We start from the raw sequence: 72089 nt of genomic DNA, 5'->3' as shown, positions 1-72089 counted from the left end.
ATATATCTTTATATGATAGACTATGCTTCCTAATTAATATCTGAATCTGAATAAGTTCTTTAACCCACGTCTCTGTATTACACAAAGTGAATCTATTCGAATTGCATCCATTTCTATAGCAAGATATTGGTATGAATGTTATCATCATTGGATTCACATAAAATAAGTATTTGCGAGGCTTGAAAATAATATCACTTTGTTCAGAAACACAGTCACATCATACATTACTCTCGGATTGCTACAGTAGTCTAGAACGTGTACATACATCGGAGTTTGTTGTTCCATTTGAGTTTGATGTTCCATTTGAGTTTGTTGTTCCAATTTATATGATTGACGTTTCCTGTTTATGATAGTTTGCTGTTCCATTTAATTACTGTTGTTCCATTTGATTACTGCTGTTCCATTTTAGAATTGTTGTTCCATTTTACTTTCGCTAATCTGCCTTTATTGCTTTTGCGTGATAGTAGGCCTAAGGCTGTCGTGAGCCCAGCAAGACGCTGCCTAGCTCCCAGACCTATAAGTCCATGCTTTGGTTTTCTTTCTTTATCAGTTTCTAAAGGGAAGGGTTATTGTTTCCGTACCCTTGACTGATCAACTACTTTGTGTGATTTTATCTTTTGAGTTGGTTTAGTTACAGCTTAGTGTTTGTTTCCTTTCAAATCATTAGAACGCTATACTACCGAGCATTACTTGGACAAAACAGCCTCGGATTGAGTTACTCCTTGAAAGAACAAAACGATCCCTGATTGACTTAATAATGTGGAATAATTGGTGGTGTGAGAGACCCTAGTTATCGCTCTACACACATGACTGGTGATAAAATTTTATTTAGTACCTTGGATGCGAAAGACCTCAAGATGCGCATAAATATGGGTGATGACGGAAAGTACATTGTTTCAGGAGTGGGCATGGTTGCTTTTAAGAGGGAGCATGGAGCTCCTCTCACCTTGACAGATGTGAAGTATGTGCCTAGACTGAAGAAGAACTTGGTATCAGTCGCGATGTTGGAGGACAAAGGCTATGATGTTGTCTTCCGTAAAGGAAAGGCGTTCCTAAGACACATAGCCATGGGTTAGACCAAGAGGATCGAGATTCGAGTGAAGAATCTTTATAAACTATAGGTACATGATTGTGCTGCATTGAGTTCAAAAGTAGAATTGGTGCAAATCCAAGACATTGGGGAGTTATGGCACAGATGGTTGGGCCATTTGCATCATGGGGCCTTGAAGATAATGCAACATATATCTACAAGAATCCCCAAAGGTAAAATTGAGCAAGTTGACACATGTAAAGGTTGCACCTTGGGAAAGTACGCCAAGTCTTCCTTTCATGATTGAGATAGTCAAGAAAAAGCGATCGTAGAGTGAGTTCATATTGATTTGTGTGGACCATTCTCGACGACATCCACAATGAAGCAAAGGTATTATGTGATTTTCATTAATGATTATTCTCGTAAATGCTGGATTTATTTCATGCAAAAGAAGGATCAAACCTTCTAAAATTTTTGTGAGTTCAAAGCTTTGGTTGAGAAAGAATCAGGGAAGAAGATCAAGGCCTTGAGAAGCGACAATGATGGTGAATATGTCTCTCAAGAGTTTAAGGACTTCTATGCAGCGGAAGGAATTAAACGGGAGTTGATGGCACGTCATAACCCACAGTAGAATGGGGTGGCTGAGAGGAAGAATAGAACGATTGTAGGGGCATCACGGGCGATGCTTCATGACCAAGGCCTACCACTTCATTTGTGGGTTGAGGCATGCAACACAGTGGTCTATTTGTAGAATAGAAGCCCGCATCGCATACTTGGGATGAAAACACCAAAGGAATATTTCTCCGGTAAGAGACCAAATGTGGGTCACTTCAGGATCTTTCGCTCATTGGTATATTTCCATGTGACAAAGGATGCACGGAAGAAGCTTGAGCCGACTTGGGGATACTTGTCGGGTACACTAATACACCCCACAACTATCAAGTGTACTTGCCTATGTTAGGCCTCTATACTACTAGTGTAACCCCTTATTGTTATTAGTATAACCCACTTATTATATTGATTTACCCATGTAGTGCCCATATTGTTACTATTGTGCCCCATAGAAGCCCACTATTGTTATTATTGTGCCCTTACATTATTATTGTTATGTCAGCTCTGATTATGTTATGACCCCTTAGACTCCTATATATAGAAAGGAGGTCTTTTCATTTGTATCATCCAAGAATTGTTCATTTATGTAATGTAAAGGAGGTTGCCCCCTCGAAGAGGCTGAATTCTAAGTCGTTGATCTATCTTTTCTATCTTTTCTTGAGCTAGTTTCATAACATTTGGTATCAAAGCTTTGGATTTTAGGGTTTCGCTGCTCCAAACAAGTCATCGTGGAATTTTCGCTATAACTTTTTTTTTGTGATGTTTCAGAAGGTGCAAAAAAAACCCATTTGAGAAGAAATCGCGCTGAACCTCGGGTCTGAATTTCAGAGCTTTTCGTCATATATTTGCGGAGATATGGTCTGAGGAAGTTGGTATTTTTGTAGACTCCTGAATTACATTGCAAACAGGTGACCTGGGAAAATCGTCATAACTTTCTCTCTGGGGATTGGATTGAAATTTCGTAAGAAGTTACAGAAATAGGACGGACTATAGTTTTTTGTATATCTTTTTTAGATCCAAAGGTCGAAACAGTGACACGTGGCACCTCATACAAGTTCGCTCTTCTAGAAAGGTCTATAATCAGGTCATCTTGGGAGATTGTGCATAACTCTTCCTTGGAGAATCCAAATTGGATCAGACTGGTGGCATTGGAAAGAGGACACAGAGGGCTACTATAAGTCACAATTTCAGAACTTAAAGATCCAAAATTACAGAGTTACAGTCGTTTCAAGGTCGAGCTTCTAAAATCAAGAAAAAGCAAGATGAGGAAGTTTGATGGCAAGGATCCGATAAATCAGATACTTCAGATGGAGCAATATTTTGATCTACATGGTGTAAAACTATTACAAAAGGTATGTATTGCATCTTCATATTTAGAACCAGATCAATTTTTATGGTACAAAGGGCTTTTTTCTCGTAGACAACTTGTTACGTGGTCAATTTTCACGGAGGAAATGATAGCACATTATGAGGATACAAAGAGCAACACCTTCTTTAGAGCAACACCACAACAATTGGAAAGAGTAAAAGGGCTTTGTGACATAGTGGGAAGCAAAATTATGGAAACCAGGAAGCGTACCCCTCACAACTATAAAGATGGAAGTGTTGTTTCTCCTAGCCTTCCACAACCTACAAGGTTTACACCACAACAATTGTAAGAAAAAAGAGAAAAAGGGATTTGTTACAATTGTGATAGAAAATGCACTAAAGGTCATAAGTGTGCTGAGAAGAAATTATTTTACATAGAATATGAAGATGAGGAAGAAAAGGATCAAGAAACATCAAAAGAAGAAGATATACACCAGGACCCCACCCCAGAGAAAGAAGAAATGAATCAGACCATATCTTGTAAAGCATTGGCAAGAATTACCACTCCTCAAACTCTCAAGATAGAAGGACATATCAAGAAGAAAAAGGTGCAAGAAGTGAAAGATCACATCGAGAAAGAAGAAATGAATCCAACCATATCTTGTAATTCATTGTTCGAAATTACCACTCCTCAAACTATCAAGATAGAAGGACATATCAAGAAGAAAAGTGTTCAAGAAGTGAAAGATCACATCGAGCATCAAGAAATGAATTCGACCATATCGTGTAAAGGATTGGAAGAAATTATCACTCCTCAAACTCTAGAGATAGAAGGACATATCAAGAAGAAAAATGTTCAAGTAGTGAAAGATCACATCGAGCATCAACAACAAGTTCTCCAACTTTTAAAGGATAACGCCACTTCGGTGCAAAATCAAACGAAACAATAGGTAGATCAACATCGTATTGAAAAATGTTTTGATGTAGGTGATTGGGTATTTTTACTGCTACATCTCAAGCAAGCTATTTATGAGAAGGAAATGTTGGCAATACTACATGCACTTAAAAAATGGCGACCTTACTGAATGGGAAGACTCTTCAAGGATGAGGATGTGGAAGCATTGTTTTGTGCTATTTATATTATCCAACCAGATTGGATAAACGAAGCAAGGGATGAATGGAAGAAGGACGAAGAAGTATGGCCACTTATTCAAAAGTTGCAAAAGATCCCAATTCAAACAATATTTCTAGAAATTGAAGAGGAAGGAAAAATCATATTAGAACCTGGAGCAGTCACAAAAACAAGAACCCGACAGCTACGAAATCGATCAATTTCAGAGTATCTCATCAAGTGGAAGAACTTACCCACTGAATATTCCACATGGGAGGACAAGAATTTTATACAGAAGCCTCAAGAACTACTCAAGCGTTGAGGACAACGCTTTTTGAAGGAGAGGGGCATGTTAGGCCCCTATACTACTAGTGTAACCCCTTATTGTTATTAGTAAAACCCACTTATTATATTCATGTACCCATGTAGTGCCCATATTGTTACTATTGTGCCCCATAGAAGCCCACTATTGTTATTATTGTGCCCTTACATTATTATTGTTATATCGGCTCTGATTATGTTATGACCCCTTAGACTCCTATATATAGAAAGGAGGTCTTTTCATTTGTATTATCCAAGAATTGTTCATTTATGTAATGTAAAGGAGGTTGCCCCCTTGAAGAGGTTGAATTCTAAGGCGTTGATCTATCTTTTCTATCTTTTCTTGAGCTGGTCTCATAACAACCTACCAGTCGGAGGACAGTGGTTCACAGAGATCTCAATTTTGATGATCAGAAGGCCATGTGAGTTTCCCTTGAGAGGGAGCTCCAACTAGAGGTTATGGAGGAACTTTTGGTTCCTAAGGAGGAGTAGCCTCAGAATAATGCAGAGTAGCAACATTGTAGAGGATCCAAGACTAGAGACATCCACTCAAGCAAAGTCTTCAAGAGATGGACGGAAGCGCACAATAGAAGCTGACAGATTGTTGTCAGATGCGAGAGAGAATGTGGGAGAACCATCTTCTCATCGCAGACAGAGGAGGTCACCTGAGAGGTACACTGGATACATGGCCCTTATTGGGGAATGTGTTGAGACCGAGCCATCTTCCTTTGAGGAAGCAGTGCAGTAGCCGATTTGGGTTGATGCTATGGTGGAGGAGTATGACTCCATAGTTCAAACAGTGTTTAGGATGTGGTTCCAAGACCGTAGAACAATTCAGTTGTCAGTTCCCGTCGGCTTTACAAGGTAAAGCAAGCTGTTGATGGTATTGTGGAGAAACATAAGGCAAGATTTGTTGCCCGTGGTTTCTCACAGGTCGAGGGGATTGACTATGATGAGACTTTTGCTCCTGTAGCAAGGTACTCATCTATCAGATCGATTTTGGCACTATCAACACAGACGGGTTGGAAGATCCATCAGATCAATGTGAAGACTGCATTCCTCAATGGAAATATTGAGGAAGAGGTGTACATAGAGCAGTCGGAAGGTTTTAAGACCTTCGATCGTCGGTCGCATGTGTGCCGACTCAAGAGAGCTTTGTATGGGCTGAAGCAAGCACCTTGTGCTTGGTACACCAAGATCGACAACTACTTCACTGGGTTGGGCTTCATAAAGAGTGAAGTGGATGTGAGCCTATACCACATCATGGTGAAAGGTAAGCAGTTGATAATTGTACTTTATGTTGATGATCTCATATTGACAGGTGATGATCAGTTGATCATGTCTTGCAAGGAGGACCTTGTAAGAGAATTCGAGATGAAAGACATGGGTCTCGTGCATTACTTCCTTGGCATGGAAGTATGGCAGAAGGATGGGGAGTTGTTTGTGTCTCAGGGAAAGTATGCCAACGAGATACTCAAGAGACTCCACATGGAGAAGTGCAAGCCCATGCAGACTCCTCTAGCAAGTAATTGGAGGAAGGAGGATGCTACTTCAGGAGAAGTAGTAGAAGCTACTGTGTACAGGTAGCTTGTGGGTTCACTGATGTACTTAGTGAACACACAACCAGATTTGTGCTATGCGGTGAACCAGCTGAGTCAAGATATGGTTCAGCCTACCAAGATGTTTTGGAAGGCAGCAAAGCATGTATTGAGATACCTTAGAGGCACATCTCAATATGGATTATAGTACAGACGGACAAAGGGAGTGCAGCTACAGGGCTTCACTGATGCAGATTGGGCAGGGAGTCCATCAGACCAGAAGAGAACATCAGGTGGAATTTTCAACCTTGGGTCGACGACAGTTTCTTGGTACAGCGGGAAATAGAGGTCAGTTGCACTCAGCATGGCAGAGACTGAATACATGGCTGCAAGTCAGGCAGCATGTGAGGCCATATGGATGCGAAAAAATTTAGTTGGTTTGTTTGATCAAAGGATGGATCCAACTGTAATCTATTGTGATAATCAGGGTTGTATCAAACTCTCTGAGAATCCATTATTTCATGATAGGTCTAAGCATATCGACATTCGGTATCATCATCTCAGAGACTGTGTGGCGAGGAGGATCATGTTGTTGCAGTTTATTTCAACGGAGGAGCAAGATGCTGACATTTTTACTAAGGCATTGTCAAAGTGTAAATTCGAGTTCCATAGAGACAGGATTAGGGTGGCAGATAGTACCTTTCCTGTTGAGAAGGAGTGTTGAAATGTGGCAACAAGAATATTCCAATTTTAATTTGTCCTTGAATTAAAATTCGAATTTAGTCTCACCAGCTGCTTGAAAAATAATTAATTAATTCATCTTGGATTAATAAGTTGGAGAAATTTAAGCTAGAAGTCTTTATGAAGTCAAGCAACAGTTATCCATTAAATTAAGGAGATTATCCCTTAATTAAGGAGATAAGGATGAGTTATAATTGAGTTGTAATTATTTAGCTCAGTTAATTGAGCTATGTTTAGTTAAATTAGTTCCAAACAGTTTGAGGAACTAATTGTGAGTTCAATCAATTAATGCACGCATGCATCAAACTAGTGTACTCTAGATAACTGAAGATTCTCTCATAAATAACTCATGCATGTCTATTCAGAGAAAGACCCAATTGAAATTAAAGATAGGGATATTGTACTATCAGTTGCAAGAATTTTCCTATAAGGAAAACTCTTCCATGTAGAAGGAATTCATTCCTTCAGATTTTCACAGTTTTACAGGGTGTAATATCAGTGTGAGTGATCAGTGTTACACTTGGTAACAGTTGGATCACCCAAGAGAAACAGTGCAAGGAAATAGGAGCTTGGAGGGCAAAGGAGAAGGCATATGGGCAGTCTATTTTGTCTATGAGCATCAGTGAGGGAATGCACTGAGAGTTGTCTAGTTGTGAGAGATAAAGCTTTGTGTAATCTTCATATATTTTCACTTGTATGATAATACAGATAGCAGGGTTTTAGCTGAGGCTTTCCCCAGAGTATTATTATGTGTTTCATGTGTATTAATTCTTCTTCTGGTTATATGTGTTTTGCTTGATCTTGCTCAAATCTATTAAGCTTCTGCAAGTTTGATTGTAGAAGTAGATTAAAGTATTTTGCTTTAGTTATATTGCATTATCAGGTTAATCTACAATGAGAATTTCTACAAGTATTTCAGACATGAGGAAGTATAAAACGAATAAAATACATATAGGGAATCATAACATGAGAATTTCTGTAAACTGCTTATGAAGATTGTTTTCATTAAAATCTGCTCAAAAAACACAAGGGATGATATATCTCAAATAAAATCCAACCCTTTTTCCTTCTACAATCTTACTTATATAGATAATACAATAATTGAAATATGTTTAGAGCTCAAAAAATAATTACAATAATCCAAAAATAGAATAAATATCCTAGGTACATGCATCTTGAAAATGTCTTTTAAACATATAAAAAAGTCATAATAACTTGTTAAAAATAAGGCTGAGAAAGTGTATCATGATTTTGTTCTCCTCACTATAGATCAGCCTTTTCATTCTCCAAAAACAGGTTTTGTTTCGTTTTCTTCTCGGTCATCCTTGTTGCAATATGTTGATACCGTCATTGTCAGTCCTGTAGCTGCCTAAACCAATGGTTTCACTAATAAGCTGACTATTAGCACCTTTGTTGGCTTGATGGGGCCTAACCCAGGTTCAAAGTTATCTGTGACAACCAACACAACCCTAAATTGTTGGCCCTTTCGGCAAAAACCCGCGCAGCACAGGCTGTAGTGTCACCTGAAGTAGTATTGGGGATGACAAAACTAGGTTTCTACATCTAGAGGCCTATGTGATATATTCTTGTGGCTCCTAGGTCTTATTTCTATTTTCGCGAACCCTAACCCTTCCAAGACAGATAATTATAGTAATTCACTTAAACAGTATCTATACCTTTGCGAAGGTCATGCAATATTAATAGCATGTATAAATTATATTGATTTATCACTTTCGCGTAGAAGATAAACATTTATTCATATAAATTACGATACATAGCGAAAATACATAAACTTGCAGAAGTAATAAATAATACACAGATGCACAAGTATTGGATCAAAACAATATTTATTACATGTAATCATTCAGATATAGACTCTTTTTCCCTGTGCACTCAACCTACCGACTTACAAAGGTCTCTACGCACTTAGCTGTAGAAGCCTTCTCCTTCGCTTAAGTACAGGGTAAAAACCTTTCCTACCTTAGCTTACTTTCCCTTCCAAATATTTCTATCAATGAGATTTTCTCTAGACTCGCTATGACTCTTCTATTTATAGTCTTTTCAGTTACAATACCATGGTTTGCGGACCATCGACAGATCTCAAAACCTACCTACCCACCTAAGGTACTAAAGTCCCTTTTGACTTTTACTACCTTCGCGCTCTTCTTCCTCAAATTGTGGAGACTTTACATCTTTACAAAAATAACTTACAAAATCTAACAAGATTTACCCCACAGACCGACACAATAGCATCTTAATCCAATTCTTCAAATATTTCAGGTACTTACCTCTTGGTCCTTTGAAGAAATTGCGCTCTGCTTCACTGTAGCTGGTGGATGTATCAATCGTGAATTCAGTGATGAATACTCCCAGAATATGGTCAATCCAATGATTGATGGCCCGCGCAATTTTATTTTCTAAAGCCTCCAAGCGCCTTACCAGTTCAGAGGTCCACACAATATGGATGTCAAGCTTCCACGTACCCTGACTATCCACTAATTTGGGCAGGTGCTCGTGAAATTCATAGGGGAAAGAGTAGAAAAATATTTTGTGTTCATCTGTATATAGGTATCTATTCAACCACTCTTCCTTCAATAACTATATATTTATGTTCTCCTGAGCTGCAAACACATGCAGTTTTCAATTGATCCAATTCTCAATTTATTTTTTAGTGGGGAACCACTTATCACACATCCCTTTAGCAAGATCACAGTCACGGAAAAAAAATCATTTGTTGGCTTGGTGGGGCCTGACCCAGGTTCAAAGTTATCTGAGCCAACCAACAAAACCCTAAACTATTGGCCCTTTCGGAAACAACGCGGGTAGCGTAGGCTGCAGTCTCACTCGAAGCAGTATTGGGGATGTCATAACTAGGTTTCTGCATCGAGAGGTCTGTGTGATAGGTTCCTACGGCTCTTAGGGCTTATTTCTATTTTCACGAACCCTAACCGTTCCAAGATAGATAATTACAGTAATTCACTTAAATAGTATCTATACCTTCACAAAGGTCACACAATATTCATAACATGTATAAATTATAATGATATATCACTTTTGCACAAAAGATAAGCATTTATTCATATAAATTGTGATACAGAGTGAAAATACAGAAACTTGCAGAAGTAAGAAATAATACATAGATGCACAAGTATTGGATCAAAACAGTCTTTATTAGATGTAATCGTTCAGATACAGACTCTTTTTCCCTGTGCACTCAGCTGCAGGGGCCCGCGCACTCAACCTGCGGACTTACCAAGGTCTCCATGCACTCAGCTGCAGGAGCCTTCCCCTTCGCTTAAGTACAGGAAACATACATTTCTTGCCTTAGCTTACTTTCCCTTACAAAGATTTATATCAATGAGTTTTCTCTAGACTTGTTATGACTCTTCTATTTATATCCTTTTCACTTACAATACCATGGTCCGAGAACCATGGGTGGGTCTCAAAACCTTCCTTTCACCTACCCACCTAAAGGAATAAAGTTCCTTTTGATTTTTACTACCTTCACGCTCCACTTCCTCAAATCACGGAGACTTTACATCTTTACAAAAAGAAGTTACAAAATTTAACAAAATTTACCCCAGGGACCCTATCCCAACAACCTTTACCAAACTATTTCCTTTTGGAATGCGCTGACAATGGAAATGTCAGATCTTTCTATGAAAAATTTGTTGAAAAGAGAAATGTCATCTCTGCTCTCTGTTGCTTTGTATCTAAATGCTGACAGGTGTGTGATCAGTGATAAATCACCAAAAAATCATTGTAACAATGACTTGATCAAAAGTCAAAAAATGCTCATCAACCTCCTAGCTAAGGGTGTTGGTTGCCTCCAAAAGAACATCCACCTTGTCCATTCTATTCCTCTTACTCTGTCTAGTCTCCATATGGATTTTCTTCTTAGTTTCCTTGGCCCTTAACCTTTTAGAACTTGCAGTTTTCCCTTTGTTTATTATCAGGTATTTTAATGGGACATTGTCCACATCTATCACTTCCTTAGTGAGGTGAGGATTTTGTTTTCATTTTATTTTCAACCTTAATTTGTTTAAAGGCCTGGTGTGAGGTTTCTTCCCCCCCTTGAACATTTTAAATATATAAGGTTCTTCCTCATCTTGGGGTTCAATTTCAATTTCTTTTCCCTTGGTCTATTCTGGTGGATCAGTTTCTGCAGGGGAAATCTTATTGGGTGGCTCTTCAGTATGAGGGGGATTCACATAATTAGGTATATTTTCAATAGGATGGTTTTTTACAGTAGGCTGGGTTTTCTTCAGTCTGCCACTTCTTCTAGCATACACCTTAGGGATTGTAGGATTAGAGGATGAAGGAATCTCTCTCTCTTTTCGGATTTTGGATTTAGTAGAGGTTCCATTAGTAGAGGTTTCCATCTGAGTTTTCTTACCCTTCTATCTCCCTCGTTTGGCCTAACGGGGCTTGTGTTATGAAACCAACTCACAAAATAGAAGAAAAGATAGATAAATTCCTTCAAAATCAGCCTCTTCGAGGTGGAAACCTCCTTTACATTACACAAATGAATAATTCTTCGATGATACAAATGACAAAACCTCCTTTCTATATATAGGAGTCTAAGGGGTCACAATATAATCAAAGCCGACATAACAATAATCATATAAGGGCACAACAATAACAATAGTGGCCTTTTATGGGGCACAATAATAACAATATGGGGATAATAAGGGCACAACAATAACAATAAGGGATACAATGACAATAGTAATGGGGGAATCACTAGTATTATAGGGATCTAACATGCCCCTCTCCTTCAAAAAAGTGTTGTCCTCAATGCTTGAGTAGTTTTGGATGCTTCTCTATAAAATTCTCATCCTCCCATGTGGAATCTTCGACGGGTAAGTTCTTCCACTTGATGAGATACTCTGAAATTGATCGATTTTGTAGCTATCGAGTTCTTGTTTCTGTGACTGCTTCAAGTTCCAATATGAGTTTTCCTTCCTCGTCAAGCTTTGGCAATATTGTTTGAACTGGGAGCTTGTCACCTATAACCTTGTTTAAGCATGAAACATGGAAAACTGGGTGCACTCAGGAAGCTGCAGGAAGCTCCAATTTATACGCCATAGTACCAATATTTTGCAATAGCTTGTATGGACCATAATACTTTGGTGATAATTTATTTTCCTTCTTAGCTTGCTTGAGGGACATTTGTTTATATGGTTGTAGCTGTAGAAATACCCAGTCACCTACATCAAAACTTCTTTCAATGCGATGTTGATCTTCCTGTTGTTTCACTCTATTATGTGCCAAAGTGAGGTTATCCTTTAAGAGTTGGAGAACTTGTTGTTGATGCTCGATGTGATCTTCAACTGCTTGAAACTTAGAATTTTCTCTTAAATATGATGTGACAGACAGTGGATGATATCCATAAAGTGCCATAAATGGGGTCATTTTTGTTGCAGTATGGAAGGAAGTGTTATACCACCATACATCTAGAGGCAACCATTTGACCCATTGTGTTTTTTTATGAGATACAGAGCAATGAAGATATCCTTCCAAAAATTTGTTTACTATCTCATTTTTCCCATCAGATTGAGGATGAGAAGATGAGATACGAGCTAACTGAGTACCAAGACAAGAAAACAATTTTGTCCAAAAATTTCCAGTGAAAATGGGATCTTTGTCACTTACAATAATCTTTGGGTTTCCATGTAGATTTTGAATTATTTCCATAAATGCAGTAGAAATTGTACTAGCTTTAAATGAATGAGATAATGCACAAAAGTGTGCATACTTGGTACTCTATCAACTACCACCATGATGACACTCTTTCCTTCATACTTGGGTAAACCTATGATAAAATCCATTGAAACCTCCTCCCAACGTTGACTTGGAATGGATAAAGGTTGTAATAGACCTGGGGTCTTAATTGTTTCAACTTCATCTTGTTGGAAAACCAAACATTACGCCACAAACTTTTGAATATCAAATTTAAGGCCATCCCAAAATAATTCCTTCTTAACCCTGTGGTAAGCTTTTAAAAATCCTGAGTGCCCTCCTAAGGGAGAGGTGTGCAATTCCATAAGAATATTTTCGTTGAGTTGGGGATTCTTACATAGGTATAAGTTATATTTGTACCATAATGAATCATTTTTCCAGCTAAATGTATCAGATGTACTGGGATCTTGTTGTAGCTTTTGAATGAGTGCCAAAACTTCTCCATCATTCTTCCATTCATCCCTTGTTTCTTTTATCCAATCTAGTTGGATAATAGAAATGGCACAAAGCAATGCTTCCACATCCTCATCCTTTCTTGAGAGTGCATCTGCCACAACATTTTGCTTCCCTTTTTTGTAGATGATTTCAAAGTCATAACCCAACAACTTTGTGACCCATTTTTTCTGCTCTTCTAAAGATAATCTTTCTTCTAAAAAGTATTTAAGACTATCATGATCCATTGTTATCTTGAAGTGTCTTCCCATTAGGTAGGGTCGCCATTTCTTAAGTGCATGTAGTATTGCCAACATTTCCTTCTCATAAATAGCTTTGTGTAAATACTTTCCTTTGATTGGACAACTTTCGAAAGCAATGGGTCTTTCTTCTTGCATTAAAACAACACCAATTCCATTTCCTGAGGAATCACATTACACAATAAAGGTTTTTGTGAAGTCTGGTGTAGCTAAGACCGATGCTTGGCACGTTGCCTCTTTAAGATGTTCAAAGGCCTTCATTGCTTCCGGAGTCCATGAAAATGCATCTTTCTTCCATAATCTTGTTAGAGGTGCTACTATTCTCCCATAATTTTTAACAAACTTGCGATAATAGCCTGTCAACCCGAGAAATCCTCACAGATGCTTTATGGATGTGGGGATTTTCCATTCCTTAATGGCTTTAATTTTGCTAGGGTCTACCTTAACACCTTTATGAGATATAATATGACCCATATATTCCACCTCTTGCACTCCAAAGAAACATTTGGAGCTTTTTGCATATAATTGTTTCTCCTCCAATAGTTTGAGCACCCTGTCAACATGTTGAACATGATCCTTCCAAGACTTGTTGTAGATTAGTATATCATCAAAAAATACAAACATAAATTTTCTAAGGAAGAGTTTGAAAATGGAATTCATCAAACCTTGAAATGTAGAAGGTGCATTGGAAAGTCCAAAAGGCATGACCAAAAATTCATAATGACCCTCATGAGTTTTAAATGTTGTTTTTGGAATGTCTTCAGTCTTCCTTATGATTTGATGATATCCTGAACGAAGATCCAACTTGGTGAAGTAATTTGATCCATTCAATTCATCCAATAATTCATCAATGACAAGAATGGGAAATTTATCTTTAATAGTAAGTTTTTTCAGCTCCCTATAATCCGGACGCATGCGCCATGATCCATCCTTCTTATGCACCAATACTAATGGAGCAAAGAGAGAACTTTGACTAGGTTGAATTATACCAGCCTCCAACATTTCTGCAACCATACGTTCAATTTCACTCTTTTAGGCATAGGGATATTTGTAAGGCCTGATGTTTGGAGGAACACTTCCTGGAATCAAATGAATAGCATGATCATGATCATGAATAGGTGGGAGGCCTTTGGGAGTCTCAAATACCTTGGAATGATTGTCCAAGACTTTTTGGAGATTTGGAGAAATAGATGATTTCGATGTGGGAACCTCTAGTGAACATAATTGTGCAATTACGCCTCGTTGTTCTTTCTTTAGAAGCTTTGTCATTCCATTAGAGCTGATTATCTTTCCCGATTTCCCCGCGATACCCCTTAATTCAACTTCCTTTCCTTCCAAAGAAAATTTCAAGAAAAGTTCTTGAAAATTAAAAGCTCTCGTACCCAAAGATTGTAGCCATTGGACTCCTAGTACAACATCAACACTGCCCATTGGAATGGAAAGCATTGGGCTATTCAATACATATTCTCCCATGGATATCTTGATATTATGGCACTTTCCAGAGAAATTTATGGTTCCTCCACTTGCAACCATCACTTGACACTTTGGTGCTGGATATAGGAAGCAATTCAATTCCTTGGCTATCTTATAATGATTAAAATTATGAGTACTACCCGAATCAATCAACACTATTACCTTTTTCTTCTTGATATGTCCTTTTATCTTGATAGTTTGAGGAGTGGCAATTCCGACCAATGCATTACAAGATATGGTCGGATTATTTCTTCTTTCTCTAGGGTTTGTTCCTAGTGTATATCCTCTTCTTTTGATGTTTCTTGTTCCTTTTCTTCCTCCTCTTCACAATCTATGTAAAATAATTTATTCTCAGCACACTTATGACCTTTAATGTATTTGCTATCACAACTGTAGCAAAGCCCTTTTGCTCTTTTTTCTTCGAATTGTTGTGGTGTCAAACTTGTAGGTTGTGGAAGGCTAGGGGAAACAACACTTCCATCTTTATAGTTGTGAGTGGTAGGCTTCCTTGTTTCCATAATTTTTCTTTCCATTTTTCTTGCCAACCCGAATGCCTTCTCCAATGAATCAGGTTCCCAAAGGCGAACCTCAAGTTGGATGTTATCCTTTAAAGTCCCCATGAACACATCAATCCTATGCTCCTCTGAATTATCTTTTACCCTTATATTCAATTTTTGGAAGTCCTCAATGTGCTCCATCATTGAACCCTTTTGTTTGAGATTTATCAATTGGCTAAAAAAGGTGTTGCTTTTTGTATCCTCATAATGTGTTATCATTTCTTCTGTAAAAATTTCCCAAGTGACAATTTGTTTATGAGAGCAAAGCCATCGATACCATATAAACTGATTTGGTTCCAAATATAAAGTTGAAATGTGTACCTTTTGTGTGTTTTTCACATTATGGAGATCAAAATATTTCTCCATGTGTAGTATCCATGTTACGGGATCCTTTCCATCAAAATTCCTCATATCGATATATGGAACATGGTGGGTCTTCAATCCAATGTTAGATTCTATGAAATCATGATTAACATTTCTTTTGTTCTCATCATGAGTTTCCTTTACTACCATTTCGCCATTAGTAAGCATTTCTTGTAGCAACTTTGTCTAATCTATCTTCAAATCTTCCATGTTTTCTTTCAGTTTTTCTTCTATACCATCCATATTAGCGTCCACGCCATTCACCTCATCTTCCATGCCATCCATCTTAGCTTCCACTCCATTCATCTTAGCTTCCACGCCTTTCTTTAAACCATCCATCCTAGCTTTTGTTACCTTTTGTGAGAGTGAAATTTGTTGCACTTGGTCTCGTAATTTTGAAATATCATGTTGCATTTCTTCCTCTTCTTCATGATTCATGCTAGAGCTTTCAGGTTGCTTACTAGGTTTCTCCATTTTCTTTCTTTGGGGCATCAATTAATGATAATTCTGCTTCACTATGCCCTTTGAATCACTTCAAAATAATTTTTCAACCCAAACTTATGCAAAATTTTAAAAGGACTACACACATTTTTTTCGCTTTGTAGGAGATCAATATTGAATCTGTTGTATCTCTGTAATTGTGGATCTCCAAGGTCTAAAATTTCCTCCTACGGTAGCCCTCTGAGTCCTCTTTCCAATGCCACCAGTCTAATCGAAATTGGATTCTCCAAGAAAGTGTTATGCCCAATCTCCCAAGATGACCTGATTATATACTTTTTCAGTAGAGAGAACTTGTATGAAGTGCCACGGGTCACTATTTTGACCTTTGGATATGAAAACGATACACAGAAAACTACAGCCTATCCTATTTCTGCAAAGATCTGAAATTTGGACCCGAGGTTCATAGAGATTTCAGCTCAAATGGGTTTTAATTTCATCTTTTGAAACATTGTAGACAAAATGTTATAGCGAAAATGCCACAATGACCGGTTTGGAGCAGTGAAACCCTAGAATCCAAACCTCTGATACCAAATGTTATGCAACAAGCTCACAATAGTAATGGGGGAAATCACTAGTATTATAGGGACCTATCAGCTAGGGTTGAAACCCTCCCAAAACAGGAAATGGCTCAAAGTCTTGCCAGCTTTGGCCAACTGGTTCTCAATTAACAATTTAGTTAAAGCCTTGTGGTAAAGAAAATGAGGAGATGGGTCTGCCCTGGCCTGGAAACAAGTAGCCAAGTGCCTTAGACTCCCCAGTAAATAAAAACAATTGTTCATTCTTACTTGCCTTGATAGATGAGCTAGGAAATAAAAATGGTAAATATTTACCCAGTTAAAACGCCCTTCACATGTGAAGTATGATTGGGTAATGTGTAGAAGCCCATGCCATTTATCCTCCAACCATGATCTCTACACCCCTGCCTCCCAATTTTTGTCCTTGAATTCGGCCTTCAGGAAAAATGGGACACCAATCCCAACTAGAACATGGCTTTTGAAGACCCTTTCCCCATCCATCGGCAAAGTTGTAACTTGTGCGATCAATTCCTCTATGTCCAGGAATGAAAGTGCTCCTACCTCCACATGTTATCCGTCAAACCCCTGGGCGAATGCTTGAGATATGCCATCATGGTAGTTGGTGCATTGATGATCTGAATGGAAAATGGCATCAACCCATGGTACTCATCCACCCATATTATTCATCGACCCATGGAATTTACCCATGGTATTGTAAATGGCATCCGCCCGTGGTATTGTAAAATCCACCCATGGTATTCATTCACCCATGGAATTGACCCGTGGTATTGTAACTGAAAAATACTATAAGTAACAAGTTACATTTTGTAAAAGGACAGATTGTCTGCCACAATGTAGCCTTTACAATTATTATCAGTTTTAATAAAAAGTTTCTTTGTGGTTTTGTTTATTGGGCATTCTCCTCTTTTTTTCTTCTGGCAATTCAAGTTTTCAGATCTTGGGGGTCTCTACCCCAAGATCCATTTCAATTTTTTTAGATCTTGGGGGCCTCCCCCCCAAGATACGGATCAGTGGTATTAGAGCAGGTTATGATTCCGTGGGAATGAGGGTTTGATGCATATTTCAGTTTCAAATTTTGCAGCAATATTCAACAAACTTCAGGCATGTGCTACAACCTCCACATAGCACTTTCTTGGGTCAAGCAGGAAGAATTTTTCTTTTCTCATTTTTTTGCAGGAATTTTTTTGGGTGGTGACTTTTCAGATCAGATCTGAAACATTTGGTACAAAATTTACAAAAACAAATACCAGATCTAGATTCCTCTCAAAAAATCACCCAATTTCAAAAAAAAAAAATGGGTCGAATCAGAGTTCGGATGCGGGAGATATCGCTAATTTAAAATTAGCTATTTTATCAGAATTTTTGTGATGGCAGAACTGTTGCAGCGCGAATCTGAGATCTCAGAGTGTCCAGATAGGGATTTCCAACTCATGGGAAGATGCAAAATGATCCTTCTACTTCTAAAAACAGGCTATAATAAATATTATGAGTTATATTGGCCGAGTTATGTCCATTTTAACTTTGGAGCAGCATTCGGAGTGGGTTTCCATTGGAGACGTGCTCTCCCACCCCACTTTAGTAGGCACCTGCTTCACATTCATCAGTTTCAACATAGCAGCATTCGGCTTGGGTTATTTGGAGACGTGCCCTCCCACCCCAGGCTATGTAGGCACCTACTACTTCATCAGCAACCAACATCATGGTTATGGGTCAAATGCATAAAATCCTTGTCATCGAAGTCCATTTGCTAGGCTGCACACTGTCAGAATCACAGTTGGTCACAAGCATTATAGGGTATCTCTATCCTCGGATCTTCATTTATCAGGGTTTTGGGTTAACCACATAAAACCCTTATCTTCAGTGGCTCTTCATATTCCACAAAGGCTTCGCAGGAGGGAACTTTACACAATGGAGACCAATGCTTCTTAAGGAGGGAGGAATGATCCGAATGGAAAATGGCATCAACCCATGGTACTCATCCACCCATATTATTCATCGACCCATGGTATTGTAAATGGCATCCGCCCGTGGTATTGTAAAATCCACCCATGGTATTCATTCACCCATGGAATTGACCCATGGTATTGTAACTGAAAAATACTATAAGTAACAAGTCACATTTTGTAAAAGGACAGATTGTCCACCACAATGTAGCCTTTACAATTCAGAGGCATGTAGCCACCACATCTCTTCTCAGAGATAAGCTACCATCGCCCTAGCTGGTTTATTTCCATTTCTGGTTGTAAGCATATTTCAGTATTTTCCATTAATGAAATGAAGTATTATTTCCGTTGCACCTTTGTGTATATGGTTATCTCTGTAATTTGTTGCGTTCCTGTTTAAGTCCGGATCAATTTAAATGCCAGGAAATCTAGATGATTGGCTACTATCAATGTTTTTGAATCTGAGATCAAGTAAATTAAGGGAAAGGAGAATAGATTTGGAGATGCTCTCATTAGGAGTGTGCAGGTGAATCATATTTCAATTATGATATATTTTGTGACAAATTTACAGGAGTAGATCTTACATGCAAGGCATCATGATGAGAGGTACCAACAACTGAGGCAGATATTGCAACAATACCATGAAGGTGATAGGGGTGAGGAGTATCACCTCATAGCAAATGGCTTGGTTAGATTTAGGAACAATATGCAAGATAACAATGAGCTCAAGAATCTTATCTTGAGGGAATTTCATGTCAAGTTGTATCCAGGCCACCTGGGATACTAGAAGACTTTGACAACTACTAAGAAGTTATATCATTGGTTGAACTTGAAGAAAGATGTGGTTGAGTTTGTTGCAAGATGCTTGGATTGTCAATAGGTGAAAGTTGAATGAAGGCATACACTTGGTCTATTGCAACCTATTTTGATTCCATAATGGAAATGGGAGGTCCTTTCCATGGACTTCATTACATGATTGTTGAGAACATTGAAACAACATGATTCCATCATGGTTGTGGTTGATAGGTTGAGAAAAGTAGCTCACTTCATTGCAGTAAAGTCTAATAATTTGGCTAGTGAGGTAGCTCAAATCTTCATCAAGGAGATAATGAGGTTGCATGGTTTTCCCAAGAAGGTTCTATCAAATACAGATGTCAAGCTCACTTCTAGGTTTTCGAAGGAGCTGTTTATAGGCTTAGGGATAGAGTTAGCTTTCAGTACAACTCATCATCCGTAAACAAATGGACAAACAAAGGGGTTAACATGATTCTTGAGGATATGTTGAGGATGTAATGCATCAAAAAAGGAAGTGGAAGGAGTATCTTCCACTGATAGAGTTTGCATATAACTATGGGTATTAGGAGTCCTTGAATATGAGTCCATTTAAGGCTCTTTATGGATGGATTTGAGTGATCCAATGAGCAGGGTGCTGATTGGACCGAATCTATTGGCTGAGAAGGAGTAGGATATGCATGTTATTAGAAGGAATCCGATGGAAACACAAGACAGGCATAAGAGCTATGTTGATAAACATAGATAATTCAAGGAGTTTCATGTTGGAGAGCATGTGTATGTGTGTGTCAAGCCCAAGAGGAGTTCCTTGAGGATTGGGTCATGTGCCAAGTTGGCACCTCAATATTGCAGGCCTTTTGAGATCCTTGAGAGGATAGGAACAACGACCTACAAACTTGCACTGCCGCCAACAGTGAAATTCCATGATGTTTTCCATGTTTCATTACTTATGAGATATGTCCAAGATGTTGAACATGTGATTGAATGGTCTATATTGTAGGTGGAACTAGATGGAGAGTTTCAGCCAGAGCCATAATGCATATTGCATTAGAAACAACTAATGCTTCAGAACTGAGCAATAAAGTAGGTTAGAGTACAATGGAATCACTTTGGGCCCAATGAAGCTACATGGAAGATGTTGATTAGATGCGGGCTTTGTATCCTTCCTTATTTGTTGGTTGAGTAGATGTGTTTGATTTATATATATGCATATGTGTATTGTAAATACTGCAATGAGTTGTATTATAAAGCTCGAAGGAGTAGTGTGTTGTACTAAAGCGTGTTGTGTTATAAAGATCCATAAGTAGTATGGTGGTCATGTTTTTAGTAGTTGGTCATTGTAAATACTACAATGATTTTTGTTATAAATTTCCATAGGCAGTATGATTTGTTGGTTGTGAGCATCATAAAACACTGAGGACAGTGTTCCCCCAAGGGGGAGGGGTTTGTAACAACCCCTGGTTTAATTTCCATGTAAATAAAATAAGACCAAGGTCATGTGACATGCATTCCAAGTTGAATGGTGGGAACACATTATAATGGGCATTACTTTATATTTATTAATGGCTATGGAAATTAGCAAAGGCATTGACAGAGGCAAATAGACAATAAATGAAAATTTAATTAAGGAAATAAAGGAAAATAAGAGAAAAGGAAGGTGAAGAGACACAAATATGCATGCAAGGGAAATCAGAGAGAAAATAGAGGAAAATGAAAGAAAAGGGAAAAAGGAAAGGAAGAGACTAGACATCAATGATAAAAAGGCATTAGAGAAACAATTCACAACTTTTGGTCATTACAGCTTTTGTCGGTTCAAATTTTGGCTCTCTTACACTCTTGCACACTTAGAGCATTCTTGGAGTATTATATCATTCACTTCGACTTAGAGAGAAGAAAGTAAGCAAGTAAAGGAATTCTTGGGCATCAGGAAAAGAAGGTTGGATCTAAAGCTACAACAAATGTACATTGCAGGTAACAAGTTGCATGTGTGATTTCCTTGCTCATATCTGGATGCATGGTACATGCATGTGGTTCTATGGTTGTTTGTTGTCATTGGCATGGAGATTTTCCTAGATTGATAGTGGTTTCAACCTTGCCTTGCTATTTCCTGGATAGCCATGATGTAGTGGGTTCCCTGTTTGGATTTTTTATTAGTTTTCAGGTTCCCTGAAGGTTGTGGGTTGGGATTTTGGAGCGCTGAAATAGCTTAGGTTCTCTAGAGGCTATGGGTTGAGATGGGAGATATTTGGAGCCCTGCAATAGCGTGGGTTCTCTAGAGGCTGTGGGTTGAGATATAATCCCTAGATCCCTGAACAACTTGGGAAGAGACCAATCTGATCCAGATTCCTAGACTAGATAGGTGAAATCACTATGGTTGAGGGTTAAGGTGGTTTGGCCTTTGGAAGCCTTAGTTGGCTCTATTTTGGTTTAACCAATATGATCCCACATTCATGCTTAAAATATGGTGTGAGGATGATTGGTTGAAAGAGAGATTTTAGTTTAGCTAATCTATGGTCGAGTGGTACGTGGAAGTCCCTAAATTGGTTGGTTTCTAAATATGTTAATACGAGTTAATTTTCCATTGTGATATATGAGCATTTATACTGATCATTATGTTGATTTTATGGTCGATTGTCATGGATTTTATTTTGGTTATATGCTTGGTTAGATGATGTGCACTTACTATGGATCTCGTTCATGATATTATAAGTTATTAAATGATTGGTGAATGCATGGGCTAAGAAGTGTTGTTGCAACCAACTTGAGAGGGAATTGAGCCTTCTTGATGATTCTATGGTGAAGTTAAGACGATCATGATAAGATATGCATTCATGACTTGTAACAACTATGTTTAATACATGTTTGATGAAATGTTTATCATGAGGACTGACATATTTTGAGTGAATTCTAGCCTTAGCATTCATTATTTAGAATTGTTAGCATCTTAGACTTGATTTTGGAGAGTTCTGGGCATTTCTAGGCAGTGCACTATAGGCCATACCTAAAAAATGGCACATATATCGCAACCGCAAGCATAGAACAGGGAGATCTCAGTTATAACCGCATGCATGAAGGCTTATGGGTGTGTTTGTAGCCACCCAATCGCATGCACAATGTGTTATGGGTGTGGTTTGGGTGTCAAGATTGTGAAAATGAGTTCCAACTCAAGGATTGATCACTAGGGGTGGTTGTCAGGTTATTGAGTGATTTAGTGTCCTTAAGGGGTGGAATTATGTGTTCTGATTTGTAGGCCCCACTTCCATAAGTAGAAATTGGAGGTTGGGTCACGTCATAGTAGCACTCAAATCATGTTTACCTTGGAGAGCATGTAAAAGTGAGTAAATGTGGGAGGAGGTAGTTACATGAGGCTACTCGACTTCCCATTTGAGTGGGTTTTTGGGATAATTTATATTTTATTTTAGTGATTTGTTGGGACATTGATGTGGAATTGGAACGTCTGTAATAGGGTTAGTCTGAGCCAAATTGATGCAAACCATGTGGACCTATTAAAACCAAGCTCTTGATCTGAACCTCCATAAAACAAGTGAGATTAACGTCTTATTTATACAGTTCTTTGCGGCCTTAACAAGCGAAGCAAATCTGGCATGGAAGGTCGAGATTCTGAACACAAGTTTCTATCTTTTGATTGAGTCTTTTTCTATAGGTTCTACTTGATTTAAACTCTAATCCTAGAGAGCACTTCCTAGAGGTATCTGTGGAGGAATTCCAGTAGAAGAAAATAATAAATTTCGTGTGATTCGTGGAACATTCTAGAATTTTCACAAAAGCAATTATGGGTAGTCCTTTTTCTCTATTCCATCACTAAACGATAACATCTACTTGAACCTTTTTTCCTTCTTGATGATAATATTGCATCGGTTTGGTGGTAAAAATCTTGGGTCTCTCAATCAATCTAGTACATCATTCGTTGGTTTCTATTGTGACGTCTCAGTGCATGATCTTCAAAAGGGTGAGTTTAACTCCTTTCTGAAACAAATTTGAATGTGTCATGTAGCATCCTTCATGAGTTGACACTTGTATATATATCAGAAGTATATTTGACTGAGACACATTATCTCTGAAATATTTATTGTGTATCTAAAGTTTGGTTAAAATTACCTGAAGAAAATCTCTTTGGACAACTCTCTTCTTACACTAGCCAAAATATTGATTTATTCTTCCTAGTGAGGAGCATACTTTGGAAACAATTCTGAGGCAGACCTAAGAATTGTTATAGAATATACAAATAGTCAACTTTTGATCACTATTCAAAGGAGAAGTTTGAGAAGAAAAATATTATTGAAGGAAAGACCCTTCATCTTTAGACAAAATATTTGACAAGTCCTAAGGAAAGTTACATTGGTATATCTTCATCAGTCAATAGGAGAAGAATAGCATATTAGCATCCTTAATCAACAAGATAAAGCAAATTTTATAGTGGCACTACATGTAACATCAGATCTAAAGGCATCTTCAGTAGCACATGGTTCTTCAACATACATCCTCAGGTACTACAATTGTATACCTACACCAACAGACACCTTCGAATTTCTTGTTTCAACATGATTTGATTGAAAAGTGTTATATTTTCAAGAGGTAGTTTAGTGGCACACTAGATATTTTGAGTTTGGCACTATTCATATATTGAGCAGAGAATGAGTATCTAAGTTGTAGGTGGTTGTATGATTGATTGGACTACACAACAATAGTTATTGAGCAGAGCTGCCAAGGTTTAATGTATATGTTGACTAGAGATATATTTGACATTGTATGTATTATTGAGTAGTGGGGATGGGTTGCTAGCCCATTGATTAAAGATGAGAAAGATGTATCATGATTTACTTCTTGTTATATTACATATTTATATTGTCACACTTGTTTCCAAACGCTGAATGAAGATATCAGAGTTTATGTTAGCATACTAATGACTAAAGTTGTTGATGTTAATGTCTGAAGAAGTATAGTTGTTAACGTTGCTAGAGGACTGATAGTAAAAGGATTTACAATGCAATTAAAATTGTAGCAAGCAAAGAGACATTTGACAATATTGATGTTTTAGGGAAAGCTATGGATTGGCTTGATGAGGAAAGGTTCGTATTGTTTGATTTGATGATATGCAAAGAGTTATTTTTGCTTTATATTGACTTTGAGCACATGTGGATTTTGTCTGAAAATTGTGAAACATGGTCTATCGTGGCAAACTTGTTATGAAACCAGCTCACAAAAAGATAGAAAATGTAGATAAATTACTTCAAAATCAACCTCTTCGAGGGGGAAACCTCCTTTACATTACACAAATGAACAATTCTTGGATGATACAAATGACAAGACCTTATTTCTATATATAGGATTCTAAGGGGTCCCAATACAATAAGAGCCTACATAACAATAATATTGTAGGGGCACAACAATAACAATAGTGGGCTTCTATGGGGCATAATAATAACAACATGGGGACTATATGGGCACAATAATACAATAAGGGGGTTGCACTAATAATAATAAGGGGTTACACTAGTAGTATAGGGACCTAACATGCCCCTCTCCTTCAAAAAGTGTTGTCCTCAATGCTTGAATAGTTTTGGATGCTTCTGTATAAAATTCTCATCCTCCCATGTGGAATCTTTAGCGGTAAGTTCTTCCACTTGATGAGATACTCTGAAATTGATTAATTTTGTAACTGCCGATTTATTGTTTTTGTGAGTGCTTCAGGTTCTAATATGATTTTTCCTTCCTCGTCAAATTCTGGAAATATTGTTTGAACTTGGAACTTCTCACCTATAACCTTATTTAATCATGAAATATGGAAAACTGGGTGCACTCGAGAAGATGCAAGAAGCTCCAATTTGTATGCCATAGTACCAATCTTTTGTAACACCTTGTTCGGACCATAATACTTTGGTGATAATGTATTATCCTTCTTAGCTTGCTTGAGGGACATTTGTTTGTATGGTTTTAGTCGTAGAAATACCCAGTCACCTACATCAAAACTTCTTTTGCTGCGATGTTAATCTACCTATTGTTTCATTCTATTCTGCGCCAAAGTGAGGTTATCCTTTAAGAGTTTGAGAACTTGTTGTTGATGTTTGATGTGATATTCCACTGCTTGACCCTTAGAATTTTCTTTTAAAGATGATGTGATGGATGGTTTATGATAAGATAAGTTATGACCTAACTGAGTACCCAAATATTCGACCTCTTGTACTCCAAAGAAACATTTGGGGATTTTTGCATATAATTGTTTCTCCTCTAATAGTTTGAGCATCCTATCAACATGTTGAACTGTTGGAAATAATACTGGGGGGGGGGGGGTGAATTAGTATTATCAAATCAATAATTTGATTTTCAAAACTGATTTGTATATGCTACTTCAGCTCAGTGAACTAGCGTGCATACGCAACTATACTTAATGAAACCAACGTATATGCAGAGATCTTTTGATTTACTCAAATTATCATGTAGTGAACTTTGATCAGTATATCAGGAATTCATTAGACAGTGCAGTAAAAGCATAATAAAGCATCACACATAAGCAACACACATAAACACCAAGATATAAGGTGGAAACCAATGTGGGTGAAAACCACTTGCTGCAATTGTCTCTGTCTTCTTTTAATAATAAGAAAATTCAGTTTACAATTTTTGTATTGGTGCATCGTTATACCAGTACGCATGCTTCTACCTACAGAAGTGTTGTTGGGAAAAGTATCCAATACGGAATGACCCTATCCCACTCTAAGGGTGATAGTACCTCAGCAACAATCAAAGCAAAGCTATTTGAGATTACTTCTTTATGAGATGTAAAAGAGGGGAGAAAGAGATCCACTAACCGATGTCTTTCGCTAATGATTGATCCAATCTTCTCTCTTTGCTGCTTGCTTCTAGCTCTTTGCTCTTTCACTGGCCCAGCTACACCAAGATCCTGCAAAATGGCAAGAGAGGGAAACTACAAGAAGCATACATTCATAATTGATTCAAGGATTAGAATAAATCAAATACACAAGTATAACAATACACCATTGAGACACATGCATATAGAAGAACCTCAAATGCTTTATTAATGGAAGAAGTAAAGTTCAGGAAGTGATACAACCATAAGAGGCCCAATCCAGCATCACTTCCCAGCAGAAAAAAATCTCCTCTTCACCTCCTTCAAAGCAAGTCACCCAATAGTTCTATACTCAAACCAACAACAATTCTTTACATTCACCAGATTCCAGCCTCTCTAGACCTCATGAGAGAGATCTATATATAGGAGTTTTGGAGAAAGGATGAGTCAGCTTGAGAGCTGACTAGTGTCCTCTCTCACTTCAATTATTCTTCAGTTCTTGAGTCCACTTGGAGGTTCTTGCTTCCACTTGGAGATCTAGACCCTCTTACTCATCACCAGTCGAATTCCTTGATCCAAGTGTCATTTTGGAAGCTTCCTGGGCATTGACACCTTGAGGAATGACTGTGCCACATGTCCCAATTCGCCCAACGCAGGTAGCCTTCTTTGCAGTTGACATTCAGCGCAGGTAGACAGTGGAGCAGTTGACATTCAGCGCAGATGCTCAGTGGAGCAGTTGACATGATCCAGAATTGCCTTGTTTTTGAGTGTTTTCAGGTGGAGAACTGTTATTCAGTGCTGTGGTTTGCTGACCTTGTTCCTCTAGGGGTAGGAACAACATGTTTAGGGACTTTGGATCCCTTATATTATGGACATTTCATGCTTCATGCTGTAAGGCACAAAAATGTCTATAACAGTTGCCCCCTAAAGTATGAGGTCGTTTATCGGGTGAAATGCTTTATCAGGAGGATCCGAAGTTCATTCAATCGCTGAGAGGTGACCTGTAATAAAATACAATACAATACATTATTTTTCATTCTGCTTTCATGATCTAGCTGAGGCGGGCATTCCCATGCTCAGCTTTATAAATTCATTTTAGTACATAGAACAGACGATCGTCTGATGGTAGACTGATAATTCTCTGCTGAAATTATCATCCTTTGAGTAGGATGATCATCTGCTGCAATGATGTACATGTCAAATGTCTTTATATTTCCTAAATATATATCGCAGCCCAGATGGATGAAACTAGATCCGGGGTCTTCAAACTCGTTCGATCTTCACTCTAAGTACAAGTCGATCCATGTGAGAATTGCGCTGAAGTCGAACATGGAAAGACATCGCTTGATTACCTGTCAATGATGTAAACCGTTAACAAGCGCGAGAGGAATCACCGATAATGATAATGACCCTCAAGGTACTGCAGTACAATTCACGTGGTGTGAATAAAGGACTTGGCGTCGAACACCACGTGAAATCTTCTGGTCGAAGGTCATTGATGTATACCTGTCGCCGGAAGTGAGAAACTTGCTATTAAGGCATGCAAGCTTCAAAGTACTGAGGGGGTTGTTCCTAGATCAACTTCTTGGATAATGAGCTGAAGTCGACAAGAAGCGATCTGTCAAAGGAGGGCCTTAATGAATCCCACATCAGTGACACGGAACGGAGCTAATGATTTTAATGGAGGTGAAAACAATCTGTGACATATGATTCAGGGTGGCGATCATGGATGGATGAAGGATAATGTATGGCAGTGGATGGGACACGGTTGACTCTTTCTGAACAACATCTCTTGAACATATAACGACACTGATGCGATGGATCGGTAGCATTACCCCAAATATGGATGGTTTGGCGAGACCATGGTGATGAGACTAATGAATGAAACAACCCAACCCGATGTGATACAGAGGAAAAGTGTCATGTTCAAGAGCGACTTGCTACCATTAAAGCTTTGAGGTTCTCCCAATTTTTCCCCAGTCATTTCTGACTAGTACCTCTTTATTTTTGTCAAGCTTGAGGAGGATAACATATGCTTGTTCTATAACCTGCCCTTCGGGCAAGCCCATCGCTATGTTTTAACGAGCTTAGCGATAGGGAAACTCGTTCTCGTCTAAAGACAAGTTTGTCGCTATTTAATCATTTTAACGAGTCTAACGACAAGGAAAACTCGGTCCTTTTCATTTTTAGAGAGTCTAAAAAGGTACAGAAAGTTAACTCCAAAATTCCTTTTTCGTCATCTAATCCCTTAAGTCCGAAAAAGTATAAAACAATACAGAAGGGATGAGTTTTCGATAACTTTAACGAGCCGAATAAAACAAGCGCTCGACCTTTTTGTGCAATAATCCCTCAGGTCCAAAAAGATTAAAATCTAGAGGAGGGATAGCTCTTCCGGTCCTTTTAACGAGCTGGAAGGCCAAAACTCGGCAAACTTTTCATATTTTACGAGTCAGTTGAAAAGAGCTCAAAGAAGACTCGTCTTTTGAGGAACGAGTGATAAACAGGGATAGCAGCAGATTCCAGGTACAGGTTGGAATTTTCCAATCACGGCAGTGTCACAAGGATGGCTAGGTGAAATCACTCTTCGCAGCTGTTCCTCAAAATGGGTAAACAATCATATGGAGGTGAACGATCGGCCAAATGAAAGTGGAGGTGGCAGGTGCAAAACACGACCAAGGCTTTTTATGGCTGATAAATTTACGATCACAGTGGTTATTTACTGGGATAGGTTCATTTTTTAACGAGCTTGAATGCGCCAAAACCCTGCTCAATCTTATGTTTATTTTTTAACGAGCATGAACTATGTGCTAAAACTGCTCAGATCTCGCTTTTCTATTTTTTAACGAGCATAAATTCCGCGGTAAAACTGCTCGATATACCAGTCATAAAATAAGAAATGTCTCCTGTGAGATCTCTATTTTTTATGGAGCTTCATCTTCACTAAGCTTTGCTCCCTTATCCTTTCTTTATGCAAGTTTGGAAATGGCTAATCCTACGAGTTTAAAGGGTTAGACCTACAGGTTTAAAGGGAGGACCTAAAAATTAAAAAAAAAAAAATAGTCACCCCTTGCTTGCACTCCAAAAGGTTGCATGCCCCCAGGTATAAAACAGAGTTTCAAGGTTACCTCTACTTACCCTCCGCCAAAACATTTGTTTTAATCGAGAGAGGCTTACCTCTTTCAGGTTACCCAAAGATTGTCTCGTTAATCTTTCAAACAAAACACTTCCTCGGCAATGTCTACCGAAATAGACAAGGGTGAATGACCTTTGTTAAACACGTAACTTTGACAAAAGAATCCTATTCTAGAACAACCCCTCTTCCATCCATGGATGGGGTACGAACTAGTCATATTCTCCCGCGGAAATTCTACCTTATACCCAAAGTTTTCTCTGCCCGAAGTAGACCAGGATGCATGCCCCCTAGGTTCCAGTCCCATCTTTCCGAATCACTCGCACTCATCGGGAAGGAGGACTGGGGGTGGAGACATTTCTTGATTGAATAGACCATTCAGGGTTGGTATGTGACTATTTGCGATGCGTGATCCTGGAAATGAAAGTTGGTCTACGAGCTTGACCATCCTTCCTTCGTGTGGAAAACACATTACTCTAAAGAGTGAGGAGACTATTGCTCCCATGCAATATATATAGTCTCGTCCAGGGAGTATGTTATAATCCAAGGGTCCTTGAACAACCATCACGTTCATTTGAACGGTCTTCCCTTTCAATGTAACAGGCACATTGGGGAGGATCCCTAATGGTCGACTGGTTCCTTTATCAAAACCCGAGAGATTTCTTATCTCAGGCAAAAGCGCCGGGGAACCCAGTGCTTTCCAAGCAACAGAGGAAAGGATACTCACAGATGCCCCTTCATCAATGATAGTGCCAGCCATTACCATTCTATAAATTTGGACTATAATTCTGAATGGTACACTGGCTGGCAACCAGGGTCTGCCTAGTTGGTTCCAATCAAAGGACACAACTAGGTTGCTTGGTGGTGGGACCAAATACATGGCCGGATATGACCCTGATGATGTTCCTTCCTGCGATAAAGGAATGGGCGCATTGCCCTGATGCTCATCAGAGTCGGTGTTGATGAAAAGAATCTAGATGGTGTCATCCTTACTCTCTTCAGTGAGGGTGTCATTTGAAGATGAATCTTCAGTGACGGTGTCATTTGAGGATGAAACCTCTGAAGGGAGAACCGGGTCAACTGCCACTTTGACCTTTGGACTTTCGTCCGGTCTGGATTCAGTAGGTTCATTTCCAATGACTGACGCTTCAGCCGACCACTTGAGCGGGCCAGCTGTATTTTCAACCAACGAAGGACTTGGCACGATTTTTTTGTATCCAGGAGGAAGTCTCAACGGTGAAACCAGGCGATCTTCCAAAACTCTCTTCGCTTCATCTAAGAAGGGACAACGGTGGATGGCGTGATCGCCTTCACACAGTCTGCAGGGGGATCTTTCTCCCCTTCTTTGTCTTGAACCTTCACTTTCGCTGGTTGACGGTAAGCATTCAACATGGCTATCAGAGGTTGATGCTCCCGAACTGTGCAACCGAGGGGACCAATTGTTTAGTCAATTTAGTGTTCCTAAATTGATGTCATTAATTGTCAACCCGGGGCTCGTAAGCTGATGAAGTGAAGGTGTACTATATGTACTTAAGTAACCGCTTAGATCTTTTGTCGTTTGGGGTGTTGTTTATGGTTAACTTATCTTCCTAAGATGGAGTGATGATTATAGACAGATGAGTTCAAGTGTGTGAAAAGTGAGTTCTAGATGAGTGAAAGTGTGTGATTGGTGATTTCTAATTACTTGCTGAATTTGTAAAGGAAAAGAACTTGAAAGAAATGAATAACTTGAAATGACTTGAAAGCAAATGACCACGTTCTAATGGCATTAGTCTCTACTCATATTGCTGCAAATAAAAGAAACAAGAAAATCACTTCAAGGACTGATGATAATGGTTATCTCTTCCTAACTCCCTGCTTCTACCACATAGTACTGTGTAAAACACGATTAGGAAGTAGCTGAAGACAAATCCAAGAATTGATAAAAACTCTAAATGACAAATTATAACACTACTAAGCCTTTTCCATCATACTGCTTCCTACATATGTGATTATGTGTAACAAGTGGAAAAAGTATTAGTGCCACAAGCCAAGACTACTTAAAAACAAGCTGCAATTAATTAGTGTTCTGTTCTCTGAAAGATAAACCATTCATGATAAAGAGAGCATAAATTAGTTAGCATCCAACTTGTAAAACTAAGCTAAAAACTAATCTAGAAAACAGAGTAAAAAGGGCAGCATTACGAATAAGACAACTGCAATTACCATTAGATATTAAAGCAAATACAACACACTCAATCCCGGGTTAAAACCTGCAAAGAAGCAAATCTGATCAGTGAAAATAAAGGCTGCAGCAATGAAAAGAAATCAAGCTGTACATAACTCAAGAAAAGGAAATGTTGTATGTGAAATAAAGAAATTGCAGAAGTATAAACATGAAATACTTATACAAGGGCAGTCATGAACGGGGGCCCTCCATCCATACAACCCACAGAAAACTCAGATGCTTTAAAACTTCAAAACAGCACTGTTTCCATTACTTCATATGCAGAAATACATAGTCAAAAGTGCTGGAACAACTCTATAAAAACAGAGTTCAGAAAGGTGCTAAAATTCTCACAAGTTCATAAACTACAACAGCTAAAAAGTTAACATAAGCGTACGCAGACGCAAGTATTTATAGGCATCTGCAAGATGGCCTAATGCGTAAAGCATAAAACAGAAAATAAACTGAATATCATGCGTATTAAAGGTGCAGTGAACACGTCATATGCTTCATGGTCGAGCTGGAGGTCCTGGTCGTTATGGGCAATGAATCCAGCATTGGATCATGTTCCCCACGGCTTACAAAACACGGACAAGTCATCTTTTCCACCGACGTGACCAAACAGCTTACGCATCAACGTTAAGCTGCCTTTATTTGACCGTAACTTGACCCCCTTTGACCGGAGGTACAGATGACGTGGCTGGCTGAACTGATGGCACAGGAACCTCGAGCACATATATTCCAACATGCCCATGTGGCTCGTTCTGCAAAATAGCACGTGGAACCTTGAGATCAACAAAATGGCTGCGGAATCATCAGATGGTTGCGGAATCGCTGAATGGCTGCGGAATTGCCAGACAGCTGCGGAATCTCTGCAAATATGTCAAAAACTAAACAAAACAGTCACCCATTAGCAAAGCTCACTTGATCATGTTTAATGACAACTAATGTAATGATCTGGGTGGAAAATGAGGCAAAAGAGAGAGGAAAGTGATGAAAACAGTAGGTAATGATGGATGATAAGGTGTAAAGTAGAGGCTCTACACCAGTCCCTTAGTATCCGGGGAATACAGGGACAATCTCTATGGAAGTGGTCTCCTCTACATATGACACATGGTGATTTAGGCCCGGTTTGTGCTGTGTGTGGATTTTTGTCAGATGTCTTTTGCTTGCCCCCAGTCGCCTTAGGCTCCTTCTTCTTCTTCTCTCTCTTCTTCTTCTCCTTCTTCTCCATGGGAGCTTGGCTTTTGCCGGCTCTACCTTGCGAAGATGAAGGATCGAAGGAAGATTTATAGGAAGTAGAAGGCTGGTGGGCAGCTCTAGACTAATCTAACTGTTGACTCGACTGTTCAGGAACCATGGTGTTCTGAACTACATTGGTTGAGAATAGCCAAATTGGCAGGCCAATTGTCAGTCCTGGAAGCGACAATGTGGCCGTGTGGGGCGCACCAACTTCTCCCCAAAAGGAGAAAGGACTAGGATTTCCATCATGTGGAATTCCTTGGTTGGTGCGTTCCATGTTCTCAACCTACAGATCAACGCAGGAATAGGAGGTGATTATGTTCTGCTTAAAATAAATTTTATAACGACGCTTTAGACACAACTTGCTTTTTCACTTTTTAAGAGTCGAGAAAAAGCTAAAGATGACTCTAGTCTCCTTCGATGTTTTAACGAGCCCGAAGTGACAAATGCTCGGGTGGACTTTTTCAGTTATAGAGTTTGAAAAAGGCCAAAAGAAACTACTTTGGAGATCTAGGCAGAGGGTGTGCCAAACTTTTCGCAAAACCACAGAATACGTTTTACGGTACGAGTGGTCGATCTTCGTGAATGTTGTGTTCACTGCATTGCGATCAGTAGGGCGGCCGACACGGCTTCCTATGGATAAAGGCTTTGTTCCTATAGGGGTCTCCCAATATATACGCGACGGTACGTGGGAGCACAAGTCCGTATTGATACTTATCGCTTCACCGTGGAGGAATCACCCAACCACTCAACGCTAAGATATCACGTTTAACGACGCCGGAACACGTCTCTAGCTTAGACCTCTATGTGTTTGCGTTATGTTTCAAAGCATTGTTATGTAAATTCAATTTATTTTAAGGTTGATCTTGTTTAGTACTTTGCCTTTATGGATCACCACGAGATGTATGGTACAACTCCTAAATGCAGTCTAAGATGATAAGCAAGCTTTTCAATCTTTCAACTTTGAAAATCTTAACTACTGAGGGAAAAGAAAAACATCATCTTTCCACACAGATCATAGAGCACACACTAATGCACTTTTTCCTAAATCAACATGCACGCTGTCAAAATGCACATGCACAATGCAGGTATTTCTTTTCTCTTTCTTAATGTTGATGTACTACAAAAAGAAAGTTGTTGTATAATTTTGAATTCAATTTCAAGTGAAAGAAAACAAGCTTGTCCAAAATCAAAAGACACCTTAAGATTTACTTGTTTCGACACTAGAAATATATAAATTCAAACCATATGACGAAAGCAAAATCTCAATCAGCTATGAACATCAAACAAACTAACTCTTAAGATCAAAACGACACTTATCACAGGTCTAGATCTAAGAGGCCACAACAAGACTAGTTCACTTTCGTTATGGGAAACTGCAAATGATGTAAGAAATACACAAAGAACAAATATAGTTTCTTTATACAACCGAGGCGGAATAGTGGCAAAGAAAGGTGGTTTCAGATAGGTACATTGACTGATAACAGGCTGCAAAAACAGGGATGAAAACAGGGCAACAGAAAGCAGGGAACCCCAGTTGCTCAAGGCAAAACTGGTTCAGCGCAGGTAGTACACTGTCAGTTTGACATTCAGCGCAGGTAGCCCCTTCGGGACCTGCGATGAAATGCAGACTACCTTCACAGTGCCTGCAATGAAGAGATAAACTTTCGTTTTTCTCAGTTTCCGGGTTAAGGATTGCTCAAAAATCAACAGTTTTTGGACAAATCAGAAGCTATCAATCAAGTACACACTAAGGGATGAAAAGGAGGATGAAAAGCTATCACTAAGAGCTGTTCAGAGTCCTTGTGGATCAGCTCTTCAAATCATAAACATGCCCAGAAACTGAGCCAGAGTAGCTGCCCTCTACTTTGCACTTGAAAGATCCAATTGCAGTTCGATTCGGTACTCCCTATGTTTATGAAATGAATAGAAAAAAACACAAACAAACAACAAGATACGATCCCCAGTGGAGTCGCCAATTTGTTGTTGGGAAAAGTATCCAATACGGAATGACCCTATCCCACTCTAAGGGTGATAGTACCTCAGCAACAATCAAAGCAAAGCTATTTGAGATTACTTCTTTATGAGATGTAAAAGAGGGGAGAAAGAGATCCACTAACCGATGTCTTTCGCTAATGATTGATCCAATCTTCTCTCTTTGCTGCTTGCTTCCAGCTCTTTGCTCTTTCACTGGCCCAGCTACACCAAGATCCTGCAAAATGGCAAGAGAGGGAAACTACAAGAAGCATACATTCATAATTGATTCAAGGATTAGAATAAATCAAATACACAAGTATAACAATACACCATTGAGACACATGCATATAGAAGAACCTCAAATGCTTTATTAATGGAAGAAGTAAAGTTCAGGAAGTGATACAACCATAAGAGACCCAATCCAGCATCACTTCCCAGTAGAAAGAAATCTCCTCTTCACCTCCTTCAAAGCAAGTCACCCAATAGTTCTATACTCAAACCAACAGCAATTCTTTACATTCACCAGATTCCAGCCTCTCTAGACCTCATGAGAGAGATCTATATGTAGGAGTTTTGGAGAAAGGATGAGTCAGCTTGAGAGCTGACTAGTGTCCTCTCTCACTTCAGTTATTCTTTATTTCTTGAGTCCACTTGGAGGTTCTTGCTTCCACTTGGAGATCTAGACCCTCTTACTCATCACCAGTCGAATTCCTTGATCCAAGTGTCATTTTGGAAGCTTCCTGGGCATTGACACCTTGAGGAATGACTGTGCCACATGTCCCAATTCGCCCAGCGTAGGTAGCCTTCTTTGCAGTTGACATTCAACGCAGGTAGACAGTGGAGCAGTTGACATTCAGTGTAGATGCTCAGTGGAGCAGTTGACATGATCCAGAATTGCCTTGTTTTTGAGTGTTTTCAGGTGGAGAACTGTTATTCAGTGCTGTGGTTTGCTGACCTTGTTCCTCTAGGGGTAGGAACAACATGTTTAGGGACTTTGGATCCCTTAGATTATGGACATTTCATGCTTCATGCTGTAAGGCACAAAAATGTCTATAACAAGAAGTCTACAACCTTCCCTCATTCTCCAGCTTCTATTGGAAGGGAGCTACAACCCCCTAGCTCTTGTACTAGCTGATATGTTTACTAGTACGTAGGTGCCAACCTACAAAAAGCTACAACCTTCTCCTTTCTTCCAGGGACCACGTTTCATAAATTTTTAGACTGGATCCATCAACAACATCATTCAATCATTAAATATATCTACATCAACCAATCTCCTATTGAACCAACCACAACCAAATCATTAAATCACTTTGACAACCCATCAATTTGATATTTCAGAATGTTGTCACCAAAATACAGTAACCGGAACCCAAGCTAGAACCCAGAACACTGCAACAACAAACAACAGCAACTAAAACATATATTATAAGGTATACGCTACTTTCATGTGCCGAATCTACGTGTATATTCGCTTTCCTCAAAGCCAACCAGCGTATACATTTGCAAATATTAATTCATAATTCTGTAGTTATACCAGTCTTCAGATATACTCAGATCATATCATTTACAGAATAATATATGCGTCAGTATTCATATCTAGAATATTCATGAGAAAAAACACATAATGATATTTCATTTTACGCCTTAAGATCCTGATCCATTATTACATCCTATCCTCCATCAACCGCTAAGGTTCATCCTTGGTTTAGATCTAGCAATGCACCATAACCCAATAACCTGCATACTAGATCTCACTCTTCATCAGATATTAAATGCTTGAGTGCCTTGGTCTAATGATTTTCTCCTCCTTTTATAGTTTTAGGCCTTTCTCGATACCATGGACCAAAACCACTTAGGACCAATACTTTTGATCAAATACCTAGGGTCAATACCTCAGACCCAATACCTTGGACCAATACCATGGATCAAAATACCATGGACCAAATAATTTGACCAAAAAATTAGTTTTCCAAGGTATACGTTCTTTTCCTTTTGTGAAAGTGTGTGTGTACATACACGCGACTTGTATACAGTGAACCTGCATGTACCTCTCTTTCTTCATTCTGTGAAGTCTGATCTGTAACTCTGAGTTGTTAACCTGCTGTATTGTGATCTGTCATTTGAGGGAGTTGCCATCAAGGACAACACCTATGTCATAATGCCAACAATCTTCCCCTTTGGACTTGATGGCAACAACCACACCAAGTCACTCTCCCCCTTTGACATCAAGGGCAAAGGGTCATGCTCCCCCTGAGTGCATGCTGAATTCTCTGATATGTTGAAGTGTGCTGATTGAACTCCCATGATCGAGTCCATGCTCCCCTTGAACATAAGCAAGGTCTGCAAAAAGATGTTCTAAAAGAAGAACATGACTCTATACATGCATCACAAATGACCTTCCTATCACCAATGACTCATACATACATCCATCTCCCAACCAAGTGGGGATATACCAAATTTGACTCATCCACCCAACCAAGTGGGGATATACATCTCAAAAAAAAGAAACATTACATCATCCATCCCATGCATAGTGGACTTACAAATTAGGTCTTTTTCATGACCATTACATTAAAAGATATACATGACATATATAATAGAGACCAAATATCTTAAACAAGACCATGATAGTCATCAACAACTATCATCAGCAGCATCTATCAATCATCATCCAAAGCAGCAACCATGTTCTCCCCTCAAACCTGTTCCACCTGAAACAAGATCTGCACCGAGATCTTCTAAGGTAATGCCAACTATGCATTATTAGAAGCATACGCTCCCCCTGAACCTGTGTCAGATGTTCACTGTTAGATTTGATCATTTCATATATCAAAAGAGTTATCAAGGCATCATCATCAATCAGATATATATCAAGTTATCAACAACTTATGAGAGCCAACATATTTCCACATGTCATCAACAGATTGTAACCATCATCAAGAAGAGCAGATAATTCACTGAACCACATTAGACCCCTTTCTCCTAAGTCTGGCCCATTGCTTTTCCTCAAACCAACATATACATGATTGTGCCCACAGAAACCAACGTATATATGCAACTATGCTTCATGAAACTCGCGTATAACCACCTTTCTCTGAATAAGATAGAATTTAACAGCAGGATGATGCAGCAACTACTCCCAGCTTTTATCTAAGATATTCAAATGTCTCTCTGGGAAGTGGTTTAGTGAATATATCAGCAACCTGTCCTTTGGAGGAAACATACTCCAATTTGACCTTTTGTTCAAGCATTTGTTCATGGAGAAAATGATATTTGATGGGTATGTGCTTGGTCTTGGAGTGCATGACTGGATTCTTTGAAATACTGATGGCGCTTGTATTATCACATAGAATGGAGATGGGTGGAGTACATGTGATTTGAATGTCTTGCAAGGTTTGCATAATCCAAAGTAGTTGTGTGCAACAAGATGTAGCAGCCACGTATTCTGCTTCAGCTGTAGATAATGCAATTGAACTTTGTTTCTTGCTGAACCAAGACACTAACCTGGAACCCATATAGAATGCACCACCACTAGTGCTTTTTTTGTCATCAACACTTCCTGCCCAATCTGCATCTGTATATGAATGAAGTGTAAGATCTGTATCTCTAGGACACCATAAACCAAAGTTTTGTGTTCCTTGAAGATATTTGAAAATCCTTTTGACTGCCTGAAGGTGTGTTTCCTTAGGATTTGCTTGGAACCTTCCAACTATTCCCACTACATGCATGATGTCCGGTCAGGTACCTGTTAGATAAAGCAAACTTCCAATCATGGATCTGTAAGTTGGTTGATGTATTGTTGTTGATTCATCATTTGAGCTAAGATTGCATCCTATTACCATTGAGGTACATACTGGTTTAGAATCTTCCATGCCATACTTTTTCAGGATCTATTTGAGATATTTGGTTTGTGAGAGAAAAATACCATCTTTATTTTGTTGAACTTATAGACCAAGAAAGTAGGTAAGCTCACCAAGCAAGGACATTTCAAATTCTTGCTGCATCACTGAGGCAAAATTCTGACTCATGGATTCTTCATTGCTACCAAAAATGATATCATCAACATACACAACAATTATTAGCAATTTATCAGTGTCCACCTTTGTATATAGATTTCTATCTACTGACCCCTTTGAAAAACCCTGTTGGTGGAGATATTTGTCAAGACGGTAATACCATGCCCTTGGAGCCTGTTTTAGACCATAGAGTGATTTTCTGAGTTTGCATACAATTTTTTCATCATTTCCAAGAATGAATCCTTCTGGTTGTTCAATATAGACTTCTTCTTCTAAGGCTCCATTAAGAAAGGCAGATTTTACATCCATTTGGTATACTTTGAATTTCTAAAAACTAGAAAGGGCAAGAAACATTCTTATGGCTTCAATTCTAGCAACAAGTGCAAAAATTTCTTCAAAATCTAACCTTCTTATTGAGCATATCCTTTACAAACAAGTCTGGCCTTGTTTCTAATAACTTCTCCATTTCCGTTCAACGTGTTTTTGAATATCCATTTAGTTCCTATGATATTCTTATCATAAGGTCTAGGAACTAATTCCCAAGTATTATTATTTTCAATTTGCTCAAGTTCTTCATTCATGGCCTTGACTCAACATTCATATTTGCATGCTCCATTTACATTTTGAGGTTCGGTGGAAGATAGTAATGCTAGATAGCTTGAGGAATTGACAATGGTTCTTCTTGTCTACAGACCTACCCCTTTTTCCCCTAAAATTTGAGTTTACGGATGATTTTTCTGAACATACCTGGACGGAGCCTTTTCTTCTAACATTATCTCTTCTTCTGGTGCTTCATTGCTTTCTTCTTTAGAATCAGTGTGATTTGATGTGGAAAATGTTCCTCATCTTCTTCATTATCATAACCTTCGGTTTTTACCTGTTTTGGATTTTTTCATGCTTCATCAACCACAACATCAATACTTTCAATAATTTTCCCAACTCTTTTATTATAACATTTATATCCTTTACTTCGGGAAGAGTAGCCAAAAATAATACCTTAATTTGATCTGGGTTCAAACTTACCAAGTTTTTCATCGGTCCTTTTGATGTAACATTTGCTTCCAAAAACTTTGAAGTATTTTACAGTGGGATTCTTACCATACCAAAGTTCATGTGGAGTTTGAGTGTTGTTTACCCAAACATTTTCTTGGTTGAGAATAGTGACAATTGTGAATGCAGCTTCACCCCAGAAGGTTGCAAGAGTTCCAAATTCATCTAGCATAGCACGAGCCACTTGTTGAATAGTTGTGTTCATCATTTCTACCACTCCATTTTGCTGAGGAGTCCTTGCGGTGGAGAACTGCCTTTTTATTCCATGTTGTTCACAAAAGTCAAAGAATTCATCCGAGGTAAATTGCCCTCCTCGATCAGATCTGAGGCATTTGATTTTGCAATCTGATTCATTTTCAACCAAAGCTTTGAAGGCTTTGAACTTTTCAAATGCTTCATCTTTATGCTTTAAAAGACCTATCCAACACATTCTGGAAAAATCATCAATGAATAATATAAAGTATTCTTCTCCACGAGGTGACTTTTTCCTTGATGGTCCACATAAATCAGTATGAACAAGTTCAAGATGCTTACTAGCTAACCCTTCCTTTTCGATGAAGTGATATTTGGTTTGCTTACCAAATTGACATGATTTTCATATAGCATTTTCAGGAATGTTGATATTTGGAAGATCATGAACAACCTCGAATCTGCATGTTTTTCTTATTTGAGAAAAGCTTAGATGCCCCAATCTTCTATGCCATAGCCAGTTTTAATCATTTTTGCTTAGATAACACTATTGTTGTCCTCCCTTGAGTATCTATAGGTTGTTTGGAGTTCTTGTACCTTTGATCACAATTTCTCCTATATCAAGCTCACAAACAACACATCCATTTGATCGAAACACTACTTCATTTCCTTGATCACACATTTTACTTACACTCAACAGGTTATGATTTAAGCCATCAACATACATAACATTCACAGCTTTAACTTTTTCTTTCAAAAAAATAGAGCCTTTACCTTTTATGACAGCAAGAGTGTCATTTCCAAATGAGACACTCTTTTCCTTTTCTAAGGCATTATATGAGTGTAGTTTTTCTTTGTCACCTGTCATGTGTTTTGAGCATCCATTGTCGATGTACCACTAGTTTTCTTGTCCTTTTGCATATGAGGCTATACCACATCTTTCTGTTCACGGTTATTTCTTTCTCCATATTTTTGGATTTAATGGAGTTTGCTCCTTTTGAGATATTTGCCGAAATTTACTCCTGCATTCATATTCTTCATGGCCAAATTTGTTACAGATTGAGCATTCTATTTCATTTTCAAGAAGAGAAAAGTTATTATAGGAACTTTTCTTGATCCCTGTCACATTCCTTTGATTTTTTGCTTCTCTAGTCATGATGGTTTTGTAAGCAATACATTGAGCAGATTTGTGTCAAAAATTATGACATGAGAAACAATGACCATTAAAGAAGTTCTTGCGATTATCGAATCTACTGACCTGGTGATTGTAGTTTATATTGATATTTGTCTTTGAAGAAAATTGAGTATGATTTACCTATGGTCGATTGTGGCTTCTGTTCATCCTTGAAGTAAATTGAGCCTGATTTACCTGGTGATATGCTTTATGCCTTTGTTGACAATTGTCAAACTATTCATTGCTCTTTGCTGCATCAAGATAGCTTTTAGTGCAGGTTGAAAACTTCTGTGATTGAGATGCTTCTTCAGTATATCCAAGACCTGTCTTTATCAGAGGAGAACACTGCACTTTGATAATTTCATTTAAGGTTTCTGATCCTTTAGCAAATCTAATATTGAGAGCTTTTGTTTTCTCAAGATCCTTTCTTAGACCCACAATTTCACATTCTAGTTTTTCATTGTGTTTTTCTCTTTTAGCAAGTTGGTATGTCAAGGTATCTATAATCATATTCTTTTCTTCTAAACAGATTTTGAGTTTAGAGATTTCTTCATAAAGGTCATCTTCATCTAAAGCATCCAAAAAGTCATCATCTTCATAAGCCATCAGAAGTCTATAGTCATTATTATTTTCATCTTCATCACTATTTGATAGACCATCGCTATCTTCATGAGTATAGTAGCTCTTTTTACTTACACTTTATTTTCTATTCCATTTTGCAGATTCCTTCCCTTTATCATATTTATCTTTATGAGGACATTTGGCAACATAATGACCGACTCTACCACATGCAAAACATTTGAAATGTAGTTTACCTCTGAATCTTTCGGAACCCCGCTGAAGCTTCTTGGCAAAGTTTACTTCCTCTTCTTCTTCTTAAATATGTCCCGATTCATTAAGTTCTTCTTTTCCTTTTGTTGAAGCTTTAAATGCGACTTCTCTCATATTTGATGGACCTCCTTTTATCATCTCAAAGGCAGTTAAGATTTCTTGAAGCTGTGTCATAGTAATAGTCTGTAGATCTTGCTTTTCTTCTATGGCAGATACTTTTGATTCAAATTTAGCAGATAAGGATCTTAAAAAAATTTCAACTAAGGTAACTTCCTTTATCTCTTGACCCAGATTCTTCATGCAATTAACAACCTCATCTATATGTAAGAAGTAACTAGCTATACTTTCATCATTGTGCATCTTGAGAGTTTCATATTGAATTCTGAGAGGTTGCAGTTTAGCACGTTTGACCTGAGAGTCTCCTTCGTAGCTTAGACTGATTTTGTCCCATATTTCTTTGGCTGATTTGAGTTGCGTAACTTTGACAAACTCTGATTGTGACAGACTTCCTAATAATGTATTGACATCCTTGGCATTGGTTTCATATTGCTTTTTACCTGCTGTATCTGTAGGAATTGCTGATGGAAATGTATAACCTCCTTCAACGATTTCCCAGACATCTGTTCCAAGAGATTGAATATAGGTTGTGGTTCTTACCTTCCAATAAACAAAGTTTCTCCCATCAAATATTGGCAGTATGATGGATCCCCCACTTTCTTGATTACTCGTGATGATGGATCTACCTTCAAGCGATCAAGCTTCTTCTGAAGGACCTGCTCTGATACCAATTGCTGGAAATAATACTGAGAGGGGGGGTGAATCAGTATTATTAGATCAATAATTTGATTTTCAGAACTGATTTGTATACGCTACTTCAGCTCAGTGAACTAGCATGTATACACAACTATACTTAATGAAACCAGTGTATATGTAGAGATCTTTTGATTTACCCAAATTTTCATGTAGTGAACTTTAATTAGTATATCAGGAATTCATTAGACAGTGCAATAAAATCAAAATAAAGCATCACACATAAGCAACACACATAAACACCAATATATAAGGTGGAAACCCAATGTGGGTGAAAACCACCTGCTGCAATCATCTCTGTCTTCTTTTAATAATAAGAAAATTATGTTTACAATTTTTGTACTGGTGCAGCCTTATACTAGTATGCAGGCTTCTACCTGCAGAAGGCTACAACCTTCTCTCATTCTCCAGCTCCTACTGGAAGGGAGCTACAACCCCCTAGCTCTTGTACTAGTTGATATGTTTACTAGTACGTACGTGCCAACCTACAGAAGGCTACAACCTTCTCCTTTCTTCCGGGGACCACGTTTCATAAATTTTCAGACTGGATCCATCAACAACATCATTGAATCATCAAATATATATGCATCAACCAATCTCCTATTGAACCAACCATAACCAAATAATTCAATCACTTTGACAACCCATCAATTTGATCTTTCAGAATACAGTAACCAGAACCCAAGCTAGAACCCAGAACACTGCAACAACAAACAACAGCAACTAAAACATAGATTATAAGGTATACGCTACTTTCATGTGCCGAACTTGCATGTATACACGCTTTCCTCAAATCCAACCAACATATACATCTGCATATATTAGTTCATAATTCTGTAGCTATAGCAGACTTAAGTTATACTCAGATCATATCATTTACAAAATAATATATGCATCAGTATTCAGATCTAGAATATTCATGAGAAAAAAAACATAATGATAGTTCATTTTACGCCTTAAGATCCTGATCCATCATTAGATCTTATCCTCCATCAACCGCTAAGGTTCCTCCTTGGTTTAGATCCAACAATGCACCATAACCCAATAACCTGCATACTAGATCTCACTCTTCATCAGATATTAAATGCTTGAGTGCCAATTGATAAATTGATGTGTTTCTCTTTGTATCAATAAATAAATTTCAAACAAAAGGATACAAAGAGAAACACATTTTTTAGCCAATTGATAAATTTCAAACAAAAGGGTTCAATGATGGAGCATATGGGCATTGGAGCATCCTTCTAGTTAGAGCTGGTAAACACGGTGTTGGAGCTGATAAATTTAGAAGTTGGAGCTTCCTATTGATGTAAATCATTGAAGACAAATATTAGGAAGTGTTCAGTGGTTTTTCTCTCAGAAGGGTTTCCACCTAAAAATATGTCGTCTATTGTCTTGATGTTTGTGCATTGTTGAATGGTGTTGTTTATTGTTCATGTGATGTGATGATAATTTATTATTAATGTGAATTTAATGTTCTGAAGATTAAAACTTAACTAATTGGAAGGAAATATTGGTTCACCGCCCTCTTAGTATTTCCAGTAGATTCACCCCTCTTAGTGTTTCCAACACTTTGTATATCAAATTGGTGGTGAACTTGCTTCTTTGGACTTCTAATTTATTTATTTAATTATTAAAGAAAACAAAAGAAAAAATACAATGCAATGTGATAAAGAATAATATTTAATCAAACTAGATAATATAATTTTACATTTAATAAAAGTGAAACGTTTTTAAAATAAAAAATGAAAAGTCGACCTTTTATTATTCTCTCTCATTTATAGGTAATCATAGTTACAATAACTGATTTTGATTTCTAAGAAAGTTAATCAATTGATGAACTAGGTGGTTTGTCCCTTTTTTTAGATGACACTCATTGGGGAAAATCCTTGAGTACTTCCTCTCATTTTGAGGACGGTACCTAGAGTAAACCCAAGAATCTCCAGGGCACAACACCAATCAACAAAAAGGCTTGAAGTCATTACAATAATATATTTATTGAGAGCTCAACATGTCACTTGTAGTAATCAAACTTATGTAGGGAGTATAACAATCATTTCTCCCAACCACTTGGGCTAAACCCAATTGACATGTGAGTTGTCCTTATCTAAATATTCAATAGCATTTTCCATTATTATTTTTTTATGAATATGACTAATTCTATTATCGTACAAAACAAAGATACAAAATAGAGTACATTGGGCAAGGCTAAGAAATTTTGCCTGTCAGCCCTTGCCTTGCCCTGCTATCAGTTCCAAAATTGAAAAGTTCAAAATTGGAGTTGTTTCTTGACCATTGCCGACACAATTACATAACATGTATTAACTGAACAGACACCAGGGCCTTGGACTGACCTGGACAAAGACAAACATACAGCTGGACAAAGACAATCGACACCTGAACAATTACAATTGACACCTGAACATTACAGCCGACACATTGACAGAGATAATGCCGCCACTTAGCCGAGTTATACAATGAAATCCCAACAAAAATAGCAGAGATTACCGGGGCGAGTTCAATCATCTTCAGTAGTCTGGGGCGCCTCTTCAATTCGGCACCTGAAACGGAGCGTGTCCTCGGAGTCAGAAAGCTGGATGACCTCGTCTGGGCTTCCCTCTTGGGCTGGCCTGCTCGGACCAGTAAGTGAATAACCAGCATGCGTAGAAGGGCCAGCGTCCGGGTCGAAATTGGTTGCTGGGCGCTCAAGATCCGACCCATGTTCACGTCCAGGTGCCAACCAACCCGTTCCAGCTCCAACCAGAGGGCACGCAATTGGAGATTCTTCTCTGCTGGAGCGCTACCCATCCGGCCGAGGCTCGGCCTCCATGTTTTGAGTGACGCCAGGCTCTATCATTATAGAAACAACCAAAGTGGAATTAAGTTGAGGGAAGGGGAGCCGATACCTGAGCATTGGGAGCTCCATCTGACCTTCTTCAGAATTTGGGCTTCTGCCATTATGCCCTCCCTCCTCCTCATTGCTGCCCTGAAATCTCTGAGGCAGCGACGTTACCTCAATGGAGGAAGAGGGTGAATTATAATCGTTCTGCTGCGGGAGGGCCCTGCCTCTAATTCCCCCTCTTCGGCTACCCATTCGCGGCCTTTCCCTCGGCATTACAGCACTCCTTCCTCTCTGGAAACCAACACAAGCACTCTAAGCTCCTACAGCTGCAAGAACCAACACCAGCGCCCTCAGCTCCACACCGTTGCAGGTGGTGTGCTTACCAGGCTCATAAACCGGCGGAATACCCCTCAGATTCTCACTCCCATTTCTATCTGAGCGGAGCAGGGTCTCACTGCAATGTGCGCACATATTCTTCTGCCGATCCAGCTTGCTCTGTTTTAAACTTTTCTCTGCATCGAAAACCATCTTTCTCCCTCGAACCGAGTAGACAGGCATTAATGCCGTCGGTCGTCTGCATTCAAGCGGGTTAATACCCTGCTGCTCGTGGTACCATCGGACACCGTAGGCATGCCACCTTCCCACGTGATGGCGCGTGTCATTACCATATCCCCTATGCACCCGCATCCGGGATGATGGAATCCTTCTTCGCCATAGAGATGCAGTCATTGTTGAGCTTATCATCTTCTGAGGTATCCAGTGGACCTGCAAAGTAAAGAATACACTGGGAAGCACCTTGGTTGGCTAATCTATCAGCCACCTTGTTCGCTGTTCTTCGTACGGGCTTGAACGTTAAACTTTGGGGAGTTTGTAGCTTTTCCTCCATAGATTCCAGCCTGCTTAATAGTCTCCAGCTTGTGGCGACCTTGACCGCGGGCGTACCTGCCTGGATTCTTTGGGCAGCACTGATAAGGATTAAGGAGTCTCCTTCTACTTCCAAAGGGAAGTAGTTATTCTGTTCTGCAAGGCATAAGCCCCTCCATAAGCCTTCTAATTCAGCTACATTATTAGTATCTTTGCCCAACGAGCCATAGAAAATCTGCATTATTTCCCCTGTGTGATTTCGAAAGAGCCCCGGATTACCTTTGGCTGCCCCATCGAAGTTTAACTTATAGGTGGCATAAGCTGGAGGGGACCAGCTGGAAGGAGAGGCGCTGCTGTTAGAGGATTGGGTGCCTTCTTTCTGTATCGCTGAGAGGTTTATGTTCCAAGCCTTCAGGATCCGGCATTCCAATGGGGAGTTTGGCATATCCGCATCTGTCCAGGATTTGAGGGCCAGAGTTTCTTGCAGCTGTTTGTTGAGGATTAACCATAAGGCTTCAATGGGCCGGGAAGAGTTGTTGAAAATTCTGTGGTTTCTTTCTTTCCAAAGAGTCCAGTATATGAATCCTGGTAAGAGTCTCCACAGAGAGTTGAGAAGCTGACTCTTGAAGGGGGAAGTAACCCAATTCCTTAAGTTCTCGGCTATGTCTTCTATTCTGGCTTCTGATCTCATGTTACAGCTCTCAACTTTCCTCCATATTTGCTCAGCTAGCGGGCAGGTTTCCATGAGATGTCCGATTGTCTCAGAGTGAATATTGTAATTCGGGCATCTTGATGGCCCCATGAATCCGCGCTTTACCAGGTTGTCCCAAGTGAGTATTCTTATTTTGCTGAGCAGCCATAAGAAAGTGGAGATTTTGGGCCAAATTCCTGGTTGCCAAATCTTTTCCCAGATTTGGTCCTTGTTGAGCTGGTTTCCAGTGTATCTGAGCTGGTGGGCTTCTTTAGTGGTAAATGTACCTTTATGCTTATGGCCCCATCTAAGGCGATCCTGTAGAGTGGAGTATCGAATTGTCCTGAATGATAATTCTTGCTCTATGTCCTCATAAGTTTCTCCTTGCCAATCATTTTGCCAGAGACTGGCCTTCTTCCAGTTTCTGTAGTCGGTGCTTGCAGAATGTTGCCAAAATTGATTGACTTGAGTGAGGTGTGCTTGCTGCATCTGCTCTTGCCAGAGAGGCTTGTGAAATACTGTGGCAAGCTTTTGGAGCTGCTGCCACGAGTCCTCCCAAAATCTTGTTGTAGTACCAGAGTGTATTTCCCAGAAACTATGCTCTTGAATGAATTTGCTGTGAGGTTTGGCTGCGTTCCATATAGGTGATCCTTGAGTAGTGGAGTTGATTCTAATTAGATCATTCCATTGACTGCCTGGTGCATATTTGGCTTGCCATAGTTTGGCCCATGGTGTGTTGGGCTTAGTGATCCAATTCCACCACATTCGAGGTCTCATATTATTGTTGCTCCGTAAAGGGTCTCGAAGTCCCAGGCCTCCATCAGCTTTGGGTTTGCAGACATCTTGCCAATTTACGAGCGCCCATTTTCTGTTCAGGCCAGAAGATCCCCAGAGGAAGTTACGTTGGAGATTGCGGATAGATTTAAGAACCCATTTAGGTGCGGCCAACAGTGAAAAGAGGTACAATGGCATGGCTTGAAGGACCGATTTGATCAGGACGAGCCTGCTGGCAATATTGAGAGCTCGGAAGGTCCAAAGGGAGAGTTTGGATTCAAGCTTATCTAAAAGAGTCTGCCAGGAGGAGTGTTTGATAGCTGCAGCAGCCAAGGGGGCCCCTAAGTAGGTCGACGAAAGCTTGGAAATAGTGAACTACAAAATTCGGGCTATGTTCCTTTGAGTGGAGAGGGGGGTATTAAAGAAATAGAGCTGAGATTTCGACGCATTGATGGAGGTACCTGAAGCTTTGGAAAATATAGAGAGCAGGGATTTGAAGACAGAGGCTTCTTGTGAGGATGGGTGGCCAAAGAGCATGGTGTCGTCAACAAATTGTTGGTGGGATTGGGGGGGAAGGCCATGAACAGAGATGCCTTTGAGCATTTGAGTGGAGACGGCTGCCTTTAGCAATCTACCTAGCCCTTCTGCCATAAGAACAAAGAGAAAAGGTGACAATGGGTCCCCTTGTCTTATGCCTCTGGAAGGCCGAAAAGGATGAGAAGGAGAACCATTTAACAGAACAGAAAAGCTTGGAGAGGAGATCAAATTGGTGACCCATCTTGTCCAATTATGACTGAAGCCAAAAGCTATAAGCACTTTTTGTATATAGTTCCAACTGAGCTTGTCAAATGCTTTGGATAAATCTAGTTTTAGAAGCATACCTGGCTTTTTTAGTATCTTGAGTGAATGAATCACCTCATTTGATAAGACGATACCATCCATGATCTGCCTCCCTTCAACATATCCTGTTTGTTCTGGTGAAATGAGTAAGGGTAGAAGTGGTTTGAGCCGATTTGCGATGACCTTAGAGATAAGCTTGTATATGACATTGCATAAAGCAATGGGTCTATAGCTTTCGGGCTTGCTCGGTTCAACACATTTGGGAACTAGTGCGATGAAGATAGTATTGAGGGCTGGAAGAATCCAATGCGTGCTTCTTGATTCTTCCACCAGCTCCTAGACCTCTTCTTTGATTAACTCCCAGAATTCATGGTAGAAATTGGTAGTAAAACCGTCTGGCCCCGGCGCTTTTCCGTCCTTGAGCTGGTTCATCGCTTCTTCAATTTCTTTTAGGGATGTGGGCTGAAGTAATTTGTTGTTGTGCTCATCAGTTATTATTCTTGGAATATGCTGTGTGATGGCTCTGATTTCTACGTCCCTGTTTCCTTCTGGCTCTTTAAGGATGTCTTGAAAGTAATGAGGTAATTCCTTTTCCATGTCTTCGTGGGCTTCGACTCGCTCTCCTTGTTGGTTGTTGATGAATGTGATGTTGTTATACATGCACCGTTGAAGAGCTGTTCTATGAAAAAAATTTGTATTCTTTTTGCCCTCTTTTAGCCAGCTGATTCGTGATTTCTGTCACTAGATTATTTCTTCTTGCTTTCTCCGTTCTTCTAATCGATGCCAGAGGATTTGCTCTTGTTGGGACTGTTCCTCCGTGCGGCCTTCTTTGATGATAACTTGCTGAAGTGCTTCCATTTGCTTTTCCAACCTTTGTCGATCCTCCTGAATGTTGCCAAATTGAGTTTTGTTCCAATTCTTGAGTACTTGCTTTAGGTTTTTCAACTTTTGCTGGAATTGAAACATTTTGGCTCCTTCTGGTGGCCTGTAGGACTTCCATGCCTCTTCTACTATCTGCCTGAACTTAGCGTTTGTGAGCCAAAATGCTTCAAAGCGGAAGGGCCTATTGCATCTTGTGCTGGGCCAAGACCATTGAAGCACGATGGGCCAGTGGTCCGAACCTCCGTGTGGCAAAATTGATGCATTGAAGTCTCCTCCTAGATGGATTGCATTATCTGAGAGGAGGAACCTGTCAAGCCGAGAGGAAATATGATTGGCACCACTGCGCTTGTTGGTCCATGTGAAAATCCCATTGGTGGTTGGAATGTCCATTAAGTGGTTGTCCTGTATAAAATCTCTGAGTCCTTTGCTATCATTTTCTAATCTTGTTCTTCCCCCTCTCTTCTCCTCCAGTGCCTGAATGATGTTGAAATCGCCTCCACTAATCCAGAGCGGGAACTGTCTGTGCTCATTTAAACTGGAGATCGTGTTTAACAAGTCTAATTTCTGCTGAATGCTTTGCGGAAAGTAAACATTGGAAAAGTGCCCGTGTATGTTTGTTCCAATGAGATGAAAGGAAGCTTGAATGAGGAAATGGGTGGCGTGGAAATCATAAAGATTGAGGATCTGTGGATTCCACAAAATTGCTAATCCACCCGAAGCCCCTGAAGCGTCTACCGACATTGAGCTGCTACCAGCCTAGATCTTGTTTCTTGCTTTGTCCATGGCAATTGTGCTACTTTTGGTTTCTTGAAGAAAAACTATAGAAGGTTTTTCTTGTTGTATCAAGTTCTTGATCATCCTAATTTTTGAGGGACTGTTGAGTCCTCTCATGTTCCAGGAGATAAGCTTCATTGTAAATGGGATGTAGGTTTGTAGTACTTGGTCAGCTTAGGGAATATCCCTGATTCCATAAGCAATTCCCCCACTGCAATGGTCCTCTGCAAGTCAGTTTTGCGCCCCCTCTTCTTGGTTTCTTTGAGATTTTTTTTTATATCCCATGGACTTCCTCCCTGTACGCCTAGATGTTTGTTGTGCTGTACCTTGGCTAGGACTCCTTCCAGCCGATCTATTTGCTAGGGAGGAATAGTATTGTATTCCTTTTGCTTGCAGGCTGTTTCAAGTTTTAAGATGTCTATTCCTTCGAGGATAATGTTCTCCGGATCTTGTTCCATGTTGCTAGGGGTATTTTGTTCATCTTCCTCTATGGTGTTCTGTAAGCTTAGCGCTAATGCTGCATCCATATCCATGTCGGAGGCCAGTTGCTTAGGATCTATTTTTGATTTCCCTTTGCCATCGGATGGATCACTAGGATCGGTAACCGCCTTTGGAGCATCTTCAGAAGGTGAGAGGGGAGAATGAACAGAGCTGGGTTTAACTGATGGCTTGTGAGTTTGGGGATTAAGGGATGAAGAAGTCTGAGAGTCTGAGTCCAAAGGCTCCCCACTGGGAGATTCTTGGTTGGCAAGAGGCGAAAACTTGTTCCGAGAGTCTAATCTAGTAGAGATTTCAGGGGCTGCCTGATTTTTCTTGGGATGCCGGCGGCGGTTGGGGATTATGGTGAAGCCTTCTGAGTCAGTCTGAGTTTCTGAGGTAAAGGCTTTGGATTGCTGATTAATAGGGCAGTCCCTGAACAGGTTCCCATGAGCATGGCACTTACGGCAACGAAAAGGGATGTGTTCATAATCAAGAGTTTGATCCCATTCGAAATCTTCGTGAAAGAGACTTATCGTGTCTGCCAGAGTCTTGGCAAGGTGCATCTTGACACAGATCCGTGCATAAGAAGTATATTTGCACTTCTTTGTTTCCTCAGCAACTTTGATGAAGGTTCCCAGTCTATTTCCAATGTCTGCAAGCGTTTCTTCCTTCCAATATTCCACCGGGAGCCCGTACATTCTGATCCATACTGGAGCTCAGCTGAAATCTTCTTTATCAGGGTTAAATCGTGGCTTCCATTCTGTGAGGTACAGTCTTGATGAGTTGAAGAAGTATGGGCCTCCCTCAAATACCTTGGTTTTGTCCTCCAGGTAGTTAAATATGGCCGTGAAGAAGCCTTTTGGACCCAGTTGCAGTGTAACTTGTCCCTTTGGTTTCCACTTTGATTCGATCCAGCCATTCAGGGCTCTTTCTGTCGGCCAAAAGCCCAAAAATTTGCCTATCAGTGCATGGTCCTGCATGTACTGTATTTCTCCATTGCTTCGGTGACTGGGCAGTTCTATCCTGATGCGCTCTGTCGACTTGGGAATGCATGTAGCCGAGGTCGCCTTTGGCTGTGACGAAGAGGCGTTTTGGCGCTTTTCAATTTCTGGATCTGTGGCTGCAGTCTAATCTGCAGGGATCTCCTTATGTTTCAAACAAAAGGGTTCAATGATGGAGCATATGGGCATTGGAGCATCCTTCTAGTTAGAGCTGGTAAACACGGTGTTGGAGCTGATAAATTTAGAAGTTGGAGCTTCCATTTGATGTAAATCATTGAAGACAAATATTAGGAAGTGTTCAGTGGTTTTTCTCTCAGAAGGGTTTCCACCTAAAAATATGTTGTCTATTGTCTTGATGTTTGTGCATTGTTGAATGGTGTTGTTTATTGTTCATGTGATGTGATGATAATTTATTATTAATGTGAATTTAATGTTCTGAAGATTAAAACTTAACTAATTGGAAGGAAATATTGGTTCACCGCCCTCTTAGTATTTCCAGTAGATTCACCCCTCCTAGTGTTTCCAACACTTTGTATATCAAATTGGTGGTGAACTTGCTTCTTTGGACTTCTAATTTATTTATTTAATTATTAAAGAAAACAAAAGAAAAAATACAATGCAATGTGATAAAGAATAATATTTAATCAAACTAGATAATATAATTTTACATTTAATAAAAGTGAAATGTTTTTAAAATAAAAAATGAAAACTCGACCTTTTATTATTCTCTCTCATTTATAGGTAATCATAGTTACAATAACTGATTTTGATTTCTAAGAAAGTTAATCAATTGATGAACTAGGTGGTTTGTCCCTTTTTTTAGATGACACTCATTGGGGAAAATCCTTGAGTACTTCCTCTCATTTTGAGGATGGTACCTAGAGTAAACCCAAGAATCTCCAGGGCACAACACCAATCAACAAAAAGGCTTGAAGTCATTACAATAATATATTTATTGAGAGCTCAACATGTCACTTGTAGTAATCAAACTTACGTAGGGAGTATAACAATCATTTCTCCCAACCACTTGGGCTAAACCCAATTGACATGTGAGTTGTCCTTATCTAAATATTCAATAGCATTTTCCATTATTATTTTTTTCTGAATATGACTAATTCTATTATCGTACAAAACAAAGATACAAAATAGAGTACATTGGGCAAGGCTAAGAAATTTTGCCTGTCAGCCCTTGCCTTGCCCTGCTATCAGTTCCAAAATTGAAAAGTTCAAAATTGGAGTTGTTTCTTGACCATTGCCGACACAATTACATAACATGTATTAACTGAACAGACACCAGGGCCTTGGACTGACCCGGACAAAGACAAACATACAGCTGGACAATGACAATCGACACCTGAACAATTACAATTGACACCTGAACATTACAGCCGACACATTGACAGAGATAATGCCGCCACATAGCCGAGTTATACAACGAAATCCCAACAAAAATAGCAGAGATTACCGGGGCGAGTTCAATCATCTTCAGTAGTCTGGGGCGCCTCTTCAATTCGGCACCAGAAACAGAGCGTGTCCTCGGAGTCAGAAAGCTGGATGACCGCGTCTGGGCTTCCCTCTTGGGCTGGCCTGCTCGGACCAGTAAGTGAATAACCAGCATGCGTAGAAGGGCCAGCGTCCGGTTCGAAATTGGTTATTGGGCGCTCAAGATCCGACCCATGTTCACGTCCAGGTGCCAACCAACCCGTTCCAGCTCCAACCAGAGGGCACGCAATTGGAGATTCTTCTCTACTAGAGCGCTGCCCATCCGGTCGAGGCTCGGCCTCCATGTTCTGAGTGACGCCAGGCTCTATCATTATAGAAACAACCAAAGTGGAATTAACTTGAGGGCAGGGGAGCCGATACCTGAGCATTGGGAGCTCCATCTGACCTTCTTCAGAATTTGGGCTTCTGCCATTATGCCCTCCCTCCTCCTCATTGCTGCCCTGAAATCTCTGAGGCAGCGACGTTACCTCAATGGAGGAAGAGGGTGAATTATAATCGTTCTGCTGCGGGAGGGCCCTGCCTCTAATTCCCCCTCTTCGACTACCCATTCGCAGCCTTTCCCTCGACATTACAACACTCCTTCCTCTCTGGAAACCAACACAAGCACTCTGAGCTCCTACAGCTGCAAGAACCAACACCAGCACCCTCAGCTCCACACCGTTGCAGGTGGTGTGCTTACCAGGCTCATAAACCGGCGGAATACCCCTCAGATTCTCACTCCCATTTCCGTCTGAGTGGAGCAGGGTTTCACTGCAATGTGCGCACATATTCTTCTGCCGATCCAGCTTGCTCTGTTTTAAACTTTTCTCTGCATCGGAAACCATCTTTCTCCCTCGATCCGAGTAGACAGGCATTAATGTCGTCGACCGTCTGCATTCAAGCGGGTTAATACCCTGCTGCTCATGGTACCATCGGACACCGTAGGCATGCCACCTGCCCACGTGATGGTGCGTGCCATTACCATATCCCCTATGCACCCGCATCCGGGATGATGGAATCCTTCTTCGCCATAGAGATGCAGTCATTGTTGAGCTTATCATCTTCTGAGGTATCCAATGGACCTGCAAAGTAAAGAATACACTGGGAAGCACCTTGGTTGGCTAATCTATCAGCCACCTTGTTCGTTGTTCTTCGTACGTGCTTGAACGTTAAACTTTGGGGAGTTTGTAGCTTTTCCTCCATAGATTCCAGCCTGCTTAATAGTCTCCAGCTTGTGGCGACCTTGACCGCGGGCGTACCTGCCTGGATTCTTTGGGCAGCACTGATAAGGATTAAGGAGTCTCCTTCTACTTCCAAAGGGAAGTAGTTATTCTGTTCTGCAAGGCATAAGCCCCTCCATAAGCCTTCTAATTCAGCTACATTATTAGTATCTTTACCCAACGAGCCATAGAAAATCTGCATTATTTCCCCTGTGTGATTTCGAAAGAGTCCTCCATAACCCGCGAGCCCCGGATTACCTTTGGCTGCCCCATCGAAGTTTAACTTATAGGTGGCATAAGCTGGAGGGGACCAGCTGGAAGGAGAGGCGCTGCTGTTAGAGGATTGGGTGCCTTCTTTCTGTATCGCTGAGAGGTTTATGTTCCAAGCCTTCAGGATCCGGCATTCCAATGGGGAGTTTGGCATATCCGCATCTGTCCAAGATTTGAGGGCCAGAGTTTCTTGCAGCTTTTTGTTGAGGATTAACCATAAGGCTTCAATGGGCCGGGAAGAGTTGTTGAAAATTCTATGGTTTCTTTCTTTCCAAAGAGTCCAGTATATGAATCCTGGTAAGCGTCTCCACAGAGAGTTGAGAAGCTGACTCTTGAAGGGGGAAGTAACCCAATTCCTTAAGTTCTCGGCTATGTCTTCTGTTCTGGCTTTGATCTCATGTTACAGCTCTCAACTTTCCTCCATATTTGCTCAGCTAGCGGGCAGGTTTCCATGAGATGTCCGATTGTCTCAGAGTGAATATTGCAATTCGGGCATCTTGATGGCCCCACGAATCCGCGCTTTACCAGGTTGTCCCAAGTGAGTATTCTTCTTTTGCTGAGCAGCCATAAGAAAGTGGAGATTTTGGGCCAAATTCCTGGTTGCCAAATCTTTTCCCAGATTTGGTCCTTGTTGAGCTGGTTTCCAGTGTATCTGAGCTGGTGGTAAATGTACCTTTATGCTTATGGCCCCATCTAAGGCGATCTTGTAGAGTGGAGTATCGAATTTTCCTGAATGATAATTCGTGCTCTATGTCCTCATAAGTTTCTCCTTGCCAATCATTTTGCCAGAGACTGGCCTTCTTCCAGTTTCTGTAGTCGGTGCTTGCAGAATGTTGCCAAAATTGATTGACTTGAGTGAGGTGTGCTTGCTGCATCTGCTCTTGCCAGAGAGGCTTGTGAAATACTGTGGCAAGCTTGGGGAGCTGCTGCCACGAGTCCTCCCAAAATCTTGTTGTAGTACCGGAGTGTATTTCCCAGAAACTATGCTCTTGAATGAATTTGCTGTGAGGTTTGGCTGCGTTCCATATAGGTGATCCTTGAGTAGTGGAGCTGATTCTGATTAGATCATTCCATTGACTGCATGGTGCATATTTGGCTTGCCATAGTTTGGCCCATGGTGCGTTGGGCTTAGTGATCCAATTCCACCACATTCGAGGTCTCATATTATTGTTGCTCTGTAAAGGGTCTCGAAGTCCCAGGCCTCCATCAGCTTTGGGTTTGCAGACATCTTGCCAATTTACGAGCGCCCATTTTCTGTTCAGGCCAGAAGATCCCCAGAGGAAGTTACGCTGGAGATTGCGGATAGATTTAAGAACCCATTTAGGTGCGGCCAACAGTGAAAAGAGGTACAATGGCATGGCTTGAAGGACCGATTTGATCAGGACGAGCCTGCTGGCAATATTGAGAGCTTGAAAGGTCCAAAGGGAGAGTTTGGATTCAAGCTTATCTAAAAGAGTCTACCAGGAGGAGTGTTTGATAGCTGCAGCAGCCAGGGGGGCCCCTAAGTAGGTCGACGGAAGCTTGGAAATAGTGAACTACAAAATTCGGGCTATGTTCCTTTGAGTGGAGAGGGGGGTATTAAAGAAATAGAGCTGAGATTTCGACGCATTGATGGAGGTACCTGAAGCTTTGGAAAATATAGAGAGCAGGGATTTGAAGACAGAGGCTTCTTGCGAGGATGGGTGGCCAAAGAGCATGGTGTCGTCAACAAATTGTTGGTGGGATTGGGGGGGAAGGCCATGAACAGAGATGCCTTTGAGCATTTGAGTGGAGACGGCTGCCTTTAGCAATCTACCTAGCCCTTCTGCCATAAGAACAAAGAGGAAAGGCGACAATGGGTCCCCTTGTCTTATGCCTCTGGAAGGCCGAAAAGGATGAGAAGGAGAACCATTTAACAGAACAGAAAAGCTTGGAGAGGAGATCAAATTGGTGACCCATCTTGTCCAATTATGACTGAAGCCAAAAGCTATAAGCACTTTTTGTATATAGTTCCAACTGAGCTTGTCAAATGCTTTGGATAAATCTAGTTTTAGAAGCATACCTGGCTTTTTTAGTATCTTGAGTGAATGAATCACCTCATTTGATAAGACGATACCATCCATGATCTACCTGCCTTCAACATATCCTATTTGTTCCGGTGAAATGAGTAAGGGTAGAAGTGGTTTGAGCCGATTTGCGATGACCTTAGAGATAAGCTTGTATATGACACTGCATAAAGCAATGGGTCTATAGCTTTCGGGCTTGCTCGGTTCAACACATTTGGGAACTAGTGCGATGAAGGTAGTATTGAGGGCTGGAAGAATCCAATGCGTGCTTCTTGATTCTTCCACCAGCTCCCAGACCTCTTCTTTGATTAACTCCCAGAATTCATGGTAGAAATTGGCAGTAAAACCGTCTGGCCCCGAGGCTTTTCCGTCCTTGAGCTAGTTCATCACTTCTTCAATTTCTTTTAGGGATGTGGGCTGAAGTAATTTGTTGTTGTGCTCATCAGTTATTATTCTGGGAATATGTTGTGTGATGGCTCTGATTTCTACGTCCCTGTTTCCTTCTGGCTCTTTAAGGATGTCTTGAAAGTAATGAGGTAATTCCTTTTCCATGTCTTCGTGGGCTTCGACTCGCTCTCCTTGTTGGTTGTTGATGAATGTGATGTTGTTATACATGCGCCGTTGAAGAGCTGTTCTATGAAAAAAATTTGTATTCTTTTCGCCCTCTTTTAGCCAGTTGATTCGTGATTTCTGTCACCAGAGTATTTCTTCTTGCTTTCTCCGTTCTTCTAATCGATGCCAGAGGATTTGCTCTTGTTGGGACTGTTCCTCCGTGCGGCCTTCTTTGATGATAACTTGCTGAAGTGCTTCCATTTGCTTTTCCAACCTTTGTCGATCCTCCTGAATGTTGCCAAATTGAGTTTTGTTCCAATTCTTGAGTACTTGCTTTAGGTTTTTCAACTTTTGCTGGAATTGAAACATTTTGGCTCCTTCTGGTGGCCTGTAGGACTTCCATGCCTCTTCTACTATCTGCTTGAACTTAGCGTTTGTGAGCCAAAATGCTTCAAAGCGGAAGGGCCTATTGCATCTTGTGCCGGGCCGGGACCATTGAAGCACGATGGGCCAGTGGTCCGAACCTCCGTGTGGCAAAATTGATGCATTGAAGTCTCCTCCTAGATGGATTGCATTGTCTGAGAGGAGGAACCTGTCAAGCCGAGAGGCAATATGATTGGCACCACTGCGCTTGTTGGTCCATGTGAAAATCCCATTGGTGGTTGGAATGTCCATTAAGTGGTTGTCCTGTATAAAATCTCTGAGTCCTTTGCTATCATTTTCTAATCTTGTTCTTCCCCCTGTCTTCTCCTCCAGTGCCTGAATGATGTTGAAATCGCCTCCACTAATCCAGAGCGGGAACTGTCTGTGCTCATTTAAACTGGAGATCGTGTTTAACAGGTCTAATTTCTGCTGAATGCTTTGTGGAAAGTAAACATTGGAAAGGTGCCCGTGTATGTTTGTTCCAATGAGATGAAAGGAATCTTGAATGAGGAAATGGGTGGCGTGGAAATCATAAAGATTGAGGATCTGTGGATTCCACAAAATGGTTAATCCACCCGAAGCCCCTGAAGCGTCTACCGACATTGAGCTGCTACCAGCCTAGATCTTGTTTCTTGCTTTGTCCATGGCAATTGTGCTACTTTTGGTTTCTTGAAGAAAAAATATAGAAGGTTTTTCTTGTTGTATCAAGTTCTTGATCATCCTAATTTTTGAGGGACTGTTGAGTCCTCTCACGTTCCAGGAGATAAGCTTCATTGTAAATGGGATGTAGGTTTGTAGTACTTGGTCAGCTTAGGGAATCTCCCTGATTCCATAAGCAATTCCCCCACTGCAATGGTCCTCTACAAGTCAGTTTTGCGCCCCCTCTTCTTGGTTTCTTTGAGATTTTTTTTTATATCCCATGGACTTCCTCCCTGTACGCCTAGATGTTTGTTGTGTTGTACCTTGGCTAGGACTCCTTCCAGCCGATCTATTTGCCAGGGAGGAATAGTATTGTATTCCTTTTGCTTGCAGGCTGTTTCAAGTTTTAAGATGTCGATTCCTTCGAGGATAATGTTCTCTGGATCTTGTTCCATGTTGCTAGGGGTATTTTGTTCATCTTCCTCTATGGTGTTCTGTAGGGTTAGCGCTAATGCTGCATCCATATCCATGTCGGAGGCCAGTTGCTTAGGATCTATTTTTGATTTCCCTTTGCCATCGGATGGATCACTAGGATCGGTAACCGCCTTTGGAGCATCTTCAGAAGGTGAGAGGGGAGAATGAACAGAGCTGGGTTTAACTGATGGCTTGTGAGTTTGGGGATTAAGGGATGAAGAAGGCTGAGAGTCAGAGTCCAAAGGCTCCCCACTGGGAGATTCTTGGTTGGCAAGAGGCGAAAACTTGTTCCGAGAGTCTAATCTAGTAGAGATTTCAGGGGCTGCCTGATTTTTCTTGGGATGCCGGCGGCGGTTGGGGATTATGGTGAAGCCTTCTGAGTCAGTCTGAGTTTCTGAGGTAAAGGCTTTGGATTGCTGATTAAGAGGGCAGTCCCTGAACAGGTGCCCATGAGCATGGCACTTACGGCAACGAAAAGGGATGTGTTCATAATCAAGAGTTTGATCCCATTCGAAATCTTCGTGAAAGAGACTTACCGTGTCTGCCAGAGTCTTGGCAAGGTGCATCTTGACACAGATCCGTGCATAAGAAGTATATTTGCGCTTCTTTGTTTCCTCAGCAACTTTGATGAAGCTTCCCAGTCCATTTCCAATGTCTGCAAGCATTTCTTCCTTCCAATATTCCACCGGGAGCCCATACATTCTGATCCATACTGGAGCCCAGCTGAAATCTTCTTTATCAGGGTTAAATCGTGGCTTCCATTCTGTGAGGTACAGTCCTGATGAGTTGAAGAAGTATGGGCCTCCCTCAAATACCTTGGTTTTTCCTCCAGGCAGTTAAATATGGCCGTGAAGAAGCCTTTTGGACCCAGTTGCAGTGTAACTTGTCCCTTTGGTTTCCACTTTGATTCGATCCAGCCATTCGGGGCTCTTTCTGTCGGCCAGAAGCCCAAAAATTTGCCTATCAGTGCATGGTCCTGCATGTACTGTATTCTCCATTGATTCGGTGACTGGGCAGTTCTATCCTGATGCGCTCTGTCGACTTGGGAATGCATGTAGCCGAGGTCGCCTTTGGCTGTGACGAAGAGGCGTTTTGGCGCTTTTCAATTTCTGGATCTGTGGCTGCAGTCTGATCTGCAGGGATCTCCTTATCACTGGACTTCTGTCCTTCTTGCTCTGTTTCATGATTTGTGTCAGGAGGAGTCAGCGGCGTACTGTGCGTTTTCTCACCGGCGGTAGAGGCATTCGAAGGAGGGGGGGCAGAGCCCGCCCCTCCTGTAGGCGTTGCCATGGAAAGACTTCAGTAAAGGACTGGCGGCTTAACGAGCTCTGTCAGGAACGAGCAGGTAGTAGGGTTCAGAAATGGCGGCAGGTACACAGGCATCCATAGGGTTGCAGATCTCAATAGCATTTTCCATTATTAACATAAGCTTTTACATAGTTTTATTTGAGGAAATATATGTTGATTAAGTGGGGCTTGCAAAAAAAATAAAAAAATTCTTAGAACACCTTTTTTAACCCTTTTATGTATTTCTCTATTTTGGAAAAAAAAAGGTTAAATGTGAGCTACCTTTGTAGTTTGATTTGTCAAAAGCGTCTTCATGTAGCTTTTATTCAAATATGAAATACTTTGAATATTGGTTCTTCTTTGCTGCAACATTTTCTCATTAGATTTTGTTGGGAAAAATATCCTTTGATGATTCAAAGGGTGGAAGTTTAAGTTCTTCTCTAAAATCTCCAACAAAATCACATATTATTAAACATGCTATTCACCCATAGTTCAAAAAGTCGAGGAAAGATTTCCACATGGAGGGATTTAATTCCTCTCTCGATTTGATAAATGTCGTGTTAAGAGGGGTCTAGGGTGGTTTGTTTTATTAGTTTACGACACACACTCAATTGATTTTTCCAAAGCAAGAAAAAATGTCAGCTAGATCATTTGGTGGCGGCCATCTCCTAATATCATAGAGATGCAAACACCTACACAATTAATTAATATTCTTTTCTTATCATTTTTATTTTTTTATAGAAATTAGTCATGGTGTATGCACAATGATGTCAACAATACCCATGAGACATATCTACCCAACACTAGGTTATAGAGTGCACCTCTCAATGCAACAATTATTATCAAGGAGGTCAACGTTCCCCTTGATTGTGTTACACCTTTTATTGATATGCTTCTTGCTGCTACATCTCTTAGTTGGGAATTTTGAACATTCACATGGTTACCCACTTTCTTTGTGATTCCTTTTTACTCTATTGGATGGTTTGAGGGCAATGGAGGTTCTTGTGAAAGCCATTAGTGGTCTTCCTTTGATATGATGGAAGGAAATGCTCCCCTTTCTAGAGTGAGATATTTTTTTTGTCCCACTTATTAAAACCTTGAGGCCTTTCATGGGTAATAACCTATGCATGAATATTCATTTAAAAATGAGTCTAGCCTCTAATGTTATTTTTTTCCCTTCCCGACCAAAAAGACCTCAGTGTTTTGGAAAACACCCTTCAAATTACTATGCTATTAAAAAACTTGCTATAACCTTTAGGAATATTGTTTTCTCTTCCTACCCTAAAGAAACTTTCATGTTTGAACAAACATTCTTAAAATCACTATATTTCTAATAAACTTTATATATGAAAGCCATATTTTCAAGAATTGATTTATTCATTTGAAAAAAGTATCTCAATATAGGAATTTTGTTCCACATTAATACTTTTGATTTGGATCTCAAGGGCTAAATCCAAAAGGCTTGAATGTTGAGAGAGGAGGAGAGAAAACATACAGATTTTCCATGAAATTGATCACAAGAACATTTATAAAAATGCAATAATTGAATACATAACAAAAATATGGAGAGAGAGAGAGAGAGAGAGAGAGAGAGAGAGAGAGAGAAAGAGAGAGAACCATTACATGCAATGAGGCCAATTTTGGGACCTGTACTTCTTGACTTTCACTCTTTTCCTATTATCTTCTTATAAGGTATCTTGTCGACAGAGTCAACTTTAATTAAGTTTTCCTCAATCAATTACATATTTATCAAGTTCACTTTTATGTAAAAATGACTTTATGACTTGTATATTTGAACTTACATTCTTTCTTTTGAAACCACAGTTTAAACTTTATTGTTCTCAAGTTTTGACCAAAAAAAATCAAATACATTAGTGATATATATATATATATATATATATATATATATATATATATATATATATATATATATATATATATATATATATATATATATATATATATATATATATATATATATATATATATGCGCACACATGCACTTTCACGATTCTTAAGTTTTATTGTGCATATATTCCCTATTAAGAGGTAAGACACCATTTGCCTTGTAAAGGATAAGTCTATTAAGAGGTGAGACACCATTTGATTTATAAAGGATAAGTCTAGAGTCAACTTTAATTAAGTTTTCCTCAATCAATTACATATTTATCAAGTTGACTTTTATGTAAAAATGACTTTATGACTTGTATATTTGAACTTACATTCTTTCTTTTGAAACCACGGTTTAAACTTTATTGTTCTCAAGTTTTGACAAAAAAAAATCAAATACATTAGTGATATATATATATCTGTGTGTGTGTGTGTGTGTGTGCGCGCACACATGCACTTTCACGATTCTTAAGTTTTATTGTGCATATATTCCCTATTAAGAGGTAAGACACCATTTGCCTTGTAAAGGATAAGTCTATTAAGAGGTGAGACACCATTTTATTTATAAAGGATAAGTCTAGACCCAACTTTACACAGTAACGTAGCAAAGTGTTTAAATCTTATTTGAAGCTATAACAATTTTATTTTATTTTTTTATTAGGTTATAAAGTTTGGGGAGAACCCAAGTACTTCTCCTTGAATCCATTATAACAATATACTTGTTATGAACTTAACATATCATTCACAATGATTAAAATTAATTAGGAAGATAACAGTCATTCCTCCTCAACACTTGAAATAAATTAAATAAATTAAAGTGACAATTTTTTATTTTTTTTTGTAAGCTAGTGTAGGATCTTCTCTATTATATTCAACCAATATTAATATGTACAATCATTTGGTGACCTCAACCCACCCCGGAGGGAAACTGGGTTTGTTGGTCACCATAAGTCTGTAAATGTCAACCCATATCATATGAACATAAACCATCAAGTCTATAACATATAACATACCCTATCAACAGACTACTCTGGATTCCTATAAGCAATTACAATTCAAAAACATTTCCAAAAAAATTGATTCTCATAGGCCTAATAGAAGGATCATTAGAAATCAGAACTGTAAGGTTCAGTCTACCATGGTTTCCGGCTTGATCTCCTCCTCGCTCTGCACAATAGTTATTTTTTTCAACAGAATTTGAATTTCCTCTAGCCTGTTGTCCTGCATCAGAAGAGTGAGTTGGAGGTTTTCCATATCCCTTTTTAGGATTGGGATTCCTTGAGCCATTTCAGTCATCTCCTCGGCAATATATTCCATAGCCTTTGCTAATAAACGTTTCGTCACCCAATAAACATGCAGAGCTTGTTTGTACAGGGATAAACGTCCCCTTGTGTTTCCTGGGTCCGGTAATAGAATGCCCCAATCCTCCATTTCCAGGTCTGAGGCCTCCTCCAGTACATTATTTTCCAACTCCTGGATAATTCTTCTAATCTCCGCATTATTCCCTTCTTTATATGCCCTTTCCACTTCCTGAGCCATCTGCTCCGATGTTCTTCGACCTCTTTTCTGTCGGGTTGGTGATGGCGCCTCAGCTTCATGACCGTCTGTTTTCCTAACTCTCCCACCACCCCTGCGTCTTTTGCCTTTGCCTCTTCTGGAGGGTCTTCCTCTGATGGTACCCCAACTGCCCTGTCCAACCTCGAACGTCACCTTCTTCATGAACTCCTTCCTGCCAACTTCCATTCCCTCCTCACCTCGAATTTCTTCCTCTTTTGACTGCTCCTTCTCTGGCTTATTAACCCTCACCGCTCTTCCTTTGGATAGCTGATGCTTTTTTGCCTCCTGAGGACTGTCTCTCTCCTCAGCCCTCTGCTTATCATTCTCTCTTACGTTCTGAACTCCCTGCTTATTCTTATCGTGGCCCTTCCGTCTTCCTTCCTCTTTAGTGTTTTCTCCTGCCTTCCTTCTTCTCTTCGCCATTGCCTTCTGCCCTCTTCTAATCCGGTTACCAGGGTTTCTTTGCCTAATAATCTCTGCCTTCACCACCTTACTTAACCTCGGATTGTCTACTACTTTGCCTTCACCAGCTCTTATTGATTTATCGACATCTATCCTACGCTCCACCAACCAAACACTGTCGTCCTTTTCCCTTTCCTTTTCCATTATTCTTTCACCTCCTTGCCTCGGGTCTCAAACACACCTGCATGTCGGCTCTGCATATCGGAGCATGATTAACTTAGGAGGTGGCTTGTGCTTCCACGCACTGACCTCCATCATTTCTTCACACAGCGTCCTTTTCCCCACCCCGATCGGGGTCCGACTGTAGCTTTGATCATGAGTGTATTGTGTCATTATTTTCCTACTTGATGATTAGATTTAGGTTCTCCCATCGTGTTCCTACCAGATGAGTTGGCCATATACTGTCCACTTTCCCGTCTGATTCATTACAGCCCCAGTTAGCTAGGAAATCTGCAGCTTTATTGCCTTCTCTCCTAACATGGTGGATAATCTTATAGTCTATACGCTTCATAATTTCTGCCAGGTCCTGGATTAGACCCGTCGTCCTCCAGCTCTTTGCCACATGTTCCCATTCCTTTCCATTATTCAATTTTCTGATAGTTTCAATAACTAAATTTGAATCACCTTCTATTTCTAGCTTTGTATATCCATTTCTTATTGCAACTCTGATTCCTTGGTAGGCAGCCATAAATTCTGCTTCATTATACCTCCTCTATCTGCATAAATCCACCTGGTGTGACCTTGGCTATCTCTAAAAATCCCTTCGTATCCTGCTGGCCCCGGGTTTCCTTTGGAAGCCCCATCAAAGTTTAGTTTGATGAAGCCATCCTGGGGACGAATGAACACTGCTGGGCTTTGGATCTGTATGCTCTGGGTTTTTTGCTTCTGAGGATGAACCATTCCTTGTTCCAGATTTAACCTTATTAAGATTCAGTTTTCTTCCGCAGTAGTTTTCCAATCCTCCTGGTCCCAAGCTTCCAATAGAATTGTTTCCCTTATAAGACTTTGAGTTCTTTTCTATGTCGCCTCCGGGGAGTTGGTTTTATTTTGAAATATCCTTCTATTTCTATCTTTCCAGATAAGCCATATGTTGAATCCTACTACCAGACTCCATGCTCTCCTCACCACTGGGCTTTGAAATTTGCCTTTCCCCCATTGGAAAATGGTTTGTTTTATGTCCTAAGGATCACGATTTGTCTTTCTAAATACGTTTCTGGTCTCTTCCCACTGTTGTTGAGCTACCGGGCAAGAGTTTAAAATATGTTCTTGGGTCTCTATGTCTTGTTTACATAAGCTGCATGTTGGTGGTCCAAGGAACCCTGGTCTCTGAATTTGATCCCAAGTCAGGATGCATCCTCTTCCTACTAGCCAGGTGAACATGGTGACCTTTGGCCACCACCTGTTCTTCCATAATTGTTTCCATTCTTGAAGTTGTTCTTCCTGCTCCTGTTTGGACTTTAGGAGGTATGCTTCCTTAATCGTAAAGGTACCTTTCGTAGATCCGCCCCATCTAAGAATGTCTGGCCCTGTTCTGATTTTAATCCTTCTTGAGTCCATCTCTTTTACTAGCATTGCTTTTAGATCATCATTTATGTTATTATCCCATTCTTTTGGTTCCTTCCATTCTCTCCAAGTTTCATTATCTCTTCCTTCCTTCCAGTAACTATTGACATAATTTAAGTCTTTGGCTTTGGCTTCCCTGTATGAGTTTTGCACATCCTGAATCTCCACCATTCTTCCCCTTTGCTGCCAGACTTCCTCCCAAAATTTAGTTGTCTTTCCATTTCTTATTGTTAGGATATTCCGACACATAAGAAATAGTTAAGTACAATTTGGTCTAGTATAGAGTTAGGTAAAGTGTGTTTCTTTACCTTGTACATTTTGTAACTTACAATCTGACGGTCACGATATGTAGTGATCCGAAGGTTCATTCTCTCTCGGTATTACCGACACTTGATCCGTGGCTTAACACTCGATTGGTCCATGATTTCTATTTAAAGCGCATGGAGGGTCATTTGTAGGGTAATCCGTCTATGAGAGAAGCATATGTAAATTTTCATTCTTTTATTAATAAATTGCCTGAAGTGGCCGCGTTGGCTCAAGCCGTGGACTGTTTCCCTCTTTAAGGGTTTTAACCACGTCAAAATACTGGTGTATTGATCTGTGATCTGTTTGTGAGCGGTGTCCTTTGGTGTTCTGTCTGAGGAACTTACCCTGTAAATTCCTACATGGTATCAGAGTTATTTGAGGGCAGCGTTCGTTGGTGATCCAAATCTGAAGCCGGTAGAACTGCATCCGACTGTTGTTTCCCAGATCTACTGTTTCTGACTGCTTTCGGGCCAAGAGGACTACTCTGTTGTGTTGGGAGCATCTGTTCCAGTGAGGAACCCCTTTCGTTTCACGCGAAAAGGTTTCCGGTAGCCCCAGCTGCGTCATTTTTAAGATCTGGAGGTATACAGTGTTTATTTGCAGTTTACAGTTATTTTCTCTCTGTTTATTTCAGTTTCGGTTTATTTAGCTTTTTCATTACCGGATCTATACCTTTCATTTCTGCGTATGCTCTTTGCCTTGTGACTCTGTGCGATCTGGGAAAATCAGAAATAGAAAGGAAGGATTTTTCTCATGCGTATGCTCTTTTCCGCTGCGCCTTAGTGTGATCTCAGAAAATCAGAAACATTGAGGAAAATATTTAGTTTCTGGCTAAAGCTAACTTTGAGACGCAAGGTTCATTTTTGAAAATATTTAGTTTTTTGGCTAAAGCAAACTTCGAGCCGCAATGTTCGTTTTTTTTGTATGTCCGTGTTGGGTTTTCTGTTTTTTGTTTTGTAGAGAAAAAGAGCCTTCTCAAAGCAAGCACGCAACCCAAAGCATCAACCCCCCCCCCCCCCCCCCCCACTCTCTCTCTCTCAAACTTTTTGTATAGCTCACTTGGTGCAAAGCTAATTTATGAGAGTAGAGGTCTTGGGTTCAAGTCTCCATTTTTTGGGGGCGGATTTTTTTTTCATTTCCGCACATTCCCGCACTTCGTCGGCGACTTCATCATTTTTTTTTCAAAAAGCCATAACTTCTTCATCCGGAAGCCGTTTTTAGAACCGTTTTTTTTAAACGGCCTAATTTTTCGAGATCTTTCCATTAGTACACTTAGTTTCAGCATCTACAGCTTCAGTTTCTGTTAAAAATGGAAAGGCCATGCCAAGTCATTCTTGATAGCACTAACTACTTCCAATGGTGGTCCCTATATTGTGGATTTACTTAGAAGTAAAGGTCTTTACAGAATAGCCACATGCCAAGAGACCAAACTGAAAGATGAAGATAAGGCAGCTAAATGGGAAAATAGGCAAGACCAAGCACGTGGGTTGATAGGGATGTCTATTTCTCCAGATCTTAGATTCCATATTGCAGAACTTGATACTCCTGATGAAGCACTACAACAAATTATTAAAGTCTTTGGAATTAAAAATGAACTTAAAGCCCATCAACTTGAAAATGAATTGCTTACATTGGACCCCAATAATTTTTCTTGCATTGAAGATTTTTTGTCCAAGTTCAAGACCCTTAGACTTCTCTTGGAAGGTGTTAAGGTTAATAAAGAAGATAGTAGCCTTATCTACTCCATTCTTACTAAGTTGGGACCAGCCTATTCTGTGTTTGTTTCCACCTTCCATTCTACAAGAGAAGCCTTCATTTCTCAAGGACAAACCTACAAGTCCCCTTCCTTTGATTCCTTTTGTGATTCTTTAATAAGAGAACAAGAAAAACTCTTACACCTTGGTCTTCTTCATCTTGGAAACTCTTCTAAGAAAGCATTAGCCGCCCAGCAGCAACCAAATCCAAAGAATCCTAAGAAGTTGTATCCTAAAAAGAATGGTCCTAAACCAAACAAGGGTCCTAAGCAATTTCAGCCTCAAAATGAAAAATCATTTCAACAAAATGATAAGACAAATAAAAACAAAGGGAAAAAGACTGATAGACATTGCAACTTTTGTAATCGAGATGGCCACTGAGAATCCGAATGCTTTAAGAAGATGGAAGCCTTGGAAGCAGCAATGAAGAAGCATAACATCCATTTGGAGCAATCTTCAACTTCAACTTCATCTTCAGGAATGGCACTTTTTGCATGTGGTTGTCAAGCATCTCGGTCTGGCTATGCACTAAATGTATCTTCTTCTTCTCATTCTCATGAGTGGCTCATTGATTCTGGAGCTTCTTATCACATGGCCAAAAACAAAGCCATGTTTTCTTCTTTAAATGATTGTAACACCAAAAATATATATGTTGGTGATGATAGATCTCTAAGTGTTGTAGGGACTGGAACTGTTCATCTAGACAATGGTCAGTTTAATGATGTATTATGTGTTCCAACCTTATCCTGCAACCTTCTATCTGTATATCAGATAACCCATTCAGGTGAAGGTAAAATCGTTGAATTTTCACCTCACGATGTTGTAATTAAGGACCTAAGAGATCCTAGACAGATTTTAGCTACTGGCATTGCTGATGATTCTACAAGGTTGTATAAGTTTCACAACTTTGGGTCATCAAATCTTCCCTCATATTTGTTGCTCATAATTATGAAGTGAGCAAACTTTGGCATGAGCGATTTGGTCACTTAAACTATCGCTCTCTTTAAAATCTATGTAAAGAAAATATGGTGACAGGTCTTCCCATGGTATCTTGCAGAGATGGTGTTTTTTCCGGATGTGTACTCGGAAAACATCATCGGGACAGTTTTGAAAAACGTGCCTCTTGGCACGCCTCAGCCCCTTTACAGCTCGTGCATAGTGATTTATGTGGTCCACTTCCAGTTGCTTCATTCTCTGGCTACAAGTATTTCTTAACTTTCATTGATGATTTCTCCAGACGCACTTGGGTATACTTCTTAAAACTCAAGCGTGAAGTATTTAACATGTTCTTGGCCTCTAAGGCGTTTGTTGAAAAACAATCTGGACATCAAATTCTTAAGCTAAGATCTGATAATGGCGGAGAATATGTTAAAAACACATTCATCAACTTTTGCACTGAGAATTGAATTCAAATGCAACATACTGTTCCATATACTCCACAACAAAATGGTGTAGCTGAAAGGAAGAATTGCACCTTAAAGGAAATGGCTAATTGTATGCTTCAATCTAAAGGACTTAGTCTTAATTATTGGGCAGAAGCAATTAACTGTGCAAATTACATAATAAATTGCACTCCTACTAAGGTTTTAAAGAATATCACTCCAGAAGAAGCATGGAGCTCAATCAAACCAGATGTAAGTCACTTTCGTGTTTTTGGAAGTGAAGCATGGGCCCATATTCCAGATGAGAAACATAAAGCTTTAGAACCAAAGAGTGAAAAATGTATTTTTGTTGGATATTCTGAAGATGTCAAAGGATATAGACTTATTCCACTTAAGTCCAAAAATGTTATCATTAGAAGAGATGTAAAGTTTGCTGAAAATATATCAGCCTGCGAGCCTAGTTCGGCGGATGTGCCACCTCTCCTATCTCTTCTACTTTTGAAAATATTTCTTCTTCAGATGATGAAAGCGAGGATGAAAATCCTCCCCCACCTTCTTAGGATCCTCCTTCAGCTCCTCAGCTTCCAAAATGGGTTCGTGCTACTCGGGATGCAGCAGGTGATCTTGTCGGTGATCCTACAGATCAGCGACATACACATTCTCAGTTGGAGAGAGCCTCTTCTTTACTGGCTCAAGCTTCAGTGAATTATGATCCTGACACCTTTGCAGAAGCTTCAGGCCATCCAGATTGGGAAGCAACTATTAATGAAGAATATCATTCATTATTGGCAAATGATACATGGGATCTTGTTCCTCTACCAAAGGGACGAAAACTTGTTAGATGCAAATGGGTTTATAGAACCAAGTATGGACCAGATGGGAAAGTTGATAAACATAAAGCTCATCTTGTTGCTAAGGGTTTTTCACAAGTTGAAGGCATTGACTATACTGAAACCTTCTCCCCTGTTGCCAAAATGAGCTCTATCTGCCTTGTTCTTTCCCTTGTTGCTTCTTTCAAATGGGAAGTCCATCAGATGGATGTTAAATCCGCCTTCTTGCATGGGGACTTGCATGAAGAAATCTATATGGAACAACCTATTGGCTTCATACAAACAGACTCCAGCCTTGTATGTCGGCTTAAGAAATCCCTTTATGGTCTCAAGCAAGCTCCTCGAGCTTGGTATGCCAAAATGGATAACTTTCTTTTAGAATCTGGCTTCTCTAGGTGTCATTCTGACAATACTGTCTACACCAAGAAAGTGGGCAAGTCTCTTATCATTCTTGTTCTTTATGTTGATGATCTTATCCTGACTGGTAGTGATCCCAACCTTATAAACCATGTGAAGTCTAGCCTTAAAAGGAAGTTTGAAATGACAGACTTAGGACACTTACATTATTTTCTCGGTCTTCAAGTCTTGCAATCCAAGGAAGGTATTTCCCTTTCTCAGTCCAAGTATGCCTGTGATATTCTACGCCATTTTCACATGGAAGACTGTAAGCTAGCCCCTTCTCCCTTTCAGTCTGGAGTCAAACTTTCAGTCACTTGTACTTCTCCTGAAGTTGATGCTACCTTATACCGTCAACTTGTAGGAAAACTTTTGTATCTAACCCATACTCGTCCTGACCTTTCCTTTGTTGTTGGCCTTGTTGCTCGGTTTATGCAAAACCCACGTGAAAGTCATTGGAAAGCAGTTAAAAGAATACTTCGTTATGTTCGAGGTACAGTTCAGTTTTGGATTCATTACAGTGCCGAAGCATCTCCTCTATTGGTTGGTTTCACTGATTCCGATTGGGCTGGTGACCCTGATGATCGGAAGTCTACTGCAGGTTATGTGTTCACTCTTGGTTCAGGACCTATTACATGGGCTTGCAAGAAACAAGGTGCCATTTCTCTTTCTTCAGCAGAAGCAGAATATCGTGGTGCCGTAAAAGCTAGTAAGGAAGCCTTGTGGCTTGGTCAGATCCTGTCAGAGTTTGGCTTTCAGCAGTAGCATCCGACTACACTTTGGTGTGATAATCAAAGTGCCATTCAGCTATGCAAAGATCCAGTCCAACATCAGTGCAGCAAACACAATGAACTGCACATGCACTTCATCAGAAAGCTCATTCATGACCATGTTCTTGAAGTGCAATATTGTTCAACAGATGATCAAGTTGCAGACATCTTTACAAAGGCTCTCACAGAGGCGAAGTTCACTAAACGTAGATTTATGGTTGGAGTTCAGGAAGTTGTCACTAAGGGGGGATAGGCTCTAGTGCCTCCTTCCTTCTCCTATTGTGTCATATTTGTAAATCCTTCAATCCTATCCCAATTTGTTCTTAAGGGGGGATGTTAGGATATTCCGACACATAGGAAATAGTTAAGTACAACTTAATCTAGTATAGAGTTAGGTAAAGTGTGTTTCTTTACCTTGTACATTTTGTAACTTACAATCCGATGGTCACGATATGTAGTGATCCGACGGTTCATTCTCTCCTCGGTATTACCAACACTTGATCCGTGACTTAACACCCGATTGGTCCATGATTTCTATTTAAAGAGCATGGAGGGTCATTTGTAGGGTAATCCGTCTATGAGAGAAGCATATGTAAATTTTCATTTTTTTATTAATAAATTGCCTGAAGTGGCCGCGTTGGCTCAGGCCGTGGATTGTTTCCCTCTTTGAGGGTTTTAACCACGTAAAAATACTGGTGTATTGATCTGTGATCTGTTTGTGAGCAGTGTCCTTTGGTGTTCTGTTTGAGGAACTTACCCTGTAAATTCCTACACTTATCTCCCAAAAAGCATGCTTATTTATGATATCTTTGTTCTGACTTGCTAGATCCCATATTGTAGAGCCTTTTGGCACCTCTTCCTTTCTCAGAATTTCTTCAGCAGTTGTAGGCATGTTATATTTTTAAGTCCATATTTTTTTCCATAA

The 72089-nt window shown here is 39.8% G+C and overlaps 2 protein-coding genes across 2 annotated transcripts; both read right to left on the bottom strand.

Annotated features, from left to right (window-relative positions):
- Positions 1 to 49466: 49466 nt before the first annotated feature.
- Positions 49467 to 50348, bottom strand: LOC149185696 (uncharacterized). The gene has a single exon (XM_089409108.1). It carries the CDS (start codon positions 50346 to 50348, stop codon positions 49467 to 49469), a length of 882 nt encoding a protein of 293 aa, XP_089265234.1.
- Positions 50349 to 57572: 7224 nt separating this feature from the next.
- LOC149185695 (uncharacterized) lies at positions 57573 to 58457 on the bottom strand. Its single transcript, XM_089409107.1, has one exon. It carries the CDS (start codon positions 58455 to 58457, stop codon positions 57573 to 57575), a length of 885 nt encoding a protein of 294 aa, XP_089265233.1.
- Positions 58458 to 72089: the final 13632 nt, after the last annotated feature.

The sequence above is a fragment of the Pinus tabuliformis genome, chromosome 3_1 (genome assembly GCF_031772625.1).
Source record: "Pinus tabuliformis cultivar Carrire ecotype Pingquan chromosome 3_1, CPIR1, whole genome shotgun sequence".
NCBI classification, from domain to species: Eukaryota; Viridiplantae; Streptophyta; class Pinopsida; order Pinales; family Pinaceae; genus Pinus; species Pinus tabuliformis.
The sequence above is the reverse complement of the archived record's forward strand: the minus strand, read 5'-3'. Positions and strand labels throughout refer to the sequence as shown.

Excerpts from the sequence above, each read along its gene's own strand:
- LOC149185696 (XM_089409108.1), bottom strand. The coding sequence starts at position 50,348 with ATGTCGGTAGACGCTTCAGGGGCTTCGGGTGGATTAGCAATTTTGTGG.
- LOC149185695 (XM_089409107.1), bottom strand. The coding sequence starts at position 58,457 with ATGTCGGTAGACGCTTCAGGGGCTTCGGGTGGATTAACCATTTTGTGG.